General features: G+C 39.9%; 2 protein-coding genes across 2 annotated transcripts; one reads left to right on the top strand and one right to left on the bottom strand.

Annotated features, from left to right (window-relative positions):
• The first annotated feature begins 20,050 nt into the window (after positions 1-20,050).
• LOC115223494 (cytoplasmic tRNA 2-thiolation protein 1) lies at positions 20,051-44,692 on the top strand. Its single transcript, XM_029794104.2, has 15 exons — positions 20,051-20,238; positions 23,645-23,768; positions 25,089-25,207; positions 26,264-26,320; positions 27,644-27,701; positions 29,368-29,445; positions 31,265-31,306; positions 34,013-34,062; positions 35,320-35,384; positions 37,474-37,539; positions 38,985-39,043; positions 39,952-40,011; positions 41,228-41,315; positions 42,645-42,681; positions 44,387-44,692. The coding sequence occupies exons 1-15, from the start codon at positions 20,182-20,184 to the stop codon at positions 44,630-44,632; spliced, it is 1,206 nt and encodes a 401-aa protein (XP_029649964.1). The 5' UTR covers positions 20,051-20,181; the 3' UTR covers positions 44,633-44,692.
• Positions 44,693-46,048: 1,356 nt separating this feature from the next.
• LOC115223521 (transmembrane protein 50A) lies at positions 46,049-62,680 on the bottom strand. Its single transcript, XM_029794152.2, has 6 exons — positions 62,525-62,680; positions 56,416-56,528; positions 55,109-55,176; positions 53,132-53,224; positions 51,506-51,566; positions 46,049-47,727 (listed from the first exon to the last, which is right to left on the bottom strand). The coding sequence occupies exons 1-6, from the start codon at positions 62,621-62,623 to the stop codon at positions 47,682-47,684; spliced, it is 480 nt and encodes a 159-aa protein (XP_029650012.1). The 5' UTR covers positions 62,624-62,680; the 3' UTR covers positions 46,049-47,681.
• Between the last annotated feature and the right edge of the window lie 9,409 nt (positions 62,681-72,089).

Here is a 72,089-nt window from a genome sequence, read left to right as displayed (position 1 = left end):
TGAATGACTAAATTACCACAGCTATATAGCCCATTGTCTGTATTATAATGCATTGTTGTACCTTTCAAAACTTTTTATTCTTTATATATATATATATAATATATATATATATATATATATATATATACACACACACATATATATATATATTATATATATATATATATATATATATATATATATATATATATATATATATATATGCGCAGGCGTGACTGTGTGGTAAGAAGCTTGTTTCTTGACCAGCTGGTTCCGGGTTTGGTCCCACATAGTAGACGGAAACTGGAAGAAGCCCGTCGCGTATACACATACGTGTGTGTGTGTATGCTTTCGTGCCTGTGTTTGTTCCCCATTACCGCTTGATAACCGGTGTTTGTGTTTTTACATCCCCTTTGTTTAGCCTTGTGGCAAAAGAGACTGATAGGCTTAAATAGTAAGTGCTGGTGTCGATTTCTTTCACTGAAACCAAACCTTCAAGGCGGTGCTCCATCATGGTCGCAGTCAATTGACTGAAACAAGTCAAAGAATATGTGTGTGTGTGTGTGTGTGTGTGCGTGCATGTGTGTAAGAAATAATTAAGATTCAGTTGAATTAGGTACTTAATTTGAAGCACCAAGTCAGTCCGCTATTATCCGCACAGCTCGAAGGTGATTTTATTCACCAACATACATATTTATTGTGGCCCATCTTTTATACCAAGACAAAAGAATGTACATGATAACACTTCCAATCAGTTAAGATGAGAAGCCATGAGAGCCACTGCTTGGTACTGCATCAGGGCATTTATTATTATTGTAGACGTCGCACAATATACAATATCGTGAGCTGGCGAGCTGGCAGAAACGTTAGCGCGCCGGGCGAAATGCTTAGCGGTATTTCGTCTGCCGTTACGTTGTGAGTTCAAATTCCGCCGAGGCCTTTCATCCTTTCGGGATCTATAAATTAAGTACCAGTTACGCACTGGGGTCGATATAATCGACTTAATACCTATGTCTGTCCTTGTTTGTTCCCTCTGTGTTTAGCCCCTTGTGGGTAATAAAGAAATAGGTATTTCGTCTGCCGTTACGTTGTGAGTTCAAATTCCGCCGAGGCCTTTCATCCTTTCGGGATCTATAAATTAAGTACCAGTTACGCACTGGGGTCGATATAATCGACTTAATACCTATGTCTGTCCTTGTTTGTTCCCTCTGTGTTTAGCCCCTTGTGGGTAATAAAGAAATAGGTATTTCGTCTGCCGTTACGTTGTGAGTTCAAATTCCGCCGAGGTCGACTTTGCCTTTCATCCTTCCGGGTCGATAAATTAAGTACCAGTTACGCACTGGGGTCGATATAATCGACTTAATACCTATGCCTGTCTTTGTTTGTCCCCTCTATGTTTAGCCACTTGTGGGTAATAAAGAAATAAGTATACAATATGGTATGGTTGTAGTTTGAAGATATTGTGTCTACCAGGGGTTTGCATTGTCTGTCAAGTCACAACGAGGACCTCAGACAGACAGTACTTTATGTAATATGTGTGCAGTTCCAAGTAATGCCGACTTTTGCAATATACCTAGATTGTAGGGTATTTCTAAAGTTTCCAGATATTTCTTCAGCTTGGGTGGTATTGAACCCAATATTCCGATGACAATAGGGATAACCTTTATGTTTGACTCTCGTAGCTGCCACATCTTAGCAATCTCAATTCTCAGGTCTCCACATCTATCAACCTTTTCTCTTTCTTTCCTGATGATACGTTGATCTCCTGACACTGCCACGTCAATTATTAGGCACTCTTGTTTATCCCTCCTAAAGGCATTTATATCCGGCTTTCGGGTCTATTATTATTATTATTATTATTATTATTATTATTATTATTATTATTATTATTATTATTATCATCATCATCATCGTTATTATTATTATTTATATATTTACATGTATAGTTGGTGGGTAATGGGGGACGAGCGGTTTTAGCATGCTGCACTAATTAGTAGTGTTTACTTAGTTAATTAGCATCATCTACGCTTGTTTTCGTTTTGTTTCGTTTTTTTTTGTTGTTTTTGTCGATGACTGGTTTTAATTGTTTTATTAAGAATGACCTCTTTAATTCTTATATCTCTGATATTCCATCCTAAAAACTCACAAGGTTATCCGCTTGTAAAACACCATTCGTCATCGGTGTTTCTGAAAGCAGGATTTGAGGTTATCTGAATGAAAATAGCTGGCACAAAATGTGTGGGCATCACACGCATACACACACACACTAAACACTAAACAGTCATATATATATAAATATATTTATATTTATAGAAACAGTTGCGGTTTTACCATAACAGTAACATAACACGTGCATGTGTATATTATTCTTCTACTTGTTTCAGTCGTTTGACTGCAGCCATGCTGGAGTACCGCCTTTAGCCGAACAAATCGACCCCCCAGGACTTATTCTTTGTAAGCCTCGTACTTATTCTATCGGTCTCTTTTGCCGAACCGCTAAGATACGGGGACTTAAAAACACCATCGTTGGTTGTCAAGCGACGATGGTGGGGACAAACACAGACACATATAAATACACACACACACACACACACACACACACACACACACACACATACATATATATATATATATATATATATATGTTCAGCTACAGGGATAGGACGCATTCTTGTCTGTCTCCTGTCAAAGCTTGTTTCTCCAGCGTTCACCGCTTCACCTCGTTATGGCTTTGCAGCCCTTACCCTTTGTTTTCACTGAACTGTTTTTGTGTTCAACTTTGACCCTCCGCAAAACCCAATTTTATTTAATTTGCTTAGCAGGAGCAACTGTTTTGACGAAGACACATCTTGTCGTAATGCTCGAAATGTGGAGTAGATAAAGCAGCCGACAACTGATGAAGGGGTTGTTCTTTATGTTGCCAGTCTTGTTTTTCCATTTGTTTCTTTTGTTGTTCGCAAAAAATTGTTCGTTTTTATGTTTTTGACGTCCTGTACCCATCTATGCATATTTATGCATGTATGTATGTATGTATGTATGTATGTATGTATGTATGTATGTAGGCTTGCATGTATGTATGTATGTATCTACGTATGTATGTACGTATGCATGCAAGCATGTATATATGTATGTATGTATGTATGTATGTATGTATGTATGTATGTATGGATGGATGGATGGATGGATACGCTTTGTCTTCGGTGGGAACTGGCCGTGTCGTAGTGACATAGGAAGTGTCCAGAGCAACTTTATCCTAGGGCGGTTCATAACCGATCTTTTTCCCGAAAGTGAAACAGGCTGAAAGAAGTAGTGGACTGAGATAGAATGAGAAGTATAGACTCCAGCCCTCGACAGCTACTTTATTTATCGATCCACAACAAAGGTTTCCTTTTTTGAAGTATTTCAAAATGACGGCTTTTTTTTAAAAAAAAAGCCTTTAGCCAGAAATATCGGTATAAATAGAACTAATTCTTTTTTCTTTTTTTTTGGAATATCTCGAAGCACGCCCATAAATCTATAACCTTTTCTATCTAAAAAGGATTTTTGAACCCAATATTTACGCATTGTTATTTATAGATTTATGTGTCTGCTTCGAGATATTCCAAAACGAAACAAACAAATAAAAGGGATCTTTTCGGTTTGAACGGCAGTTTTTTGTAGCGGTGTCATATGAAATTGTCACCCATAATTATGACCCTAGTATCGATCTATTGCATTTCAATCTGTTTTAGGGTTAGGGGTGAGGGGAAGGGTATCTTTTTTTCTTCAGAAATGTAAATAAACCCAATCTGTTTCTTAAACGAGGGACATATTCATACGGCACAGAATGTTTTCATCTCAATAGACGTCAATGATTGGTTGAAATTGCAAAAATTGAAGAAAAGAAACAACAAATATCTTACAAACTATAGAATTTTCTCCATAAAGCCAAGAGAAAGAGATGTTTTATAAACACATTCTACCAGTATACGAAGTTTAAAAGTGTTTAGTTACCTAGAAATTATGTTTAAAAACTGCCGTTCAAACCGAAAAGATCCAATAAAAGAAAAAGAATTAATTCCACGTTCTTTTGTATATTCATAAAATTTTTTTGACGTCGATAACAAAAAAAAAAAAAAAAAAGAGAGAGAGAGATTCAACACTGCTTCCACTTAAGCAAGATGAATGATATAAGGCAATTATGAGGCGGCAATTACATGTGCAGAGTGGCATGTTAAATTAACCAATTAGCCTTCTTACAAAATTAATTTCTTATTGTTGATGGAAGTGCTTTAATTGTTTACCACGAATGACCCCCATCCCCCACGATAATTCTCAAATTTTCGTTCTCCTCCTGTTCATTGTTTGATACAGTAACTGATGTCGCTGTTCCGATATCTTTCCGAGTGTTTTTTCTCACTGACGTGGCGTTTAGTTAAACGTCTGTCTTCACACGGATATATTTAAAAGTCTAACGACGGTCATAAGTAACTTAATATCCGCCACGCTTGTTATACGCTACGTGATAAACATCACGTACGCCTTTAAACATGGCCAAATGGCTTACCCATTTTTGTGTACTATATGGGCGCAGGTGTAGCTGTGTGGTAAGAAACTTGCATTCCAGTCACATGGTTCTGGGCTCAGTCCCACTGCGTGGCACCTTGGGCAAGTGTCTTCCACTACAGCCTCAGGCCGACCAAAGCCTTGTGAGTGGATTTAGTAAATGGAAAATGGAAGAAGGCTGCCGTATGTGTGTGCCTTTGTATCTGTTTGCCCCCTTCTCCCAATCACCGCTCAGTATTTCGACAAAAGAGACCGATAAAATAAGCCCTAGACTTGAAAAGTAAGTCCTGAGAAGGATTTGTTCCACTAAAAAAAACCCTTCAGCTTGGTGCTCCAGCATGGCTGCAGTCAAATGACTGAAACAAGTACAAGAATGAAAAAATGTGTGTGTATGTGTAAAATCTGTATAGTTGGTGGGAGTGGTGTAATGTCCACATTGATTACAGACCAATTGGCCGGTGTGCATACGTTGTTGTAATAGAAGCAGGCGTTCATCAAACAAACATTTCCTCGTTGGGCCGGCCTGGAGTGCGCCAATTCTATATCTGTCAACTGTCAAAGTGCAGCAGTTTTAAGAAGACGTTATTGATGGAATTGTTAACTTTTATTTGAGTCGGTGTCTGGTAAAACATGTTTGGTAGCCATTCTTTTTCATTACTCTTTGGATCAGCTTGGGGGTTGGCGATTCTCTCCCCTGATTTGCTGCATCTCTTGTACATAAGTCAGATCGCGTTCAATATGGAGACAGTTTTAGCATTAGTTACTTGAACTGATTCATTACACCCAAATTAATTCTATTTTCTTGTGAAACTGGAATTAATTCATCTATCTTCTGTGGTTGTGAGTTGGTATTCAAACCGAGAAGAATTAATATTATTATACGCGAAAATGTCCAGACTAGTGTCGCCATCTTATTTGTGAACGTTACGCCGTTTCAGCAATTGTACGCTCTATACTCCTTCAATAATTATTATTTTATACTGATGTATTCGAACTAGTGTCTTCATTTTGCTTGTCATAGTCGCAACATATCATCCATTGTACCCTCCAGCCGTCTTTAGGAATTATCGTTATTATACTCTGATGTAAGGCAGCAGAATCGTAAACCCGTTGGACAAAATGCTTAGCGCCATTTCTTCTGACTTTCCGTTCTGAGTCCAAATGCCGCCGAAGTCGAATTTACCTTTCATCCTTTCGGAATCGATAAATTAAGTACCAGATGAACACTGGGGTCGATGTAATCGACTAGCCTCTCTCCGCAAATTTCAGGCTGTGCCTATAAAAGAACGGATTGTTGTACACTCATATATTCGGACAAACTGTCCTCATTTTCGATATGTTAGTTTAGTTTGACCGTCTTCTCAGACGCTTCAATGATTTCACACGTTCACACCATCCATCACAGTCCCCCAGGCATGCTCATAATTCGTCGACATTTGCCTTTCCACTTTCCTGAAGCAAATTATCTGCAAAGGTTAGACGTTTTCTTCCCTTGTTGATTCTCTCCTCAACTCTCTGCCATAAGACCAGTTGACGCACTGGTTCTTCCGGGTGCCTGACGCAGTGATCAGCAATTCTCATTCTTCTCTGCTAAATCTTCTCATTCACTTTGGGGAAATCTTGATAAAGCTGCTCATTGGTTAAAGGAGCTCTCCAGAGCCATTCTTATTATCCTTGTGTAACAGTCGTTTATTTGTTTTTCAAGCTTTTCGGTGTAGGTCCATGTTTCAGCACCGTATGACAAAACTGATTGTACTTTGGAGAAACACAACCTAATTTACAATTTATATGCCATCTCAGAGCTCCAGATTTTACGCAGTTTGTGACAAGCACACTTAGCAAGTGCCTTCCAAATAGCAATGTCCTTTTCACTACTTTCCATCAAGTACCAAGGTACTTGAACATTATTTACATTATTTACATTGTTTACAGTTGACGGATATTTGTCCTCATCTTGTTTGTTCTTAACACTACGTTTCGGCTGATATACTCTCCAGCCTTCGGGAAATTTCGAACCTGGATTCTCATTCCTAGGGTATGTCTAGACATGTCTAGATATGCAACTATCACGTGGAAGCGTTACCCATTGATATGCAACTGTATGCATGAGAATACATACATAAAGCAAATAAATCTGCACGTATACATACATACATACTTACATACATACATACGTATGTACGTACGTACATACATACATGCATACATACATACATACATACATACATACATACATACATACATACATACATACATACATACATACAAATAAAAATACCCTATTGTTGACGTTGAAATTCGAATGAACAAACCGGTTCTTTCTCTGTTGGCAAGAAATCTTGAAATAAACTGAATAACGACATACATACATATATATCAATGTGCTTGTGTGTGTCTATGTGTGTGTGTGTGTGTTTTCCTGCCACCCACCCCCCAATCCCAACCGCTTGACACCTAGCGTTGGTGTGTTTATGTCAAATGACTGAAACAAATGAAAGACAAAAGATGCATAGTATCTCCTTCCCGTAATTCTTCAGACATAGATTTAAAAAGTAACTCTTGTCTTGTAATGAAACATGCGTGACATGAGGTCAAAAATACAGTAATCCGTCGACTATCGTGGGTATTACGTTCCAAAATCTCCCACAGAAATAATTAAAATCTAAAAAAAATATAAATACCTATCGGCCGCAGAAGCCCGCGATATAAATTTACATATATTAACCACAAAAATTCGCGACGTACTGAGTGCGCGATAGGTGACCGCGATAGGTGACCGCGATACGGTGAAGGTACACTGTATACCAAAATTTTCAATATTTTTTCTGTACGTGCATGTGTGTGTGTGTGTGTGCGTTTGCATGTATGTGTGTGTGTGTGTGTGTGTGTGTGTGTGTGTGTGTGCTCGTATGCGTGCTTGTTTGAGCAAGTATGTATGTCTGTACGTGTGCTTGTGCATGTGCGTGTGTGTGTGTTTGCATGTGTATGTGTGTGTGTATGTGAGCGTGTGCCTATGTATATATATATATATATATATATATATATATATATATATATACATGTGCGCGTGCGTGCGTGCATGTATATAAATGTGCGTATGAGTATCTATGTGCGCATACGCATGTGTATATGTGCATATATATATATATATATATATATATATATATATATATAGGGAGAATTCACAAAAAAAAACAAAAGACGAAGACAGGTGGTGTAGACAACAAACAGATATATATGTATATAAATATATATATATATATATATATATATATATATATATATATATATATATATATATATATATATATATTATATATATATTATATATTATATATATATATATAGGTTATAAAATGAGATAGGGGTTGAAAATTCATAGTTATTTCGATCTTGTAAGGATGGACTTGGTGCTAACTTAACTGTATCTATTTTTTATTATATTTTTATTATTATTATTATTATTATTATTATTATTATTATTATTATTTTATTAAGTAATTTTTATTAACTTTTATAGCTTTAGAATCTTATGAACTGTACCACGGATTTAATTATTATTTTTCATCTCCATATATGTTAGCCCTTTTTTTTATATATATAAAAAAAACTATTAGCCAAATATGTATAATATCGGTACTTATTGATATTAATATATACACTATTATATATTTTGTTTTATTTTGTTCTGTTTACCTTCCATTTTTGTACAAATGTGTATTATATTATATAAGTGTAGCTTTATGATGTATAAGTTTTTATATTTTACATTTTTATATTTTTATATTTATATGTATATGATTGTATAATATTTTTCACTATTATAACAAATTTAATTTAATTCTCTGAAGAGGCCGTGGGGCATCCTTGTTAATGCCTCATTTATACCTGCCTTTATGGCTTATAGGTTAAATGAGGTATGACTGTCCTCACTGCCGAAACAGCTGTCAGTTTTGATTTATTTGCATATTATATTTGAAAATTTTTTACTTATATATCTTTATCTTTTTACTATTACGGTATATCTCATTTCATTTTATGTATTGCCTTTACTCATATGTAATGGTGTATTAAAGTATGGATTGAGTATCATCGGATAGTTGATGTTTTACTGATTTAAGTATATTTCTCCATTCTCTAATTTTGTAGTATATATATATATATATATATAACTGCCCGAAACAGTAAGGACTTCTAGTAACTTGACTGAGGAAAAAAGGCTACGAATGACCCGTCTTTTTTCTGCCTGTCCTTCTAATTGTTGATTCTCCTGTCCGCCTTTGTATCGTCTTTCTGTCCGAATGTTTTATTGCATCTATTGCGTTTTTGTTCCATTTTTATATATATACGCGTGACCATATCCTTCACCACGCGGCTGCCTATTGCTTACTGCAAACGATACCCCTGTTGACGTTGATATTAATGTAACTTCCACCTGAAACCAATGTGCGTTCTCATTAGTCAGAGCGAGAAAGATCTCTCACAGCAATTTGCTAATTAGGGAAACTCCAGCTTGGGTTCACCGAACGACAGTTCTTTTCTGGGTTATCTGGCATATTGTGTTTCTTGTTTTGCTCGCTCAGCTATGATTACGAGTTAGCGGTCTAATGTGGCTTTGTGGAGGTGAGAGAGAGAGATTGTGACAGAGTGACGTAAACACAGAATTTTTCAGCACAAACACACACACACACGTACGCGCGTACACACATACCCACACACACACACGTTCACACGTACACACACATACACACACACACACGTACACATACACACACGCACACACACACAAACATGTAGGGGTGAGTGTACTTTCAGCACGTTGTGTAAGAATATATTAATAAATTCATGCGTTTTTCTCCACACGCATACATCAATACACTGTATACACACACGCACACACACACACACACGTACGTGCCGTTAACACGTATTACTCACACAAATACATGTGCAGTTATACGCAATACACACACACACCTACACGTGAAGTTATACACATCACACACACACACACACGTGCAGTTATACACATTACACATATTTGTCCTCATCTTGTTCGTTCTTAACACAACGTTTCGTCTGATATACTCTCCAGCCTTCGGGAAATTTCGAACCTGGATTCTCATTCCTAGGGTATGTCTCGACATGTCTAGATATGCAGCTATCACGAGGAAGCGTTACCCATTGATATGCAACTGTATGCATGAGAATACATACACAAAGCATATAAATCTGCACGCATACATACATACATGCATGCATACATACATACATACATACATACATACATACATACATACATACATACATACATACATGCATGCATGCATACATACATACATACATACATACATACATACATGCATGCATGCATGCATACATACATACATACATACATACATACACACACACACACACACATACATACATAATAATAATGTTCGTCCTTCGGTTCGAAGATGACCAACTGACATCATCTGATGGAACTGCCGCCATGAGACCGGAGGTGGCTGGTGAGGCCAATCCGGGCAAGGAAGCCCCTCCCACAGGTGGGGCAGAAGTGGGTAGGGGCAGTGCTACTGGTGCAGGCGGCTCTGACTTTACGCATCTGACGTTTCTGCTCCGCTGACCGAATCCGTCCCTCCTCGGCTGTCCCTGCTCCCACGGTGATTGCGCTGCGCCAGGATGAGCGGTTGGCAGCAAGTGTCTCCCAGGTCTCTGTTCCGATGGAGAAGTCTTTGAGAGAGACCTTGAGACTATCCTTGTAGCGCTTTTTCTGCCCTCCGACTTTGCGCCTGCCCTGGCCGAGTTCACCGTAGAAGAGCTGTTTTGGGATGCGAGTGTCGGACATGCGGGAGACGTGGCCCGCCCATCTCAGCTGGGCCTTGCGCATGATTGTGATGGTGCTAGGGAGATCTGCCTGCTTCAGAACTTCCGTGTCTGGGACTTTGTCCTGCCAGCGGATGTGAAGGAGATTCCGAAGACACCTGAGATGGAAGTGGTTTATCTGGCGCTCGTGCCTTCGGTAAGCAGTCCACGTCTCGCAGCCGTATAGTAGAGTGGTAAGCACGACTGCCCGGTAGACTTTCAGCTTGGTGTTGAGGCTGATTCCTCTCCGCTCCCAGACTTTCTTTCGCAGTCTCCCAAATGCGCTGCTTGCCTTGGAGATTCTGTTGATGGTTTCAGCATCTATGTTGGCATTGCAGGAGAGAGTGCTGCCCAGGTAGGTGAAGTTTTCCACCACTCGTAAGATCCGTCCGTTCACCCTTATCTGAGGCTCATGGTATTGTTTGCCGGGGGCTGGCTGAAACATCACTTCGGTTTTCTTTGCACTGATGGTGAGACCGAAGTTGTCACAGGCTGATGAGAACCTGTCCATCTCGAGCTGCATCTCCTGCTCATCGATTGCATTAAGGGCGCAGTCGTCAGCAAAGAGAAAGTCTCTGACGACTGTCTCCCTCACCTTTGTGACAGCCTGCAATCTCCTGGAGTTGAAAAGTTTCCCGTCTGTCCTGTACTTGATGTTGATACCGGACTTGCAGTCCCTAAAGGCGTCGGACATCATTGCCGAGAACATGATGCTGAACAGTGTTGGGGCCAGGACACAGCCCTGCCTGACTCCGTTGGTCACCTGGAAGGCTTCAGATGAGTCGCCGTCCTCAAGGATTCTGGCTGTCATTCCGTCGTGGAACTGGCGGACAATTGCAATAAATTTGCTGGGGCAACCAAATTTTCCCATGACCTTCCATAGTCCCTCCCGACTGACTGTATCAAAGGCCTTGGTGAGGTCAACAAAGGTCATGCAGAGGTCAAGGTGCTGCTCCATGCATTTCTCCTGGAGCTGGCGGGCGGCGAATATCATGTCAGTGGTCCCTCGACCCGCACGGAAGCCACACTGGCTCTCAGGGAGAAGGCCTTGCTCCAAGTGTTCCAGAAGGCGGTCAAGCAGGACCCGGGCCAGGATCTTGCCTGCTATGGACAAGAGGGAAATACCTCGGTGGTTGTCGCAGGACTGCCGATCTCCTTTCCGCTTATAAATGTGGACGATTGTTGCATCCCGGAAATCTTGAGGGAGTTGTTCCCTGTCCCACATCGACTGAAACAGGTTGGTGAGCTGACTGATCATGGTGGGGCCTCCCGACTTGAACACCTCTGCAGGGATGGCGTCAGAGCCTGGAGCTTTGCCGGTGGACATTTTTTTGATGGCTCTGCTCACTTCCCCGACTGCAGGGGGAACAGCCAACTCGTGGTTTGTCGGCACCTGGGGGAGTCGTGCGATGGCTTCCTCGTTGATCTGGGCTGGTCGGTTGAGCACGATGTTGAAGTGCTCCGCCCATCTCTCCAGGATCAGCCTCTTGTTAGTCAGGAGTGAGGTTCCATCTGAGCTGAGCAGGGGCGTTGATCCAAAGGAGAACTGCGGTCCATAGACAGCTTTCAGCGCCTCGTAGAATTTCTTGGTGTCGTGTTTGTCTGCGTATCCCTGAATCTCATCCGCCTTGGCGCTTAACCATGCATCTTGCATGAGGCGGAGTTTAGCCTGGACTGTGCTGCGAATGTTGTTGAAAGCGGCCTTCTTTGCCGTGCAGGTGGTGTCATTTTGGTGAGCCCGCAGCAGACGGCGTTTCTCTTCCAGGAGCTTTTGGATTTCCTGGTCGTTTTCGTCGAACCAGTCCTGGTGGTTCCTCGTAATTTGGCCCAGAGTTTCAAGGGCGATGGAATGAACCGTGTCCCTGAATGATTCCCACTGCTCATCGATGCTGGACTGGTCACTCCGAATGTCCAACAGCTTACTGTCCATACGTGACTGGAGATCTTGTGCAGTCAGCTGGTTCCCTAATTTCGTGATGTTAAGCTTCCTCGTCACTTTCTGACCCTGTGGTCTTCTCTTAGGTCGGATGTAGAAATCCATCCTGGAGATGATGAGGCGATGGTCCGTCCAGCAGTCAGCTCCGCACATGGCTTTGACCAGTCTCACGTCCCGCCTGTCTTTCGCCCTGACGATGACGTAATCTATCAGATGCCAGTGTTTGGAGCGTGGATGCATCCATGATGTCTTGTTGCGTGTTGGCAGACGGAACAAGGTGTTGGCGATGGTAAGATCATACATACATACATACATACATACATACACACACACATACATACATACATACACACACATACATACATACATACATACATACATACATACATACATACATACATACATACATACATACATACATACATACAAATAAAAATACCCTGTTGTTGATGTTGAAATTCGAATGAACAAACCGGTTATTTCTCTGTTGGCAAGAAATCTTGAAATAAACTGAATAACGACATACATACATATATATCTACACATATGTTCAGTGATTACGCATTACACACGCGCACACACACTAGCTGAAATACCCGGCGTTGCCCGAGTTAGATACTCTGGAGATCAAAGTTAAAATCGCAAAGCAATTCATTTAACTTATAGCAAATATTTTCGATAAATACTCACCGAAGTATCGAACTAAAGACCGCCTTAGCAGTAAGGGAGACTTCTCAGGGCAAATCATTGCACTGTGTCCTATATTGCTTTTATTCAATGCAAATTTCAACATACATCAGAATTGGGCCCCTAGACCTGTGTGACCCCCGATGCTCAGAATTGGGCCCCAAGACCCGCGTGGCCCTGTGTGCTCGTGCCTGAAGACGGTGCTGTTCGAACTAAGAAAATTTTGTAAATCATTTTCTTTCTTTCTTTTTTAGATGTTTTTTTTTAAGATCAGATGTAAACGTGTGGTAAGTAGCTTGCTTCCCAACCACTTAGCTCCGGGTTCAATCCCACTACGTGGCACCTTGGGCAAGTGTCTTCTACTATAGCCTCGGGCCGACTGAAAGAAGCCTGTCGTATGTGTGTGTGTGTGTCTGTGTGTCCCACTACCGCTTGACAACTGATGCTGGTGTGTTTACGTCCGTCCCCATAACTTAGCAGTTCAGCAAAAAGAACCGATAAAATAAGTACCAGTGGCGCACTGGGGTCGATGTAATCGATTAGACTCCTCCCCTAAAATTTCCGACTTTGTGCCTATAGGGCAAAGAATTATTTTAATTTCCCTTATTTTCTTTTTTTCTTTTTAACTACTAGAAAAAGAGTTACAAAGATTAGGGGCCATAACTTACGGGGTTTTTTTTTTTTTTTGTTATTGTCTCTGCTACAAAACACTTGTTTCTGTCCTTTAATTCATACTTTAACCTCTTATAACCTGACACAAAATCACTTCTCTCACTACTACTCCTCGTTCGGTTCAGAGGTCTTGCTTTGCAAGTGACTTTGTGACCTCACTAATGCCGGTGCCCCTTAAAAGACACCCAGTACCCAGTAGACTCTGTGAAGCGATTTGTTTTAGGAAGGGCGTCCAGCTGTAAGAAACCATGCCAAAGCAGACGTTGGAGCTTGGCACAGTCCTCTGGCTCACCAGCTCCTGTCAAATCGCCCGACCCATGACAGCATGGAAAACGGATGTTAAGTGATGATGATGATGAGGAGGAGGAGGAGGATGGTGGTGATGGTGGTGGTCTGAGATGGAAATCTGGATTGGTTGAGTTATTTTTAGCCGCTCTGTGCACCGCGTCCCGCTCGCCTCTGTTAACATTGTCTTACTCTGAGGTGGAGCAATTAATTACACCAGACAACTGACATTGAACATCTGGATAACCATTTATATGTGTGTGTGTGTGTGTGTGTGTGTGTGTGTGTGTGTGTATGTGTGTGTGTGTGTGTGTGTGTGTTCTAGAGAAATTTGATTTTTATTTTATTTTGTTTTTTAAATCTCAATTAGGCACTGATAATTAAGAAAAAAAAAATTCTGGTCGAGGATATTAGATGCCTAGGAGAGGAAGGTTTAGGATATGTTGTTACCCTACTTAGATTCTTCATCAACCATCGAGATATCGCCTTCGTTATCACTACCACCGCCACCAACACCAACACCCCCACCATCATCGCAATCATTAACAGCATAATCACGACCACAAACATCATTATCATCATCATCATCATCATCGTGCTGATAGTGACATGGATTGAAGGAAGCGACGAAGAATTTTAAATGCTTAACCAAAAGCTGGAAGATGTTGAATGTAGGCTGCTGCTGATGATGATGCCGTTGGTGGCGGTAGCGTTTTCTTGGCAGCTGTGGTGGTGGTGGTGGTGGTGGTGATGTGGGTTTTTTTTTTCAAGGCGAAAGGGTGGTGTCTGTGCGTGTGTATTTAAGCTCGTGCGCATGTTATTTGCCTCTGGTTAATTAGTTCGGAATTAATTAGTTAAGATAGCATCCATCCCATAACGACTGTTGTCCATCCTTGTGGTCAAGAGGAATTGACCGATGACCAATGAGAGACATCTAGTGGTTTAACGTCCACGGGAAAAATGCGGACGGAAAGGGAACCGGAAGCCAAGAGGTTGAGGTGGAGTGAGGCAGCAGCGGTCACTCTGCCGCCATTGTTGGCATCATCGGAGTGAAGAATACATATCGCCAAAGGCCGGCAAGGATCAAGTGTTATTGCTGTAGTTGTTGTTTTTTTTTTTTTATTTTTGTTTAAATTTTTTAAAAAGCGTTTACATCCACATAATTAATACTACTAGTAATACTTTCTTCGCCATCGTGTTGCATAAATTAAAAAGTCCACCAATATGGTTAATTTCTCGTCATTTCAATTCCAACAGTCTCTCCCCCACCCCTATGAGAGACACGTATTCAGTAAAGGACAGGGTGTTCGTCAGCTTATGCATTAAAAACGAAGGACGACACTTTCAACACCTCTTATAAAGTTTTTGCAAGTCTTGTAAAAGTCTGAGACTTCACTAATTTTCAAAATCTGTATCTAAGAAATAATAATAGCAATAATAATAATAATAATAATAATAATAATAATAATAATAGTAATAATAATAATAATAATTTTTGGTTAGTAGAACTCATATCAAAAGTAATACCAACGGTGGTGGCCACCACATCTTTCTCCTAGGCACAGTAAGGCTAGAACTACATTATCTTAACGATCGCGGTTAACTTCACTGAAATACTAATTATATGGTGTCAAAATTTTTCGGCGTGTCAACTGCAGTGGAATCATGTCAGTGACCAGGTCGCAGTTGGTGCGACGAGAATTTTGACGCCAAATAACAAATAATAAATGTTTAAGTGGAGTTAACAGTCTTTGTGTGCTTTTGGATGGCAAACAAGTTTTCCAAAGTCTCACAGTCTCAGCAGGACCCGTGAATATTTCACGGAATTAATAATAATAATAATAATAATAATAATAATAATAATAATAATAATGATTGTGTACAGTGCTCAGGTGCACTACAACTCATCTAAAGTGTATATATAATCAGGTGTAGTTTCGGCGGATTTCGGAAAGCATGAGGGCCTTAAAGGATGCAGTGTCATGGCAGTCAACCACTGACGCAGGCAGTTTGTTCCATGCTTCAGCAACTCAGAGCGTGAAAAAATGTTTCCGAAAGTCATGGGAGCTGTGTTGTTTTCTGACTTTGTAGGCATGTCCACGTGTGTTAGACACATGGAGATCAAAAAGGTGTTCAGTGTTGTTGTTGGTGAGGTGGTTGATAACTTTGTGGGTGTTTACCAAGTCCATCGCCAGACGCCGGAGCTTCAGTGAATCCATGCCCAGGGAAACAAGGCGCTCAGAGTATGGTAGGTGTCTGATGGAGGGTATGCGTTTGGTTGCACGTCTCTGAACAGATTCCAGGAGGTCAATGTTCTGAGCAAGATAGGGGTTCCAAACTGATGAAACGGCAAACCTATTGGGTCATTTCTGAAAACTTTAGCCAAATGACCTGAAAGTGTAGCCTCTGTTGTGTCCGTATCAAAAGATAATTGCTCATTTGCTAATCATTGAAAAGTGAAGGAAATTGGAATACAATGATTATTTAATGTACTTTATGCATACACTTCATATACTTTATGCACAATTTTATAGACTTTATACACAGCATTCTCCCTCTTTCTCTCTCACCCTTCGCCTTATCCTCTTTTTCTCCTTTTTCTTTCTCTCCTCGCCTTTCTCTTCAACTAATCGCTAAACTAATCAACTAAACGGGCTAAATAACGGAGAAACAAAACTTAGCTGAAAATAATTACACATTTTACTCACCACCACTTCTCCCTCCCCTGTCTCTTTACTCCCCTTCCCTACCATACCCTCTCCCTCCCATCCCTTTCAACTAATCACGTGGAAGCGTTACAGACGGGCAAAATAACGGAGGAACTAGCAGAATTATTATAAGATTATTTACTATCCTTCGTTTATAACTGTGAACGAGAACTTTGCATTGAGTTTCTTCAAAAATATTGATTAGTTTTAAGGGATTCTTTTTCCAGGTATATCTCTCTCTATATAAACGGCAGTTTGTCTGTGCGTGTTTCTGTGTGTCTGTTTTCTCGTACCCTCACCCTGACCACGGCTTTCAACCGATTCTGATGAAACTTGACACACACATAGCCCAATGTCATAATTCAAAACTAACGCAGCGAAAATTTTGAAAAGTTCCCCCAGTTCTGAAAAAAATCGATAAATTCGACATGGGGTCGAGAATAAAAAAAAACAAACCACAGACTGTCTAGGGGACGCAACTCAACCTTTTATTACTCTCAAAAAAAAAATTTACCATCATTTTTTTTCCATTTTTTTGCTATTTTTTGGCTATAACTCTCTAAAAATGCTTTATAGTTATTTCCCTTACAAACCTGAGCAACGCCGGGCGATACTGCTAGTCCATTCATATTATAGAATACGGCTAGTCCTTCAGCTCCTGTTGGCGGGTTGTATCCTATATTTAAATATATATTTCTTTACTCCCCACAAGGGGCTAAACACAGGGAGGACAAACAAGGACAGACAAACGGATTATTAAGTCGATTACATCGACCCCCAGTGCGTAACTGGTACTTAATTTATCGACCCCGAAAGGATGAAAGGCAAAGTCGACCTCGGCGGAATTTGAACCCAGAACGTAACGGCAGACGAAATACGGCTACGCATGTCGGCCAGCGTGGTGACGTTTCTGCCAGCTCGCCGCCTATATTTAAATATAGGTTGTTTGTGTAATTCGACTAAATTGGATATCTCTGCCCTGTCATCGTTACCCATTGATACATCAGATTGTTTGTTTCGGCATTTCTTGATGAAAAAGCCGTCAGAAAATAATAACGACTTCCTTGCTTCACGATTATATTTATATCAGTATCAATGATGGTCGTATGCTTTTCCGAATTCTATCACTTCAGGAAAAGCTTTTTATTCTTCTTTTTCAAATGGATGGGTAGTATTCTACGATATCGAACTGGGTGTGTATATAATTAGACTTGCTTTCTGTCCTATTAAACCAATTATGCAATTCTACTGAGAGAAGTTTGTTGTGTATCTGACGTTTTAGTTTACATAGCCTAATTGATATGTTTGATGACCATACTCAATTTGTTATTAGTTGGATTGATGAGATTACATTTTCGTTGAGCAATAAATTTACTCATGGTCCTTTAATGTCGTGTAGAGTTTGAATGAGGTGAGACGTTTTACCCGATTTGCTGTACTTAAATTTGTTTTCATTATACTACTTAATAATATAGGATGCTCAAAAAGTCTCTCCACAGTATTTTATTGCAAAATAAATACTTATAAGATGGTTTAAGACTACAAAAGAATATTTTAAGCTTTACAAGACTTGCAAAAACTTTATAAGAGGTGTTGAAAGTGTCGTCCTTCATTTTTAATGCATAAGTTGACGACCACCCAGTCCTTTACTGAATACGTGTCTCTCATAGGGGTGGGGGAGAGACTATTGGAATTGAAAAGACGAGAAATTAACCATATTTAATAGAATAATGGAGGGTTTTTTTTAATTTATGCAACACGATGGCGAAGAAAGTATTACTAATAGTATTAATTATGTGGATGTAAACGCTTTTTTAAAAATTTTTGTCATTTCAATAACCCTTAAACAGTAGACTTCATCAACTGATGTTTCAAACATTTTTATTTGAATGCGTTCATCATGATGAATATTTTACGATACTTTTTCATAATAATGTTTGTAAATTTTATTATGTGAAAGACTTACAGTGATTATAATTTTTGTACTTATTTTGAAGGCGGCGAGCTGGCAGAACCGTTAAGCACGCCGGGCGAAATGCTTAGCAGTATTTCGTCTGCCGTAACATTCTGAGTTCAAATTCTGCCGAGGTCGACTTTGCCTTTCATCCTTTCGATTAAATAAGTGCTAGTTACGCACTGGGGTTGATGTAATCGACTTAATCCGTTTGTCTGTCCTTGTTTGTCCCCTCTGTGTTTAGCCCCTTGTGTGTAGTAAAGAAATAGGTATTTCGTCTGCTGTTGCATTCTGAGTTCAAATTCCGCCGAGGTCGACTTTGCCTTTCATCCTTTTGGGGTCGATAAAATAAGTACCAGTTACACACTGGGGTCGATATAATCAACTTAATCCGTGTGTCTCTCCTTGTTTGTCCTCTCTGTGTTTAGCTCCTTGTGGGTAGTAAAGAAATAGGTATTTCGTCGGCCGCTACGTTCTGAGTTCAAATTCCGCCTGGGTCGATTAAATAAGTACCAGTTACGCACTTGAATCGATATAATCGACTTAATCCGTTTGTCTGTCCTTGTTTGTCCCCTCTGTGTTTAGCCCCTTGTGTGTAGTAAAGAAATAGGTATTTCGTCTGCTGTTGCATTCTGAGTTCAAATTCCGCGGAGGTCGACTTTGCCTTTCATCCTTTTGGGGTCGATAAAATAAGTACCAGTTACGCACTGGGGTCGATATAATCGACTTAATCCGTTTCTCTGTCCTTGTTTGTCATATCTGTGTTTAGCCCCTTGTGGGTAGTAAAAAATAGGTATTTCGTCTGCCGCTACGTTCTGAGTTCAAATTCCGCCTGGGTCGATTAAATAAGTACCAGTTACGCACTTGAATCGATATAATCGACTTAATCCGTTTGTCTGTCCTTGTTTGTCCCCTCTGTATGTAGCCCCTTGTGGGCAGTAAAGAAATAAGAAACGTTAGCACACCGGGCGAAATGCTTAGCGGTAGTTCAAATTCCGCCGCGGTAGACTTTGCCTTTCGGGGTCGATAAATTAAGTACCAGTTACGTACTGGGCCCACTCCCCAAAATTTCGGGCCTTGTGCCTAGAATAGAAAATAATTTTTGTACTTATTTAAAGTGAAAATAAATATAAAAACTACTTGACGAGCTGACGAAACGTTAGAACTCAGAACTCGGCGGAATTTGAACTCAGAACGTAGCGGCAGACGAAACACCGCTAAGCATTTCGCCCGGTGTGCTAACGTTTCTGCCAGCTCGCCGCCTTACTCAATGCCAAATAATGTCCCAATTCCCGTTAACAACTAATTCACCCGGTATATTTTACAACAAGGGAATACTATATTTATGACACCGCCTGGCATAGTGCTTTTAATAAAATTTATAGCTATTGGTTGAAATGTAGAAGGTGTAACCAATCAGAACCGCCGATTCATGATCACTAACCATGTGTCGTCGGTAAACACGAAAAAAGTTGTTTAGTCGCTAATTAATTTCAATATTTGTCTTGTATTTTGAGTAATTAACGAAAGAACGTTGGGAAAGAAAGATGCCACGAAAGTGTAACCTTTGTGGGAAGTCAGCCGCTCTAAAACGACCGAAGACGGTGAGTGTAATTCTTACAATTCTGTGTGTTTTGATGGGTGTTTGTGGCAAGTGTTGTGAAGTATGATGTAATCTTCAGCTGTAAATTGGACATACGACTCCGTTCTCATTGTCGATGGGCACCATGTAATTTCATGTATAAGTTAGCTTTTGAGATTGAGAGAGAGCCATGAACGTCACCACGCGTCACTTTGGGCAAGTGTCTTCTATATTTAGAATAAGGGCCACCACTACTCTATTTGTTGTCTGTGATAGACCAGCATCTTCTCTAAAGTCACTCCGTTTCTTCTGTTGCAGTTAGTTCACTTCATTCAGTCCTTGTTTCTTGGTACTTCAGTTCTTAGGAATTCCTTCCCCAATTAATTTTGCTTCTGCAGGTACCAAACAAAAGCGAGACAATTCTTACAATAGTTATAAATTCACATCTCTTTATTTTATTTCCTCACCTTGAATGAGGTTGGCTGGTTTTGTAAATCTATGAACTTTCCTATGGAAGCAGCTGGTTTAAATATTAAGTATAATCTAACCTAGAATATCCACCACATTAATCCCACTGGCCTGGAATAGCTAAAAGCCACTAACCATCTTCATATTTCTGTCTTATTACAAACAAAAATGTATCTCTCATTTGGTTTGTGCCATGAAACCACAACTAAGCACCAAGTCTTTAAGAGTTTTTTGGAAGTTTAAAGGCATTTTACCTTGAAAGCTTGCCTTGCATTGCTCCTCCAACTTTTGATGGAGTTGTAGGAACACCACTGTGATATATGGTGTGTGTTGAGCATTTTTAAACCTGGTGGAGCCTTTCCCTCAAAACACAAACCATTTCTTCTAAAAAAAGGGACAAAGAGCAAGATGAATCAACCACATAGGAAGACAGACTCCCTATCAACCCCAGAAGGATGAAAGACTAAATTCACATGTGCAGTATTTGAACCTATAGATTAGAAAATAGATTAGGAATTAATACTGCAACACAATTTATTCCACGCTGCAACAACTCTGCCAATTCACTAATCCCTAAAAGTTCAACCCTTTTGATACCAATCCGCCCATGAGCACCCCTAGTTCTATGATACAAACTCCCTGTTTTAAAATAATATAAATGAAATCTTTCCATTGAAATTCCATGTTAATTTTGTCTTCCAAACATCAGATTAATAATGACAGAATCATTTCAATACATTCTTTATTATTTTCAAAATTACTTGATACAAAGGCAGTGGATTTCAGCAGAAATATGGTCACAAAAGACCTAAATACATTATTTACACTTGACGGATGTTTGTCCTCATCTTGTTTGTTGTTAACACATTTCGTCTGATATACCCTCCAGCCTTCATCAGGTGTCTTGGGAAAATTTTGAACCTGGGTTCTCATTCCTAAGGTATTTTTCGATATTATTATTATTATTATCATTATTATTATTATTCAAGTCACTGCCTGTAATCGAACTCGAAATCTTGAGGCATATGGCATAGTGGCACATATGAATATAGCCCATGGGCATATGGCATAGTGGTTAAGAGCGCAGGCTACTAACCCAAGATTCCTAGTTCGATTCCAGGCAGTGACCTGAATAATAATAATAATAATAATAATAATAACAACATCAAAAAATACCTTAGGAATGAGAACCCAGATTTGAAATTTCCCCAAGACACCTGATGAAGGCTGGAGGGTATATCAGCCAAAACATTATGTTAACAACAAGCAAGATGAGGATAAATATCTCTGTCAGATGTAAATAATGTACATATTTCTTCATCTCTTAAATATAGAATTGAAAAGACTTAAATATTTAACTTTTTGTCATTCAGATTTCTTTGCCAAATGCTGGAACAAAAAAAAGAAGGAAGAGTTGGATCAAAAAGAAATCAGCCTATGGCATGAAATTGTTTGGGGGTTGAGATCTCCTTACCAAGAGAGTCCCCATGCACTATGATCCTAAATCCTTCTACCACAACACTACCCAGAGTGACATGCAAGGTCCAGAAGATGGGTTGCAACAGAATACTGCTAGCTCCATTGTTCTTAGAGTTGCACCTTTCTAGCCAGTCCATCTGACATTGCCCTCTTCTGCTAAGATCAATCATTTAATTCGGAGATCTAGTTTCCTCTGCTTGACCCACAGGGTCTTAGTTTGGTGTGGTGAGGGACAAGGACAGCAATCCTGTGCCCCTGTTTGAACAGATTTTGTTTTTAGTTCTGATGGGTGCCCTCACACCCTGTTCCATGATCCAGCAAGACCGACGACCTGACCATGATTGAGAGGAGCAGGAGCACATGGTTACCCGTTGTCTCCAAGAAGTGCCGTCAGCACCTTTCTGCCAAATGTAACACCTTGTTCACATTGCTTTGAATCAATAGTGCATTACTTTGCAGCTTTGAGGTTTCAATGATGTTATTGTTTATTTTTAGAATAATATTGTAGAGTAAGTGTGAGAGGCCAGATCTGGCCTGTTTGGAGATGGAACAGAATATTTTGGCCAGATAGGGCCAGTTCAAAGATGAAGCAGAATATTTTGGCTGGGTAGGGCCAGTTCGAAGATGAGGCAGAATATTTTGGCCGGGTAGAGCCAGTTCGAAGATGAAGCAGAATATTTTGGCCAGGTAGGGCCAATTTGGAGATGAAGCAGAATATTTTGGCCGGGTAGGGCCAGTTCAAAGATGAGGCAGAATATTTTAGCCAGATAGGGCCAGTTCGAAGATGAAGCAGAATATTTTGGCCGAGTAGGGCCAGTTCGAAGATGAGGCAGAATATTTTGGCCGGGTAGGGCCAGTTCGAAGATGAGGCAGAATATTTTGGCCAGGTAGGGCCAGTTCGAAGATGAAGCAGAATATTTTGGCCGGGTAGGGCCAGTTCGAAGATGAAGCAGAATATTTTGGCCAGGTAGGGCCAGTTCGAAGATGAAGCAGAATATTTTGGCCAGGTAGGGCCAGTTCGAAGATGAAGCAGAATATTTTGGCCGGGTAGGGCCAGTTCGAAGATGAAGCAGAATATTTTGGCTGGGTAGGGCCAGTTCGAAGATGAAGCAGAATATTTTGGCCGGGTAGGGCCAGTTCGAAGATGAAGCAGAATATTTTGGCCGGGTAGGGCCAGTTCGAAGATGAGGCAGAATATTTTGGCCGGGTAGGGCCAGTTCGAAGATGAAGCAGAATATTTTGGCTGGGTAGGGCCAGTTCGAAGATGAAGCAGAATATTTTGGCTGGGTAGGGCCAGTTCGAAGATGAAGCAGAATATTTTGGCCGGGTAGGGCCAGTTCGAAGATGAAGCAGAATATTTTGGCCGGGTAGGGCCAGTTTCAATACTAAAGAATAGTACAGCTGATTCCTTCCAACATCAGTTTCACAAACATGGCACTAATTTTAAAATTCCTTATTGTCATCATGGTTCTGTTCTTTAGGGCTGCTGTCTTTGCAAAGAATGCTTCTTCTATGTGTTTGAAGAGGAGATTCATCAAACAATTGTATCAGCCAAACTGTTTACTGAGGGAGAAACCATTGCAATAGGGGCTTCAGGTGGTAAAGGTAAAAACTTTTATTTATTTTATTGTTCTCAGTTCTTGTTCTTGCTATTGTTGTTTTGCCTGTTGAAAACCACAGTTGACTGTTTCCCTTCTGTTTACTTGCTTCATCATTCCTTTCTTTCTACCTCTACCCTCCAACTGTTTTTGGCACCCATCCACCCCAGAATGGAATCGTTCACGTTGTCAGACGCAATGTCGAGCTGTTACAAGTTATCTCCCTTTACGTTCGCTATTCGAATCAACCGACGTCAACTTCACTTTTCTTCTGCAATTGATAAAATAAAGTATTCCTCGTAAAGTATTGCGTCGACCTGCTAGAAATAACAGCCAGATATTCCTCAAATTCCGCCATATTCAAATAAAGAAGGACACATTGGAACTTCACACGATATAAAAATAAATATCAAGGACTAACCTGGACTAAACAGCATTAACAAATGGCTTGCTTGAGCTACTAGAAATAGCAGTCAAATCTCCCCCAAACCACATCCTACTGTTTTAAAGACCAACTGGCACTTTTGACAATGTAAACAAGATATACTAGTAAGTGGGATTGGCATGGCTTGAATGGCTTTAATCATAGTTTGTTTGATCGGACCTGACACAGGGCTAATTAATTGTTTCTAATACAAACACAATGTCTGAGATTTGAGAAGAAGGAGCTGGGGAAGGAGGCAGTTGATTACATCAGACTGGTCCTTTATTTTAATTACCCTGAAAGGATGAAAGACAAAGTTGTCTTCAATAGGAATTTGAACCCAGAACATATAGAACCATAACAAATACTGCAACACATTTTGTCCAATACTCTAATTCTACCATTTAGTTCCAGTTGACTGAAGACTCAATTAAAAGACACAGTTTGGATCAATTTATATTCGCTTCTCTCTCAACCAGTTTTATGCGGTTCTTCTCCAATTATTACGCAACCCATTCTGTATTACACCTTTCATATATTTCATTTTTGTATCTGGTTTGCAAGATTCTTTATGTGAATTTGTGTGTTGAAACAGATTTTGTTATATCTGGGGAGAGTCATGCTGTCTTTATATCTAACACACTCACCGGTTCAATTTCCACTCTTTTTTTTTTTTGTGTGTCTTCCAAAAGTTTTCCTTTGACAAGGTTGTAAGAGCAACAAAAATTTTTGGAAAACAAAAAAAAAGAGTAGAAATTAAACTGGTGAGTGTGTTAGATATTAAAGCAGTATGTCTCTCTCCAGACACAATAACCTTTTGTATAATTTTTATATAAACTCTTTTTCCACTGTCTTATTTAGAATTAACCAATAACCCCTGATGGTTTCTCATCTTCGTTACAGACTCAACAGTTCTCGCACATGTCTTGAAGGTACTCAACTCCAGATATAATTATGGTCTTAATTTAATTTTACTTTCTGTTGATGAAGGAATCACAGGTTACCGAGATGACTCGTTAGAAGTAAGTTACTAATTTAATTTATTCATTTCTATTTTTATATTTCCTTATCGAATTTTAAAACTTTTTCAGTGTTTGGAAGGGCATCCAGCTGTAAAAACCTTGCCAAAACTGACCTCACCTGTACGTATGCCATGTAAAACGCACAAAGTCCACTCTGCTGAGTGGTTGGTGTTAGGAAGGGCATCCGGCTGTAAAAACCTTGCCAAAACTGACCTCACCTGTACGTAAGCCACATAAAAAGCACAAAGTCCATTTTGCTGATTGGTTAGTGTTAGGAAGGGCATCCAGCTGTAAAAATCCTGCCAAAACAGCCACAGAAGTCTGGTGCAGGCTTCTGCCCGGCCAGCTTTTGTCAAACTGTCCCACCCATGGGTCAGAATGGAGTTAATGGAGGCAGATTTTCTATGGCCGGATACCTTTCCTCTCACCAATCCTAACTTTTCCATGACCAGACATGTCCATCATCATTATCATCATCATCCTGATGGCTCGACTACGACTGGTAAGCCAGAGAGTTGCACAAGGCCCCAGTCTTATTTTGGCTGGATGCCCTTCCTCATGCCAACCACTTCAAGAGTGTAGTGGATGCCTTTTACGTGTCACTGGCACTATCTACTACTATGCTTTCACTTGGCCTGACGAATCTTCTGAAGCACAGCAAACTACCAAAGGTCTCAATCTTTTGTCATTACCTCTGTGAAACCCAACATCCAAAAATTATGCTTCACCACCTTGTCCCTTGTCTTCCTGGGTCTGCCTCTTCCACGGGTTCTTTCCACCTTGCAGAATATCGGAAATAAGTGACAAAGCTTGTATGACTCATGACAATCACTTACAACTAACCTGCAATGCCGAGTCAAGGAGATACAGACACACTCATGCACACATGGTTGGCTGCTCTTTCAACTTGTGCCTACCAAATCCACTGACAAGACTTTAGTCAACCTGGGGTTGTAGAAGAAGATACTTACCTAAGTGGTATTGAACTCATTTTAAAACTGAATTCTCTTCATTGATTCTTGATTAAATCAAAATTTTATTTTTTATTCCTTGTAGACAGTGAAGCGGAACCAACAACAGTATGATCTACCTTTGAAAATTGTTTCATATGAGGTAAGTTCTTGTTCTCTCTCTCTCTTGCTCTCTCTCTCTCCTTCCACGTTGTTTTTACCTTTGATGCTCAGGGAATTTTCTGTATTGAATATTAATGTACCAACCAGACTCTCTGTTGTTCTTATACATTCCCCCTGGATAGGAAGCCAATCCATTGCTGGGTTCACTCATTTACAGCTGAGTGAACTGGAACAATGTGAAATGAAGAGTTTTGCTCAAGAACTCAATGAACTACTCGTCTGGGAATTGAAACTATGTTCTTATGATTGTGAGTGCAACACCCTAACCACCAGGCCACTTCCCCTTATGTATTGAATATTAAAGAATTTATGAATATGATGATTGTATGTTGTTCTTGTTGGTTAGCTCCAGGTGTTCTAGTTGTGACCATCCTGTCTTTTTTTGTATACCTAGGACTACATTGTTCACCATGTGCTTCTTTTCATAAGACAGTTAAATACAAATATTATTGACAATATTTGGCTGCTCTTTCTAGCAAGATGAGGAACCTTGTAAAGGCTTGTTGTTTAAATCAGCTAATCGTGATTGAACATGTCTATGATAGAAGGAATTGCTGCTATAACCATGCCACCCTGGGTCATAGTGTATCTAAAATTACATTATTTAAGACTGCATGATGGGATTTCAGGAGAGAGGACAAAGGTCCAAGATACCTGGTGCTTGGCTGTACTCAAGAAGACCCGTACCCCACAGCAGACAAATCCTGCTGGTTGTGTAAAGCACTCGTAGTGGTGCCACAGAAAAGCAACCGTGTGGCAGATTTTTTATTACCCACAAGGGGCGAACAAAAGCACCCATGGGGCGTCATGCAAAAGCAACTGTGCCATGACACATAGAGGCACCCATGCAGTGCCATGGAAAAGCACCCAGGAACTCTATGAAGTGGTTGGCATTAGGAAGGGCATACAGCTGTAGAAACTATGGCAAATCAGACTGGAGTCTGGCACAGTGCTCAAACCTGCCCCCAGCTTACCACCACTGGTCATGCCATCCAACCCATGCCTACATGTAATCTTAGATACACTATGTCTGAAAAATAGACAGGATAGTTATAGCTGGAATGGTTTTGATTCTAAACTTGCTGGATCAGGACTGACCAGGGGTTAAACAACAACAGCAACACCCAACTGTTATTGTCCGTTCATGTCACGTGTCTGCATCTCCATCAGTTTGATTTCAGTTATGTTGTTGATGTCATTGGGAAAAGGTATGAACATCGCAACTTAACATCCACCAACCAACCTATCTGATCCTTTAATCCTTTCGTATTTCCTGTCTTTTTTTTTTCTCCAAAACAAACAGGAACTTTACGGGTGGACAATGGATGCCATTGTGAAGACGGCAGGAAACAAAAATAATTGTGAGTTTATCTTTTTTGGAAACATTTCTTCTGTTCAACCCTTCAGCATCTAAACTGACCATTTCCAGCCAAAATATTCAACCTGCTTTATGTTCAAACTGGCCAGATCCAGCCCCTCACACCTGCCCTACAATGTAAGGCTAAACAATCATCATTGAACTCTTGGAGTTACAACATAATGCAGGATTAATTCAAAATAATGTGAATATATAAACATTACATTTGATGTAAAACAAACACCATTTGAGCGTGGTCGATGCCAGTTCCGCCTGACTGGCTCCTGTGCCAGTGGCATGTAAAAAACACCATTTGAGCATGGTTGATGCTAGTGTCGCCCGACTAGCTCCTGTGCTGGTGGCATGTAAAAAACACCATTTGAGCATGATTGATGCCAGTGCCACCCTACTGGTTCCTGTGCCGGTGGTACGTAAAAGGCACCATTTGAGCATGGTTGATGCTAGTGCCACCTGACTGGCTCCTGTGCCGGTGGTACGTAAAAAGCACCATTTGAGCATGGTTGATGCTAGTGCCACCTGACTGGCTCCTGTGCCGGTGGTACGTAAAAAGCACCATTTGAGCATGGTTGATGCTAGTGCCACCTGACTGGCTCCTGTGCCGGTGGTACATAAAAAGCACCATTTGAGCATGGTTGATGCTAGTGCCACCTGACTGGCTCCTGTGCCGGTGGTACGTAAAAAGCACCATTTGAGCATGGTTGATGCTAGTGCCACCTGACTGGCTCCTGTGCCGGTGGCACGTAAAAAACACCATTTGAGTGTGGTCAATGCCAGTGGCACGTAAAAAGCATCCACTACACTCTTGGAGTGGTTGGCATTAGGAAGGTCATCCAGCTGTAGAAACCTTGCCAGATCAGATTGGAGCCTGGTGCAGCCTTCTGGTTTGCCAGCCCTCAGTCGAACCATCCAACCCATGCCAGCATGGAAAACAGACGTTAAATGATGATGATGATGAAAGTAATCTGAATGCTAAAGGGTTAAAACAGTGGTTCTCAACCATTTTTGTTTTTTTACTCTAGTGGGGCCCCTGTAGCCATTTCATGTTTAAAAACTTGTTTCATAGGAACTTCTTCAAAATGCTGAATTGCTGGTCGGGAACATGTTACCTTATGCAGAAAGAAACCTAACGGGGTTTCCTGAGCCCTTAAGATTCTGCTTTGGATCCCCAATTTACTATTCTATTTGCATGGACCCTGGTTGAGAACTACTAATTAAAAAAAATATATTCTTAGGTTACTATGACAACAGATATTAAGATTTATGGTGGTGGTGGTGCCAACAGGAGAGAGAGTGGGTGGGGGTTAAAAAAGACTAATTTTTTGTGTTTTTGTTGTTTTGCTCCAGGCAAAGGTGTTCCAACCATGACCAACCCATCTTTTATCCAGGCATAATATACCTAAGGTTACATTATCCAATGTGTCCTTTTATTTTTTTTCTAGCTATTATAGTGTGATTTAAAGGAGATTTGGCTGATATGTTTAGCAGGTTAGACCCCCTTCATTGACATGGTAAATGGTGGGTAATGTTGGAGGCTGTTGGGGCTGTCATGTAATTCTAAAATATCCATTGTATGTTGACTAAAATATGAAATACAAGACTTCGGTGTTGTTGTTGTTGCTGCTGTTAATGGTGTTGGTTTATTTTCACAGGTACCTTTTGTGGAGTTTTTCGTCGACAAGCACTCGATCGTGGGGCCATGATGCTGAAGGTTGATAAAATTGTGACAGGTGAGCATTAAATATTGCAATGCACTCAATAGGTGAGAGGTGTGGGCTTTTAAATATGAGTTCAGACTCCACCAGGGTCGATTTTGTTTTCCATTATTGTGAGGTTGATAAAAGAAGTACAAGTTAATAAATGGGGTTTATCTGGAAATGACCCCAGATTCCTACAACGTTCGTGGCCATGTATTGAGGTTATGAGGGGGTGCTGAAAAGTCCCTGGTTTGGGGCAGAAGAAAATACTGGAGGATCTGTTAATTATAATTTTATTCAACATGTTCTCCTCTCAGATTCACACACTTATTGCAGCAGTCCTTCAGTTTTTCTAAGCCCTGTATAAAGAACTTGGAAGATTGGGCATTCCCCTCTCAGATTCACATACTTATTGCAGCAGTCCTTCAGTCTTTCTAAGCCCTGTTAAAGAGCTCAGAAGGCTGGGCCTCCTACCAGGCCTTTCACAATACCCTTAAAGCCAGAAACTTATATATATATATATATATTTATATTCTTTTACTTGTTTCAGTCGTTTGACTGTGGCCAAGCTGGAGCACTGCCTTTAGTCAAACAAATCAACCCCAGGACTTATTCTTTATAAGCCTAGTACTTATTCTATTGGTCTCTTTTGCCGAACTGCTAAGTTACAGGGACGTAAGCACACCAACATCGGTTGTCAAGCAATGGTGGGGGTGACAATCACAGATACACACAAATATGCACCCACTACACTCTCGGAGTGGTTGGTGTTAGGAAGGGCATCCAGCTGTAGAAACATTGACAGATCAGGCTGGAGCCTTGTGCAGCCACTGGCTTGCTAGACCTCAGTCAAACCTTCCAACCCATGCCAGCATGGAAAACGGACGTTAGACGACGACGATGATGATGACAACCTTCTTTCAGTTTCCATCCACTACATCCACTCACAAGGCTTTGGTCAGCCCGGGGCTATAGTAGAAGACACTTGCCCAAGGTGCCACGCAGTGGGATTGAAGCCGGAACCATGTGGATGGGAAACAAGCTTCTTACCACACAGCCACACTATATATATATATATATATATATGTATATATATATGTATATATATGTATATACATACACACACCTGTTCAATGACAGACCACTTCTTGCCATCTTTGTTCGACAGCTTCAGCTCCACCTTTGCTTAAATTGGAGTTCAAGCAAATGTTTTAGTGGTGCACCAAACCAAGAACTTATAAATACCTATTATACTATGTCATTAGACATAAATTCCTTATATATATATATATATATATATCATGATCACCATGACTGACCAGGCTATCGGTTGTTGTTACACATTGCTGGTCACAATGCGCTTCGCATTGTTTTAGCCTTCAAATGACACCACCCCGCTGGCTAAGAAGAAAGAGTGAGAGAAAGTTGTGGTGAAATAGTACAGCAGGAATTGCCACCACCCCCCTACCGGAGCCTTGTGGAGCTTTAGGTGTTTTCGCTCAACCGCAAGCCCGCTGCCCTAACCACTGGGCCATTGTGCATCACACACACACACACACACACATATATATATATTATATTTTATAAAGCAACTGCTAAGATTGTTTATATAAACAGTGTCAATATATATACTTCATGCATTGACAGCAGAGTTTTTTTTTTTCTCTCTTTTAATCATTCATTGATGCTTGTTTGCTTGTGTATTAGGCACACACGTGTATATGTAACTGTGTGAGCAGATTTCAAATGAGATGAGAGTCCTGTATTCTTCATTCTCCCACTCCCACCTTATACCACTGTGTCATTCTATCTAAATATTTACCATAATTCAGCTCCAATTTCTTTTCTAAAGGTCACAATGCTGATGACATTGCAGAGACTGTTATTATGAATGGTGAGTTTCTTCATGTTGCACCTCTCTGCCTCTCTCTCTCTCTCTCCACCCTTCTCTCCCTTTCTTTCTCTTTATACATGCACACACACACACATATATATATATACACACACACACACACACATATATATATATATATACATACACACACACACATATATACACACACACACATATATACACACACACACACACACACACACACACACACACACACACACACACATATATATATATATATATATATATATACACACACACTCACATATATATATATATATATATATATCTCGCTAGTCACTACACGTTCTTTATTTTCTTTCCTTGTTTCTTTCTGCTGAAGAGCATAGGCTCAAAACATTAAAGACTCTTACACTTCCCAAGCATTATACTAATACATCTGTTTGTTGTCTACACCACCTGTCTTCATCTTTTGTTTTATTGTGAATTCTTCTTATATTTATATACATACATACATACATGCATATAAGATAGAGGCATGGATATTTAGCTTGGAATTTGGTCTTGTTAAATGGTGCCATAAGCAAGTGTGTCTTCTGCTATAGCCCCACGCTGACTTACATTTTGTGGGTGAATTAAGTAAGCTTGTTTCGTGTGTTTATGTTGGTGAAAATATAATTGGTGTACAGGACATATGCATTTGTGAATGTGCATGGCTGCTGACATTGCACAACTGCTTGTCACTGGCCAAGGGAAATGGTGATGGTAGTTACATTCCATGGTGGCATTTTGACAACTCATTTACATATATATATATATATACATATATATACACATATATATATATATACTTATATATATGTGTGTGTGTGTATGCTTGAGGAGACCTATTGAGTCAAGTACATCAACATCAAAAAATCAAGTGGAAATTGTAGTTGTGGTCCCTGTGCCGGTGGCACATAAAAAGCACCAACCGATCGTGGCTGTTGCCAGCCTTGCTTGGCACATAAAAAGCACCCACTATACTCACGGAGTGGTTGGTGTTAGGAAGGGCATCCAGCTGTAGAAATACTGCCAGATCAGACTGGAGCCTGGTGCAGCCTCCTGGCTTCCCAGACCCGGGTCGAACCGTCCACCCCATGCTAGCATGGAAAACGGACGTTAAACAATGATGATGATGATTTCTGCCCAAGTGAAATGAAAAGAATCTTTTACTTGAAAAGCTGGACAGAGCAACTAGGCATAGAATCCTGCCTCAAATAAACCATTGCCTGGCCCTTGTAGCAGGGAAGGAAAATGGACATTAAATGAATAAAAACCACACACACACACACAAATATGCTGTACTTGAAAAGACACATCGAGCTAAGTAAAAGTGTGGTTGTCCTTACATACAGGCTCATCCCCTGCAGCCCTCCCCAGCTGAGCATCCCTAATTTTGTGGGCTCATAGGTGCTGGTACCACGTTAAAAAGCACCCATGCCAGTGTTGCGTAAAAGCACCCAGTACACTCTGTAGAGTGGTTGGCATCAGGAAACCATGCCAAAACGAACCAGGGGCCTGAACTGCCCTTCAGCTGGTCAGCTTCTGTCAAACAGTCCAACCCATGCCAGCATGGAAAACAGATATTAATTGATGATTTAATGTCCCTTTGCCATGTATTTCCATGCAAGGCATGGGCTGGATTGTTCAGCAGGGGCCAGCAAACCAGAGGACTGTGACCAGCTCCACTGCATGTTTTGGCATGGTTTCCACAGCTGGATGCCCTTCCTAATGCCAACCACTTTACAGGGTGTGGCTGGGTGCTTTTTATGTAACACTGACACTAGTGAAACCACCAAAGAAAATTCAAAAGAAACTCCTGAGCTCATCAACAGCTTCTTATAAAGTTCATCCTTTTAACTACTTATAACATTTGGTTGGTTATACTCTTTTACTTGTTTTAGTCATTTGACTGAGGCCATGCTGGAGCACCACCTTTAGTCGAGGAAATCGACCCCAGGACTTGTTCTTTGTAAGCCTAGTACTTATTCTATCGGTCTCTTTTGCCGAACCGCTAAGTTACGGGGACATGAACACACCAACATCGTTTGTCAAGTGATATTGGTGGGGACAAACACACATACATACATACATATATACAACTGGCTTCTTTCCAGTTTCCGTCTACCAAATCCACTCACAAGGCTTTGGTCGGCCCGAGGCTATAGTTGAAGACACTTGCCCAAGGTGCCACGCAATGGGACTGAACCCGGAACCGTGTGGTTGGTAAGCAAGCTACTTACCACACAGCCACTCCTGTGCCTCTTATGTTTTTTCTCTTCTCCCTGTTTTTAAACCACAACAACAACAACAAAAAAATCTATGAATTTAAATCCTATTGTTCATGCAGTCTTGTTTTTACCTTTTCATTGCCGTATTTCTGTTGGAATCCATTTCGTTTGTTTCAGTTAATTTGCATCCTTCAAAACTTCCATGCTTCCTGAGATTCGCCAACACTACACCTGATTTTCTCCCCTGCATACACACACAAGCATTTATCTGACTTATACATTGTTCACTTTCCAGACATTTATACATTACTGCATATATTTTATATGCACTTTTGACAAGTTGTATTGCACCTGAGCACTGTATACAATAATTTCATTATTATAATCTTCCATCTTTTATTTGTTTTGAGTCATTAGACTGTGGCCATGCTGGAGACTTGACAAAGTCGTCTATTTCTATTTTCTATTGTAGTTTTACGAGGAGACATATCTCGGCTTTCTCGCTGTACAGCAATCACCACGGTGAGTTTACTGCCATTATTTCACTCTTTAATAATTAATGTGATCCTGTTTAAGCTCAGGCATCGCATGACTTCTTGTTTCATTCTGTTTAGATTCTGAGTTCAAATCCTGTTGAGATCAACTTTGTTTTTCATCCTTTCAGCATCTATAAAGCACCAATCGAGTATTATGATTTAATGAACTAACCTCTTCCCTATCAAATGTCTGGCCTTGTGTCTATGTTACTAATTAATTATTATAAGTCTAATTAAAACTTTAAGGATGTCTTTTTTTAAGTAAGTTTATCTTTGGAGTTATGTTTACCTGGGGAGGTGATGTAGAAATGGATTTGCACAATGGTTTGGACTCTGAGTCAGGCATGGAGATCCTTTTTCAAGATGTAGGCCACATGAGATGTGACTCATCATCAGACAAGCCACACTGCTAAAAAGAGTTTCAAGGTCACTTTACATAAGGTGTGCCATTGAGAAAGCCCTGCAAGCTGCATGTGACTCTCAGACCACAATTTACTAATTAATGCTCTAGCTGTTGATTAACTCTTTGGGGGAAAATAAACTGATTCTTCCTCACTAAAGAAAACAGAACTCTTTTATGAGTAACAAAAAAAGATAAGGGTGTTATCAAATTCGATGACTGGCATCGGTGCTAGTGGAGCGCTAAGAGCACCATCCGAGTGTGATCGTTGCCAGAGCGGCTAACTGGCTTCCGTGTCGGTGGCATGTAAAAAGCACCATTCGAGCATGATCGTTACCAGCGTCACCTTATTGGCACTTGTGCCAGTGGCATGTGAAAAAAACATTCGAGCGAGGTTGTTGCCAGTGCCGCTGGACTGGCTCCTGTGCAGGTGGCACGTAAAAATCACCATTTGAGTATGGCCATTGCCAGTATTGCCTGACTGGCCCTTGTACCGGTGGCCCATAAAAGCACCCACTACACTCTCGGAGTGGTTGGCGTTAGGAAGGGCACCCAGCTGTAGAAACTCTGCCAGATCAGATTGGAGCCTGGTGCAGCCATCTGGTTTGCCAGTCCTCAGTCAAATCGTCCAACCCATTCTAGCATGGAAAGCAGACGTTAAACGATGATGATGATGATGATGTAACAAAAAAAAATTGTGTCTCAATTCACATAAAATGAGTATCATTTTGCAGACATTGGCCATGTCTTCTTCCTAATGCCAAACTAGCCAGCAGGATGTCCTAATGATCTTACAAGGTTAAACCACTGCTATATTCTTCTCCATTTTTTTTTTTTTTTTAGGCTTCTGAAGGAATGCTACCACGTTGTAAACCTCTGAAATACACCTATGAAAAGGAGATTGTCATGTAAGCCATTTCAGAACATTTTTTAAATATTGTCATTACATAACAGTCATTGCTTAACATCTTAGGACAAAGTTATCAAATAAGACCTATTATACATCTTAAGACTAAGGCTGTCATACATCTTAAGACTAAGGCTTGTGTAACATCTGAAGACTGAGATTATTATACATCTTAACACTGAGCCATTGCATAACATTTTGAACTAAAACTGTTGCATGGCGTCATAGGATTAAGCCAAGACTAAACATTTTAAGACAGTCGTAACTTTTTAATCTTATGACTTGCCTAAAATAGTAAAGCACCAGATTAAATGCTTTGATCTTAACTTTAACTCTGAAGGGCATGGATTCTTCTCTTGTTTCTCTGACTAATCAATCAGAATATAAGTGGATAGAGTAATGGAGTGTTAAGTCATGCTTCTGAGGTTCAAATCCAATGATATGACATTTCATTGTGCAGTGAGGGGGAGGAGGGTGGTGGTTGTTGCGGCGGCGGTGCAGCAGCAGCATCACCACCACCACTTAATTCTACCAGTTTTTTGTGTGAAAGGTGAGCTGGCCCAGTGGCGAAGGTATTGGACTACCTGCTCATAGGTCATGTGTTCCAATCTGCCCAAGGTGTCATGTTGTATTTCTTCTGGATAGGATCCCGATGTTGACTTAAGAGAGACCAGATCATCCATTAATGATCTCAATATCCCTCCAGCTGTATATGCTGGTAGGGCGATATTATTTACATTTGACGGATATTTGTCCTCATCTTGTTTGTTGTTAACACAATATTTCAGCTGATATACCCTCCAGCCTTCATCAGGTGTCTTGGGGAAATTTTGAACCTGGGTTCTCTTTCCTAAAGTATTTTTCAATGTTATTATTATTATTCAGGTCACTGCTTGGAATTGAACTCAGAATCTTGGGGTTAGTAGTCTGTGCCCTTAACCACTACATCACTACCTTAGGAATGAGAATCCAAGTTTGAAATTTTCCCAAGACACCTGATGAAGGCTGGAGGGTATATCAGCCGAAACATTGTGTTAGCAACAAACAAGATGGGGACAAATACCCATCAAGTGTAAATAATGTCATTCTTTGTAAGCCTAGTACTTATTCTATCGGTTGCTTTTGCCAAACCGTTAAGTTTCAGGGACATAACCACACTAACATCGGTTGTCAAGCAATGGTGGGGGTCAAACACAGACACAAAGACACCCACTCACATAAATATATATATATATATGACAGGCTTCTTTCAGTTTCCGTCTACCAAATCCCCTCACAAGAGTTTGGTTGGTCCAGGGCTTTTGTAGAAGACACTTGCCCAAGGAGCCATGTAGTGGGACTGAACCCGGAATCATGTGGTTGGGGAACAAGCTTCTTACCACACAGCCACATCATCATCATCATTCAACATCCGCTTTCCATGCTGGCATGTGTTGGATGGTTTGACTGAGGGCTGGCAAGCCAGGAGGCTGCACCAGGCTCCAATCTGATCTGGCAAGGTTTCTACAGCTGGCTGCCCTTCCTAATGCCAACCACTCCGAGAGTGTAGTGGGTACTTTTTACATGCAACTGGCACGAGAAACAGTAGGTCAGTACTGGCATTGTGGCTTAGTGGTTAGAGCAATCGGCTTACAATCATAAGGTTGTGAGTTCAATTCCCGGCGACACGTTGCGTCCTTGAGCAAGGCACTTTATTTCACGTTGCTCGAGTCCACTCAGCTGGCAAAAATGAGTAGTACCTGTATTTCAAAGGGCCAGCCTTGTCACACTCTGTGTCATGCTGAACCTCCCTGAGAATTATGCGATGGGTACACATGTCTGTGGAGTGCTCAACCACTTGCACGTTAATTTCACAAGCAAGCTGTTCTGTTGATCGTATCAGCTGAGACCCTCGTTGTCATAACTGGCGGAATGCTCCTCTTTCTTCTCTCTTACTGGCATCAACCACACTGGAATGATGCTCTTCATGCCTATTCAAATAACTAACTTCATTACTGAAATGATTAATTCATTGAATTAATTAGTAAATAACTGATTTGATTACAAAAATAATAAAATAACTAATAATTGTCTACCTTTGTTCCATTCAGGTATGCTTACTTTAAGAAACTGGATTACTTCTCCACTGAGTGTATATACTCTCCCAATGCCTACAGGTAAGTCATCAACACAAACGGTTCTTTAATTCAGGTGAGCTGGCAAAAACATTAGCACGCCGGGTGAAATGCTTAGCGGTATTTTGTCTACCGTTACATTCTGAGTTCAAATTTCGCCGAGGTCGAATTTGCCTTTCATCCTTTCTGGGTCGATAAATTAAGTACCAGTTACGAACTGGGGTCAATGTAATCGACTTAATCCCTTTGTCTGTCCTTGTTTGTCCCCTCTATGTTTAGCCCCTTGTGGGCAATAAAGAAATAACAAATGGTCCTTTAACTCAGTATTTCTTGAGACAATGAGCTGGCAGAATCGTTAGCACTCTGGGCAAAATGCTGCTAATCTTTATATTCTGAGTTCAAACTCCATCAAGGTTGATTTTGCTTTCATCCTTTCAAGATGAATAAAATAAGTACCAATTGAGTACTGGACTATCACTCTCCGTTGAAGTTAGTGGCCTTGTGCCAAAGTGTGAAATCAATATTCCACCTGTTGTCCACTCTGCTTGTATGGATTCTCAGTTATTTGGGTTGGGTTGCAACTGGGATAGCGTGTGTTTGTTCCTTCTCAAGCCATGTCTGTCTCATAAGGGCCGGTTTCATTGGTGTATAGGTTAATCACCTGGATGGGATGCCAGTCCATCTCAGGTGAGCTGCTAGATGCAGGGGAAAGAGTGAGAGAAAGTTGTGGCGAAAGAGTCAGTGACAGGGAAGGCATCCGGCTGTTTTAGAAAATCCGTCTCAATAAACTCCGTCTGACCCATGGAAGCATGGTAAAGGGAACATGGAATGTTTATGATGATAGTGGGGTTTCATGTTCAATCCCTGGGACAGCACCTTAGGGATATGTCTTCTACTTGTAACCCCAGGCTGATGGAAACTTTTTAGAGGAAATTTAATGAAAGGAAACTCTTTGGAAGGACAATTCCTGCTTTTTGGGTGATAGACTAACCTTTTAGTATTTAAACCAACTATATCTGGGCCTAAATATTGTGCTTGTTTTATCTTCAAACTGGCCAAATCCAGCCTCTCACACCTACCCTACAATGTCATTCTAAAAATAAACAATCACCGTCAAAATCTTGAAACTATCAGATAATTCAAAACAATGGGAATAAATAAATAAGTCTTACATTTGACAAAGTAATGTGAATGCTAAGGGGTTAAAGCTATCATTTAACCACCACCTTTTGGTCCATAGCCCCCCCTTCAACTAAATCTCCTACTTTTTCAAGCTGAGGAATTAGATTTCCAGCCTGAGGATAACTTCACCTTAACCAGGCTAAGAGTCCCTGAAAAATGGTCAGATGTTCCACTCTTCCTTCTTAGATAAAACCAGATAAATATTTAGAAAATTGAGTCAGACAAAAACTGTAAGTTTTGGGGGTTTTTTTATAAATAAATATTGAATTAATTCATTTTGTTTTTATTCTATTTTCTTTATTCAGGGGTTTTGCTCGTGCATATATCAAGGACCTAGAAATCATTCGACCCAGCTCAATTATTGGTGAGTAAGATTTTATTAAAGTTGTTAATTGGTCCTAGGTCAGTCCTGATCCAGTAGACTGGCATATGATCCAAAGTGTGCCAGCTGTGACCATCTCGTTTTTATTTGATAAAGTACGTATACATATGTATAGTTCAAATTTACAGAAAACAAATGATGAAGACGGGTGAAAGAACAACAAGCAGGTGTATTAGTTTAACACTCAGGAAAAATGGAAATGTCTTTGATGTTTCGAGCCTAAGCTCTTCAACAGAAAGGATTAAAAGGGAAAAAAAACAGAGAGAGAGATAAAGTGTTTTGGGATGGAACATGATGAAATGGCCAGAAAAAAGAGGCCTGTGGAAATGCAGGCATTACTGTGCGGTTAAAAGTTTGCTTCCGAATCGCATGTTTCTGAGTTCAGTCCCACAGCATGGCACCTGGAACAAGTGTCTTCTAAGTTGGCCCAGGGCTGACAAAACAAAGCTTTGCAAGTGGATTTGGTTGGCAGCCTCTTTTTTCTGGCCATTTCATCATGTTTCATCCCCAAACACTTTCTCTCTCTCTGTTTTTTTTCCCTTTTAATCCTTTCTGTTGAAGAGCTTAGGCTCGAAACATCAAAGCCTGTCGAGTGTGTGTGTGTTACTGTCTTCTTGATTTGGCTTTATATGATGATTGTAAATGAATGTCTCTGTTGTGCAAGTCGTGTCCTTCATGAAGACATGTCTGGCCATGGGGAAATATTACCTTACTTGGAAACAGGTGAAGGTTAGTGACAAGAAGAGCATCCAGCTGTAGAAAATCCACTTCAACAAATTCCCTCTGACCCATGAGAGCATGGAAAAGTGGACATTAAAATGTTAATGATATATTTATCTTCTTACATCTCGTGTTATAAATATATTTATAGAGTGTTATCTTTAACTCAGATATCATCCATTCTGGAGAAAGTCTTGCTATTAAGAAACAGATAAAACTTCCAGTCCAAAGTGAGTAAACCTATCACCATTTTGCTGTAATTTAATTTTTATTCGTCACCACCCCATCCTCTCACATCTTGGTCTTCTGACCATTCCATTAAGCCTCCTAATTTACTATATTCTAACAAAGGGTGTATTTGGATCCGGATCCTCTACAGCAGATCTTCCCTGTCTTGCTGGGTTGACACCTCTGCTGTCTCTCTCTTAAGAGTATATGTCTTGAATTTGTGTGAACTGACATCCATCAATTCATGGGAAGGACCATGGGGGTTGAGTCCTCTGGCACCTTCTCTTGGGGGCCTTATCAGAAACAACCCTCTTCAGACTTTCTGGTTGGAAGCCCAAGAGAAACCAGCTGAGGCTATGGATATTATCCCACCATCATATTCTTGGTCAACCCCTAGGCCCCCTGCCAATTGGTTTGCCTTGAAGAATATGTCTTACAATTCTTCATGCAACATTCTAATTACCGTATTTTAACGTGTATAAGGAACCCTTTTTTGTCAAAATTAGGTTTAAAAAACATGGGTGTTTCTTATAATGGATAGTATCATAATACCTTATAAAACCTTTTTTTCCAGATTTTAAGCCCCAAAAATTAGGGGGTTCCTTATACATGTTAAAATACAGTACATGTACGCAATACTAGAGCTGTGACCTCTCAATGAGGAGGAGTAATAGCTCGACTTTGAGAGACTCCCTCATTTCTGAGCTAAGCATCTTGTCAAATAACTCTAATTCAAATATCTTTTGGATGAATCCCAGTTTGGCTACTTGTTGTGAAGGGCAAGTGGGGGAAATGCTGCCTTGGAATCTCAAGTGAGGTTTGGAGAGAAAAGCATCCAGCCGTATCCATGCCTGCATGGAAAAGTGAATGTTAAAACATTAATGATGTATTCCTGTAAAATGATTGAAGTCCCTGTATTCTCAGCTTTATTTAGGCACTTGGGAATTGAACTGAGTCAGTCAGACACACATGTGGTGTAGTTTATTCCCTGCAACATGGTGCCACATGTCAAAGTACTCAACTTTCATCACTTCGGTCCCATGCCCTCTTCAGCTTTTGTTTCCAATTCTTGTTTCAAAAATGTACAAAAACACCCTGGGGCATCATGCGTCCTCACCACACACAGCAATTTAAAAACAAACCAGTTTGTTATATATTTATAAAATTCTTTTTGCAACAACAACAGCAATAACAACCTGTGACACTCTGTTTTTGCAGGAACATGCAGCCGATGTCATTTCATGTCCAGCCAACCCGTATGCAAAGCCTGTGTCCTTCTTGAAGGTCTTAACAAAGGAGTCCCAAGGTAAAGTGACATTTACTTTCAATGGTTTGGTCATAGTAGGAAGGGCAATATCCTTATATACCTTGATCCCTTTTCAGATACTCTGACACTGGTGAAAGAAAGGGACATGGCCCGTATACTTACAACTGTGTGGACCCCAATAAAAGGGCCCATGGGTTGAGTAGTGATGCTGAATTAGACCCACAGTAAATCTACCAACCCCTTAAAAAAAGAGAGCAACCCCTTTAGCAGACCCTTTTGAATTTTACTTGCAAAACCTTTCTTCAACCCAAGGAAATGGACATTTGTGAACAGCACTAGACCCTTTGGACAACTATTCATTAATATTAAAGTAGTGTCCATTTCACACACCCACAAATATATCTTTTATCTTTTACTTGTTTCAGTCATTAGACTGTGGCCATGCTGGGGCACCACCTTGAGGAATTTTTAGCTGAATGAATTGATCCCAGCATTTATTTTCTAAGCCTCTATCAGTCTCTCTTGTCAAATCACTAAACTGTGGGAACATAAACACACCAACACTGGTTGTCAAGCAGTAGCAGGGGACAGTGGATTCGGTAGAAAGGAACTGAAAGGCCATTATGTATCTGTGGGTGTGTCCTTGTGATAAACAAATGTTATTCATTTCCCCTATATTCTAGGAAAACATGTCTGGCCGTGGGGGAATATTAGCTTTCTTGAAAACAAGGGTTGGTGACAGGAAGGACATCCAGCCACAGAACTCTGTCTGATCCTTGCTAGCACGATGGACTTTGACAACGCCAGCCTTCCTAATACGCACCGGAGACAATCCATTCAACTGGAGCAAAACTGCTGGACTCCTTTCCAACTATGCATCTATGATCTAGGGGAATTACGACCGTGTTTCGTGGTCTGCTACCACAACAGCTCCTTTATAGGATCCAGTTAGCTCAAGACATCATCAGAAGGAACCACGTCCGGTTTCGGCCCCTACTCCTCTACCGTTTTGACGTGGCGGGGGCCCCCACCTTTCGGAGGTGTCTTCAGCTCTGGTGTTGGGTGCATGTCTTCTTTCTTCTATTCCCTGGCCTCTTCGATGTATCGTCAGCGAGTGTCAGCCGGTGACTGACTGTCTTGTCAAATTTCTCCCTTTATATTACTGGTTCGTAAAAAAGCACCATCTGAATGTGGTCGATGAACATCATGACTGTCTCTTTCCCAGAAAGTAAGATGGCTCGATTCTCTGTTGATAAATTAGGCAGAAATGGAAGCAGAAGTTAACAGTAGGTTGACTGGGTTTATTTTTCTTTTGTTTCTCCTGGTCTTTCAATACATGATGTGTTTTTTTGGTTTTTTTTTTGTCAGGCTCGGAATTGGTAAAACACACAAAGAACGACGAAAGGTGAGTGTTAACTTTATTCGTTCACTTTGTTTCAGATCTCTTACATTTGCGTGTAACTTATTATTATTATTATTATCCGACTCGTGGCCGATGCCAGCGCCGCCTCGACTGGCTTCCGTGCTGGTGGCACATAAAATACACCAATCCGACCGTGGCTGTTGCCAGCCTCGCCTGGCACCTGTGCAGGTGGCACGTAAAAAGCACCCACTACACTCACGGAGTGGTTGGCGTTAGGAAGGGCATCCAACTGTAGAAACACTGCCAGATAAGTCTGGAGCCTGGTGCAGCCTTCTGGCTTCCCAGATCCCTGGTCGAACCCATGCTAGCATGGAGAACGGACGTTAAATGATGATGATGATGATTATTATTATTAAGGTGGTAGGGAGCTGGCAGACTTGTTAGCACACCAGGCAAAATGCTTAGTAACATTTTTGTCTGCCTTTCTGATCCAAGTTCAAATTCTGCCAAGGTCGTTTCAGGGTCAGTAAAACAAATTGATGTAATTGACTTATCCGCACCCAAAACATTTGAAACTATTATTATTATTATTAATTACTAAGGAGGTGAGCTGGCAGAGTCATTAACACACAGGACAAAATGCTTAGCAGTATTTTGCCCGTCACTATGCTCCGAGTTCAAATTCTGCCAGGGTCGGTCCTTAGAAATACAGGTACCACTCACTTCTGCTAGGTGAGTGGACTAGAGCAGCATGAAATAAAGTGTCTTGCTGAAGGACACATTGTTCCGCCAGAAATCAAACCCACACATATCTCAACTGCTAAACTCAATTAACAGCGTAAAAAAAAAAATGATAAAGATCCATAAAAGACTTTTAAGACATTTTGTTTTACAAAATTTTCAATAACATCATTAACATTGTTAGAAGCACCTGTACTGATGCCACATTAAAAGCCCTCATGTTTGTGCCACATTAACCCTTTGGCATTCAAACCGGCCATATCCGGCCAAAATATTTAACCTGTTTTATATTGAAACTGACCAGCTCTCGCCTCTCACCTCAGCCCTACCATGTCATTCTAAAACTAAAAAATAGCATCACTGAAATCTCTAAATTACAAGATAATACATGATTAATTCAAAACAATATAAATAAACAAATATCACATCTGACAGAATAATCTGAACACTAAAGGGTTAAAAGCACCCAATACACGATGTGAAGTGGTTGGTGTTAGGAAGGAAATCCAATCATAAAAACCATTTCAAAACAGACAACCGGAGCATACTGTTGCTCTCCAGCTTGCCAACACTTATCAAGTTGTTTGACTCATGCCAGCATGGGAAAATGATATTGATTGTCATCATTCTTTTGTGTGTCACATAGAAAGGTTGCCTTCTGTAGGTTTGCCTCTAAAAGATTAAAGCAAATCCAGGAATCTTTTTCTCTCTTTTTTATTATTTTTTGTATTATTCATCATCATTTAGCGTCCGCTTTCCATGCTAGCATGGGTTGGTCGGTTCAACTGGGGTCTGGGAAGCCAGAGGGCTGCACCAGGCCCAGTATGATCTGGCAATGTTTCTACGGCTGGATGCCCTTCCTAACGCCAACCACTCTGTGAGTGTAGCAGGTGCTTTTGCGTGCCACTGGCACAGGTGCCAGACGAGGTATATGACATATTTTTAATAAGTTGTTTCCTGAAGTTCTTTTTTTAAATGCATCTTTGTTTTCATGTTGAAATTGCAGATGGAGGAAAAATTGTCAGCTTTAAAAGTAGAAACAGCAGGAGACAATGGCTGCTGTCAGACTTCAGGTTCTTGCTGTGGAGGGTCCACATCTAATATGGTCAATGGCCAATGTAATGGAACAGAACAAGAGAAGAAAGGAGATGGTGATACATGTATTAATTCTACCATTGACGCTGACAGACACAGCCTTGCACACTCTCATACACACCTATCCAATACCATCAACCAGCAGGTGTCACTTTGACACAACGATGGATTTAGTATTTATTTCAAGTAAAAGTTTTATATTTTCATTCCTTTCAAAGACTTCATGTTTTTTTTGTGTGTATGATGTGAATATATGTATCTACATGTGTGTGTGCATGTATATATATCATTCATTTTTTTTACTTGTTTCAGTCCTTTGACTGCGGCCAATGTATTTTCAGATCATTAAAATGGAATGTCAAGTGGACAAAATTGAGCACTTTCAATACCATTTGCTTTTTGCATTCAATTGAAGTGTTAAAGCCGCCAAAATTGTTAGTGAGATTTGTGTTGTGTATGGAGAAGGAGCAATGCCTCAAAGTACCACCCACTGTTGCTTTGCACTTCAAAAATGGAAATTTTGACTGCAAGGACTCCTCACACACCAATCGACAAATTGAGTTCAATGAACCTTGCCCATTGAGTGAAGGTGGTTCACCACAGTTGTTTTTTTTTTTCATCCCTCTGCTCTGCCAATTTTCTGGTCGTTTGACGTGGATTTTTGTGAAGAAGCTGATTCAATCGCTCTTCATCAAACTCAATTGGTCGATCGGCATGTGATCCATTCTTGAGGTCAAAATTCTCATTTTTGAATTGTGAAAACCAACAGTGGGCAGCACTTTGAGGCATTGCTCTTTCTCCATCCATACACAGCACAAATCTCATGAGCAGCTTCTGCAGCCTTAACACCTTGATTAAATGCAAAAAGCAAATGGTGTCAAAAATGCTATTTTGTCCACTTGACATTCCATTTTAATGATCTGAAAATACACAAAAATCGAAACATTATCTGTAGAGCAAAAAATTATCTTTCAAATAACATCAAACATTTTATTTCTGCATGCATTTTTAGATTTGAAAAATTGCTCCTGAATTATTCCTCAACAAAATATATATATATATACAGTAATATATATGTATATATATACAGTAATCCCTCAACTATTACAGGTGTTAGGTTCCAAAGCCCCTGCAATAGGTGAAAATCCATGAAGTAAAAACTACTGTATTGTATATTTTTTAAATTATAAATGCAAAACTACACCACGGAGGACTCGGCGTAAGCTTAAGTTATAATCCACGATAGGCAGACTGCAATATGGCAAGGGATTACTGTATATATAGACAGATTTTATACATAACAAAACTGTTATATATAAAAATAAACAAAAGTATGCATACTTTTCCACTTTATTTATTTACAATGAAATGATGGGAAAAAAAAAAACTGAGGTAAAATATTTGTGTTTAATGGAGACTGCTTGCAAGGTATATCATTTATATTGATCCAGTGATGAGAAAGGGAGAGGCCAGGGGTATGTTTTGTCTAAAAGAAATTTGACCACAGGTCAATAGGGTTGATTCTGATTTTAGACAAAAATAGGCCAGAGTGGGATTTTTTTTTTTTTTTTTTTTTTTTTGACTGGAGAAATGAGAAGATAAGATGTTAATGGTTGGTTTTGTAAGATAACACCAGGAATAACAAACTAGGTCACAGACTCAGCTCATACCACAACAACACAACCTTTGAAAAGCTCACCATGGTTGTTGCCATCAACTAAAGCAAACACTTTGTCAGCCAAAAGATATATACATATATACATATACACGTATATAATGGAATAATTTGGTGAGCTGAGTCTGTAACCTGATTGTGTCATCCCAGTTGTAATAATTTCACTTCTTTTACGTCCTTGTATAAAAATAAACAGGAACTTCTCAACGTGCCCCATCAACTAGCAGAAAAGACCATTGCAAATATTGAGAATGTTCTGGGTGAATTAAGGACAGGGGACTCCCTAATTAGAATTGTATATATCTACATTATTCAATGTGTCCCTTTTTTTTTTTCTTTTTTAAAATTACTAGGGTGTGATCTGAGGGAGATTTAGCTGCTATGTCTCACAAGTCAAACAACAAGGTTAATTATTGGAATGGAGTTACAAATTATAGGCTTTTGTATTTCTATCATTTCACTATCCTGGATGTATTTAGAATTAGGACAGGAAGCAGAGGTGACACTAACTAAAGGCATCTAGTCTGGTGCTCCAATAACTGCTGACAACTCCTTTTGTTCTTGGTCAATTAATTAACCCCTTTAGCATTTAAACCTGCCAAAATATTCTACCTGTTCAAACTGGCCAGATCCAGCCTCTCACACCTACCCTACAATGTCATTCTAAAGATAAACTAATCACATCACTGAAATTTCAAAGCTAGAAGAGAACGTGCGGTCAATTCAAAACAATGCGAAGGAATAAGTGCTCCATTTCGCAGAATAATCCGAGTGCTAAAGGGGTTAATAAATCTAGTCACAATCCCGTGGAGTCGATCCTGTTTAAGTTAACGGCTTCCTGTGTGATTTGAACTCGGAAATGTGTAACGTGAGTTTTAATACTGCAATTAGGCTAATCCTCTCTGTTCTATTATCTATGCTATGTCCATCTCATTAACTAATTAGTCAACTATAATCTAGCCCAGTATTTAATGGCTAATTACTCTTATAGACCTCAGAAGGATGAATGGTAGTCTTCTTCGGTGGGATTAAAATTCAGAATGTAAAGAGATATAACACCACAAGGCATTTATTATAATAAATACAATTTTTGATTTTTCTTTTGTTTTGTTTGGGGGGTGACGAATGTTTTAAATAGCAATTATTATTATTATTATTATTATTAAACAGTTGTGTATTATCATTATAAGCATAGAAAAACATGATGAATGAGATTAAGGTGATGTTTGTAAGAGAAGAGAATACAGAACTGTTAATAGCTCTTGTAGCAGACAGAGCCAGTTTGCAAGATGGGGGGTGGAGGAGAGGGGGGGGTTAACAAACAAAGCAATTAAGAAGATGAAGAATTATGTATATAATTAATTAGAAAGGCTTTTTTTTGTTTTTTATGGCAGACATTATTGTAAAGAAATATAAATAAAGTAAGATCTTGTCACCAGATAGATTGTTTTTTTTTTTTTCAAACGCTTCCCTATTGAAAGACTGGAGAGAGATAGGAAAGAACGGGCATCCTGATGCCTCTGTCTGTTCTTTAACCCCACAAGTCTTCTGTACGACCAAATTTGAACACCATACTACTGCAAAGACAAAAAGAGAAAAAAAAATAATAAAATTAAGATTGTAATTTTCTTTTAAAATTTATAATTTAGTCGTTAGGAAAATTATTTTTATATCAAGCATGGCTGTGTGGTAAGAATTTTGCTTCTTACTGAACCCGGAACCATGTGGTTGGTAAGCAAGCTACTTACCACACAGCCACTCCTATGCCTAGCTTATATATCATCATCATCATCGTTTAACGTCCGTTTTCCGCGCTAGCACGGGTTGGACGGTTTGACCGGGGTCTGGGGAGCCAGGGGCTGCCCCAGGCTCCAGTCTGGTAGTGTTTCTACAGCTGGATGCCCTTCCTAACGCCAACCACTCCGCGAGTATAGTGGGTGCTTTTTACGTGCCACCTGCACAGGTGCCAGAGGGGACTGGCATCGGCCATGGTCGGTTGGTGCTTTTTATGTGCCACCTGCACAGAAGCCAGTCGGGGCGGTGCTGGCATCGGCCACGTTCGGATGGTGCTTTTTTTTTATGTGGGGGGATGCAGGAATATAGGGGAGCACCAGTGGGGAGGGGTGTTCGGAGAAACGATGACAGGTTCTAGACAAGTAGAACGTAGGATATCACGAGAGGGGTAATGCATGGTGAAATAGCGTATTGAAGAGGGGTGTTCGAAGAGTAGACACCTATAATGGTGGTGGGAGAAGCGACATCCAGTATAGATGGAGCAAAATATAGAGATATCCGGTATTGGTGGTGGGCAAGGGCGGGCGCACCACGAATACGCGAAGGTTGATAGGAGAGAGTTGATAGTGGAGAGAGCGAGGACTTGGACGGGTAAAATTATCGTAGTAACATGGAGAAATTATCAGCACATAATAATAAAGGGATATTTAGGGGGGACGGTGGAGAAATGCTTAGCAATGGAGAGGAGGCCAAACAATGTGAAAGAGGGGGAGAGAAAGTGGCACCCCGCGAAGAATCGGCAGCCATTACGATCAGCCCTGTAAGGGAGATCTGAAATATCTATTCTATATTTTAGCGAGACGAGAGGCTTAATCGATATACAAGGATAACTAATGAATTATACAGAATATGCAATACGAGGCGAGGCTGAAATAATAAACAGAGTGACGACTAGGGATCAGAATAATAATAATACTAATAATAATAAACAGATTAACAACTAGAGATCAGACAATTTTGCATGAAAATATTAGTGGTAAAGATACGGGATATTTAAAAAAAGGAGATGTGGAACACGAGTTGTGGAAAAAATCTATCAGAAAGTAACTATCTCTCTTAAAAAAACATCTTTTGATAAGCATAACAAATGCGCAACCAGTAAAAAGAACTTTCACCTAATTAAATTACTTAAATTATTTTGTCAGCATTTTCTTCATTTCCTTTTTTATATATATATATATATATATATATAGTTAATCCAAACAAGAAAACACAACAACGCGAGGACGTGGAACAAATATAGTATTATTGGACACTCAGGAAAGAAGGAGGGTTTAATGTTTCGAGCGGAGCTCTTCGTCGGAAACATAGGAAAAAAAATCGCCAACGGTACATGCACAAATATATATTAAGATGTATATATATATATATATATATATATATATATATATATTTAATAATTAATCAATATAGGGAGGCAAAAAAATTTTGTAGAATTCTTTTGCCCCCAGGGCCTAGTGGGAAAAAATTAAATAGTCATAAACCATTTTTAAGTTCAATATCACAATCAAGGAACGGCCATAATAGGCCATTCACCCACTAGAAATAACAGCCAAAAAGCTTCAACCGCAAAATAACATTAATTCCGTAAACCAGGAGAAAATTAAAAAACATTTACCCTGAAATTCCTTATACGATGCACCGTTTCTTCTACTGTTTAATGGTAAACTAACCTGATTAAATTAAATCAAGCCAATCTACCATAGGCCCTTAGATTCATCAGTAAGGAATAGCCAAATCGGAACAGATATTTTTCACGAGGCATTCTCGTCCATGCCTCGCCAATATCTGACCTAAAATTTTCAAATCGTCGCACTCGCGCCAAATTTATCGGCAGCAAATAAATATAAGCCGCCGATTCCATTACGGAACCAACCAGAAAATTCATAATTAATCAATATAGGGAGGCAAAAAAATTTTGTAGAATTCTTTTGCCCCCAGCGGCCTAGTGGGAAAAAATTAAATAGTCATAAACCATTTTTAAGTTCAATATCACAATCAAGGAACGGCCATAATAGGCCATTCACCCACTAGAAATAACAGCCAAAAAGCTTCAACCGCAAAATAACATTAATTCCGTAAACCAGGAGAAAATTAAAAAACATTTACCCTGAAATTCCTTATACGATGCACCGTTTCTTCTACTGTTTAATGGTAAACTAACCTGATTAAATTAATCAAGCCAATCTACCATAGGCCCTTAGATTCATCAGTAAGAATAGCCAAATCGGAACAGATATTTTTCACGAGGCATTCTCGTCCATGCCTCGCCAATATCTGACCTAAAATTTTCAAATCGTCGCACTCGCGCCAAATTTATCGGCAGCAAATAAATATAAGCCGCCGATTCCATTACGGAACCAACCAGAAAATTCATAATTAATCAATATAGGGAGGCAAAAAAATTTTGTAGAATTCTTTTGCCCCCAGCGGCCTAGTGGGAAAAAATTAAATAGTCATAAACCATTTTTAAGTTCAATATCACAATCAAGGAACGGCCATAATAGGCCATTCACCCACTAGAAATAACAGCCAAAAAGCTTCAACCGCAAAATAACATTAATTCCGTAAACCAGGAGAAAATTAAAAAACATTTACCCTGAAATTCCTTATACGATGCACCGTTTCTTCTACTGTTTAATGGTAAACTAACCTGATTAAATTAAATCAAGCCAATCTACCATAGGCCTTAGATTCATCAGTAAGGAATAGCCAAATCGGAACAGATATTTTTCACGAGGCATTCTCGTCCATGCCTCGCCAATATCTGACCTAAAATTTTCAAATCGTCGCACTCGCGCCAAATTTATCGGCAGCAAATAAATATAAGCCGCCGATTCCATTACGGAACCAACCAGAAAATTCATAATTAATCAATATAGGGAGGCAAAAAAATTTTGTAGAATTCTTTTGCCCCCAGCGGCCTAGTGGGAAAAAATTAAATAGTCATAAACCATTTTTAAGTTCAATATCACAATCAAGGAACGGCCATAATAGGCCATTCACCCACTAGAAATAACAGCCAAAAAGCTTCAACCGCAAAATAACATTAATTCCGTAAACCAGGAGAAAATTAAAAAACATTTACCCTGAAATTCCTTATACGATGCACCGTTTCTTCTACTGTTTAATGGTAAACTAACCTGATTAAATTAAATCAAGCCAATCTACCATAGGCCCTTAGATTCATCAGTAAGAATAGCCAAATCGGAACAGATATTTTTCACGAGGCATTCTCGTCCATGCCTCGCCAATATCTGACCTAAAATTTTCAAATCGTCGCACTCGCGCCAAATTTATCGGCAGCAAATAAATATAAGCCGCCGATTCCATTACGGAACCAACCAGAAAATTCATAATTAATCAATATAGGGAGGCAAAAAAATTTTGTAGAATTCTTTTGCCCCCAGCGGCCTAGTGGGAAAAAATTAAATAGTCATAAACCATTTTATATTTATTTGCTGCCGATAAATTTGGCGCGAGTGCGACGATTATATATATATATATATATATATATATATATATATATATATGAGAGAGAGGGAGGGAGGAAGAATTTACCTGAAGAAAATAAAGGCATTCTGTAAGAATATGGCAGTTCCTGGCCAGTCATCATCTTGGTCTGCAAAGGAGTAAAAATATTTAAAAATTAGTCAAAACAATTCCTGAATTAGTTACTAATGAATGAACAAAGAATTGAAATAGAGAAGCATCTAAGAGGGGACTGACCGTCACGCCATCCTTAACGACAACGAGTGCTCTGATCGATCTGATCAACAGAACATACATCTACTGGGTCAACCAGTTGTAACCTGGGGAGATCATTTGTCTGATCAGGAGGGCTTACTCTTTTACTTGTTTCAGTCATTTGACTGTGGCCATGCTGGAGCATCGCCATTAGTCGAGCAAGTCGACCGCAGGACTTATTCTTTGTAAGCTTAGTACTTATTCTATCGGTCTCTTTTGCCAAACCGCTAAGTTACGGGGGACGTAAACACACCAGCATCGGTTGTCAAGCGATGTTGGGAGGACAAACACAGACACACAAACATATACACACACATACATACATATATATATATATGATGGGCTTCTTTCACTTTCCGTCTACCAAATTCACTCACAAGGCTTTGGTCAGTCCAAGGCTATAGTAGAAGACACTTGCCCAAGATGCCACGCAGTGGAACTGAACCCGGAACCATGTGGTTTGTAAGCAAGCTACTTACCACACAGCCACTCCTTCACAAGAGGGTAAAAAATCCAGTGCATGGGGTTCAACGTAGAGATTTTTGCCATTTTATTCTAATCTTTTTTGTTTTTGATAAGGTGAATGTTTTGGGGGGTTTTTTTTTCGTATTTAGTCATGTGATACAAAATGTTGTCTGCTCCTTCCAGTTTCAAACTTAACTGTTAAGTAGGAGGAGAAACTTATTTTCTTTTTATCTCCAGTCTATGAAACTGGAGAAAGCAGAATTATGGGATCTCTTCGGTTTGACCGGCAGTTTTTTAAAATAATTTCCACGTAACTAAACACTTTTAAACTTCGTATACTGGTAAAATGTGTTTATAAAACATTCTCTTGGCTTCATTGAGAAAATTCTATGGTTTGTAAGATATTTGTTGTTTTTTTTTTCTTCAATTTCTGCAATTTCAACCAATCAATGACGTCTGTTGAGGTGAAAACATTGTGCCGTATGAATATGTCCCTCGTTTAAGAAACAGATTGGGTTTATTTACATTTGTGAAGAAAAAAAGATACCCTTCCCCCCACCCCTAAGATAGATTGAAATGCAATAGATCGATACTAGGGTCATAATTATGGGTGACATTTTCATGACACCGCTAGAAAAAACTGCCGTTCAAACCGAAAAGATCCGAATTATGTACCTTCAAGAACTTAATATTTTTATTCTATGATTTCATACATTCCACCAACAGGAGAACAAAGACAATACCTGCAGCAGTAGTGATGTTCATAGCAGTGGAAGCAGCAGTAGTAATAAAGGTGGTGGTAGAATATGAATAGTGATCCATTTAATATTGTCATAATTTGATAATACTTGTTAGTCAAGCATTTCACATAGCCTACCTACATAGACCCATAGGGGTCTGCATTAGGGGTAGAGCACATATCAAGTGTGGAGAGGGAGGAAGAAAAAGAGAGAAAGAGTGTGTGTGTCTCCTTACTTGTAGCAACGTAGAAGCCGAACAAAATCCAAGCAGCAGCAATCAGTGAACCGAATGCAAACAGGAAACCAAACAAAATCCAGATGCGAGCACCTGTGGAACAAAGAGAAATGAGACAGACAATTTAGTCTCTGTCTGGAAAAGAAAAAACAAAACAGCAGAAATTGGGGAATGTTAGTTATCGAATCACAAGCTTTAACATACGCATTGAGATTGGCCATATCTGGCCCAAATATTCTGTTGGCCCAAGGCTAGAGTAAAAGACACTTGCCCAAGGTGCCACGCAGTAGGACTGAACTCGGAACCATGTGGATGGTAGATTAGTTCAAAACAATATATCCAACTTCTTGCACCCACCCTACAATGTCATTCTAAAAATAAACAATTATTCTTTCACTTGTTTCAGTCATTTGACTGAAGCCATGCTGGAGCACCGCCTTTAGTCGAACAAATCGACCCCAGGACTTATTCTTTGTTAGCCTAGCACTTATTCTATCATTCACTTTTGCCGAACCGCTAAGTTATGGGAACGTAAACACACCAGCATCGGTTGTCAAGCGATGTTGGGGAGACAAACACACATATATATATACGATGGGCTTCTTTCAGTTTCCGTCTACCAAATCCACTCACAAGGCTTTGGTCGGCCCAAGGCTAGAGTAGAAGACACTTGCCCAAGGTGCCACACAGTAGGACTGAACTCGGAATCATGTGGATGGTAGATTAATTTAAAACAATGTGAATGAATAAACATTACATTTGACAGAATAATCTGGATGCTAAAGAGTTAATACCATCACGCACTCACTGAATACTTTCAGCATTAAGAGGTAGGCATAACATAGCACCCTGGTTAACACCCTTGTCTGATTCTGTGTCCATTTAACCAAGGGCATTTTACTGCAAAGTGATACAGGCATTGATTTTGAGCTGTTATGGCCAAGTTACAGCAATTTCAATGTCTGCTGTATTTTTTTTGAAGCAAAGATGTCCCCAACATTATGGTTCCAGGTTCAATCTCACAGTGCAGCACATCAGCACCTTGGGCAAGTATCTTCTACTACAGCCCATGGCCAACCGAAGCCTTGTGAATGGATTTGATAGACAGACACCAGTGAGTTTCCTCTTAGTGATTAAGTCCTTTAACCCTTTAGTATTTAATCCAACTGTATCTGGCCCAAATATTCTACCTGTTTTATGTTAAAACTGACCAGATCCAACCTCTCACACCTACCCTACAATGTCATTCTCAGAAAATATACAAACACACCACTGAACTCTTGAATGTATGAGATGATGCTTGATTAATCCAAAACATTGTGAAAAGATTAAGGATTACATTTGACAGAATAATCTGAATGCTAAAGGATTAATTGAACTGCTGCTCTCTAGAACTCACTACTATTCTCTTGTTCCCTTCTGGTTTGGAGTGGTTGGCATTAGGAAGGGCATCCAGCCATAGAAAACCATGTCAAATTAGACTGGAGTCTGGTGCAGCTCCTCGGCTTACCTATTTCTTTACTACCCACAAGGGGCTAAACATAGAGTGGACAAACAAGGACAAAGGGATTAAGTCGATTACATTGACCCCAGTTCATAACTGGTACTTAATTTATCGACCCCGAAAGGATGAAAGGTAAAGTCGACCTCGGCAGAATTTGAACTCAGAACGTAATGGCAGACGAAATATAGCTACGCATTTCACCCGGCGTGCTAACGTTTCTGCCAGCTCGCCGCTAACCAACCCTGGTCAAACCGTCCAACCCATGCCAGCATGGACAACGGACGTTAAATGATGATGATGAGTCCTTTAAGCTTTCTGTCAATCAGTGTCTTTTGAATTTATAGGACCCTTTTCTTTTCCTTCTTTGTATTCCTTTACACTACAGTGGCCTCAAGCCTTGTTTGGAACAAAATCATTAAAAACAGAAATGTTGTTAGATCAAACACTGAAATAAGAATGTCCAAGCATCTTACCTGTTTGGCCCAAACAACCACTGGTGTAAGTATCACCTCGCAGCTGACCATTCGATACAGAATTGATCCTGATTTAGTGGACAACAAAATAAAATTAAAAAATAAACATCATTAAATAATAATCAATATTAATTTCATACAAGTAATTCTATAAGCCAACCAAGGACAGATGACTTTGCTCATTAAGACATGATGGATCTGTAGGATAAGATACTGAATTATTGACCACGTGTTGTAAGTTCAAATCTTAACCAAGCCTCGTAAGATGTAAGACCACAGAAATATGAATTCTATACCAGCTTTCAGCATTGCAACTATGCCTGGCAGTTACAATGTTATATCTTCCACACTTAATGAAATAAAAATAAGGTTACTAATTAAGCTAATGTTGTCTTTTTCTCATTACAGAATTACTTGTAATTAGATTTGATATTCACTGCATTAAATATGCTAATACTAACTTAACAACATTTGCCTAGAATCAAACTCAGAATCTTGGGGTTAGTAGCCCATGCTCTTAACCATTACGCCATATGGCGTAGTGGTTTGTATTGCTTATTTTGATCTGGTATCTCTCCTCACAGACATAGTAATCAGTAGAGATGATAGGAAAGGCAGACTCAATTGTCATAAAGTTGATAGTTAGAGCAGACTCAACTATTGTAAAATCCATTGCTGACTACAAGGGTAGATGCATCTGTTGGAAGAACTGATAGTGAAGACATTATCAACAGTTGACCAAGTTGATTGAGAATAGACTTAACTGCAGAGATTCAATCAGGGACTGACTCAACTGGTTACTGAGTTGATGAGAGCAGACTCAGTTGTAGAGTTCAACTGGTGTAGGGATCATAACTGACAGTGAAGGCAGACTCAACTGTCAGCAGAGTTGGGTGTAAGAACAAAAAAAAAAGATCGCAATTCTCTGTCACCTATTTCTTTTTTTGTTTTCTTTTTTGTGCTCAACCATTTCTCCATGCTTACATTAATAATATCTTCCAAGACGTTTGCACTTGTTTTTATAACTGGATATCCTTTCTGCCATTAAACACTCAAACATGGAGTGAAGACTGGAGCCCATATCTTTAGTCCGATCAAATTGGAGCAAGCAGAATATAACATGCTTTATTCATGAACATAAAACAATCACAAATTAGTAAAATAACTAAAAAAGTTTGTTATTAAGCTGGTAATTTGAACATAATGAAATATAAATTGTCTAAAGGTTCTTAAATAAACGTAAGTATTACTTTAAAAAAGGAATTTTTTACAATATGTGAATAGAGTTTAGAAGTGAAGTTACTTACATGAAAAAGGCTAACGTACTTGTAACTCCACACACGTAGTAAGCATGGTTCAACTGGGTATTGTCAGGGTAGATGACAGCAGCATCGATACAGATCCACCAACCTACAAAAAACTGAAACAACAAACTGGGTTTACAGAACAATAATAACACAAATAGCTTTTTTGACATCATAAGGATTTATAAACATTGAAAGAAGGTGAAATGATTTTTTAGTAGAACGGTGGATCTTGAAGCAAATGATAAATAACAAGCTTGTTATATTTACAGGAGATGAGGGTTCAAGTCCCACATACAGCCTTCAACTTTCTCTTTAACCCAATATTTTCATGCTATTACTTCTAGGTTTATCATCTGCTTCAAGATCCACTGTTCCAAAACAGAATAAGTATTTTTATTTCACCATGTTTTGGTGGGTGAAAGTAACTAATTCTAAAACAATGAGAGCCACAGTGAGGTCAGTTAATTGGTGCTTTTTTGGAAACAGCAGTCAAATCTGCTGCCTTAAAAAATAAAGAAGGATGTATTGGACTATTAAGTCCTAGATACAGTATGCCTGTGAAAAAAAGAAAAAGGTGGGATGGCTACAGCTAGAATGTCTGTGATCACAGATTTGCTTCATGTCTAATCAAGTCAAACCTTAAAAGTAAATAACAACAATACACAACATATTTAAAGGGCAGACGGCAAAAACATAATGGACAAACATTTTGGCAGTCAATACCCGATTCCCAGCACAGTTACTTTTAGTGACTTAGTTCAATACTAAAGTGGGTCCTAATATGCTTGATGTAGCTAGAATTTATTATTATTATTATCATTCTGTCATCCGTGCTAGTGGAGCGCTAAGAGTACCATCCGAGCATGATCATTGCCAGAGCAACAAACTGGCTTCTGCGCTGGTGGCACATAAAAAGCGCCATTCAAGCATGATTGTTACCTGCATCGCCTCACTGGCACTTGTGCTGGAGGCACGTGAAAAAACATTCGAGCGAGGTCATTGCCAGTGCCGCGCTGGACTGGCTCCTGTGTAGGTGGCAGTCCAGCAAAAAGCACCATTTGAGCGTGGTCGTTGCCAGTACCGCCTGACTGGCCCTTGTGCTATGGCATGTAAAAGCACCCACTACACTCTCGGAGTGGTTGGCATTAGGAAGGGCATCCAGCTGTAGAAATTCTGCCAGATCAGATTGGAACCTGGTGCAGCCATCTGGTTCGCCAGACCTCAGTCAAATCATCCAACCCATGCTAGCATGGAAAGCAGACGTTAAACGATGATTATTATTATTATTATTATTATTACAGCCAGGTTCCAACAGGGCTGCAGCAACAAAGTCCACTCGTCACACTTCTCAGTCCATCATCATTGCCTTGAGGTCTTGGAAACATATCCAGGCCAGAGTCTTACAATCAAATTGTCAATGTGTGACATTTTCCTCTTCTTACTTATCATGAAGTGGGTTCCACAAGACTAATTCGGATGCTTTTAATTCAAGAGCTGTCTTTGACTGAACTTTTGGTAGGTATCCATAATGTCATTCATTTGTCATATGTTGCAGCCATTTCACATTTACGGCCATTGATAGCATCCTGGTGTAGCATCCATTTAGCCCATTTGATCATTTCCGGATCTTTTCAGTTTGAACGGCAGTTTTTTCTAGCGGTGTCATATGAAATTGTCGCCCATAATTATGACCCTAGAATCGATCTATTGCATTTCAATCTCTTTTATGGTTAGGGGTGGGGGAAGGGTATCTTTTTTTCTTCACAAATGTAAATAAACCCAATCTGTTTCTTAAACGAGGGGCATATTCATACAGCACAGAATGTTTTTTTAACTCAATAGACGCCACTGCTTGGTTGAAATTGTAGAAATTGAAGAAAAAAAAACAACAAATATCTTACAAACAATAGAATTTTCTCAATAAAGCCAAGAGAAAAAGATGTTTTATAAACACATTCTACCAGTATACGAAGTTTAAAATTTTTTAGTTACCTAGAAATTATGCTAAAAACTGCCATTCAAACCGAAAAGATCCTAATTTCCATGTCAGTGTCCATGTTTCACTGCCATATAACAACACTGATTCGACAGCTGCAATGGACAGCTTCATTTTGATTTGCCTGCAATGGGGGTGGGGTTATAACAGACTTGATACATCTGTAAAGTGGGGGTAATAACACAACTGATGTAGAGTTCTAATATAGTAGAGGTATCTGTAAAGGGGTGCTAACATAACTGATATAAGCAAGCCAACTTTAATAATTAATATTACACGATTAGTGACACTAACAATCACAATCTAAATAATTCTGGTCAAAAAGTGCATGGGAGACAATCCTGATTAATTAAAAAAATAGAATGCAGTGGAGAGTGAGTCTGATCTGTAACAGCAGGGTGACAACTGTGAGCATGTTTCAATTTTGTTGAACCTCATTAGCAAAGAAAAGTTTAACTGCTGGCTCTGAGGGACAGTGGAATCATTAAAACACTGGACAAGATACCTTGTGACATTTATTCTAACTCATTATGTCCTGAGTTCTTGGTGGGTAGACTCGATCCATTCCTTGGATTTAACACCACCACCTGGCCCTTGAGTGTCTCTCATGAGGCCCACACTGTTGCAAGGATTCTGATCCAGTTTCTACTCTGAAAACAAGTTCCTCGTTTTCTCCCACAAATCTCGGAGGATCTAAACAAATAAAGGGCCATGGGCACTTCCCTTCATTCCCAGACTAAATGGTAAAAATTAGCTCTGAGTTTAAACCTTACTTCAGGAAACATTAGCCATGATGGATTGGCGTCCTGTCCACTAGCAGATTTGTTTCTCATTTGTTTTGGTGGTTTTTTAAAGATAAAGCACCAATTCAGTAGTTGTTGTTGAAACCCTGACCAAGCAGGCTTATAATCAAAAACAATTCAGCTTTGACCACCCCGTTTTTTTTGTATTTTTTTATATACAGAATAATTTGGCTACTATTTCTAGCATGGCAACTGACCTCCAACAGGTTCCCTCATTCCCTTGTTCCCCAATCGAAGTTCGTAAATGAATAAAAACAAATACACCAATTATATGTTTCGAAAGTGTCGACTTCGATCGTATATTTAGCCAAATCCAGCTGCCTCACGTTTATTATTAACAAACAAAAAAACTCTATACACACACACACACACACACACATCACTTTGATTATGTATGTGTAACTTTTTTAGAAGGTCTCTCAAACTTAGATAATGTAATGCGTACTTTTACGTATCTAGTTTGCAAAAACAAACAATTATCTAATATATATATATATATATATCATCTACTGTTTAATGGTAAACTAACCTGATTAAATTAAATCAAGCCAATCTTCCATAGGCCCTTAGAATCGTCAGTAAGAAATAGCCAGATCGGAACAGATATTTTCACGAGGCATTTCTGTCCCTGCCTCGGCAATATCTGACCTAAAATTTTCAAATCATCGCACTCGCGCCAAATTTATCGGCAGCAAATAAATATAAGCCACCGATTCCATTACGGAATTAACCAGAAAATTCATAATTAATCAATATAGGGTGGCAAAAAATTTTGTAGAATTTTTTTGCCACCAGCGGCCTAGTGGGAAAAAATTAAATAGTCATAGACCATTTTTAAGTTCAACATCACAATCAAGGAACGGCCATAATAGGCCATTCACCCACTAGAAATAACAGCCAAAGCTTCAACCGCAAAATAACATTAATTCCGTAAACCAGGAGAAAATTAAAAAACATTTACCCTGTAATTTCTTATACGATGCACCGTTTCATCTACTGTTTAATGGTAAACTAACCTGATTAAATTAAATCAAGCCAATCTTCCGATCTGGCTATTTCTTACTGACGATTCTAAGGGCCTATGGAAGATTGGCTTGATTTAATTTAATCAGGTTAGTTTACCATTAAACAGTAGATGAAACGGTGCATCGTATAAGAAATTACAGGGTAAATGTTTTTTAATTTTCTCCTGGTTTACGGAATTAATGTTATTTTGCAGTTGAAGCTTTGGCTGTTATTTCTAGTGGGTGAATGGCCTATTATGGCCGTTCCTTGATTGTGATGTTGAACTTAAAAATGGTCTATGACTATTTAATTTTTTCCCACTAGGCCGCTGGTGGCAAAAAAATTCTACAAAATTTTTTGCCACCCTATATTGATTAATTATGAATTTTCTGGTTAATTCCGTAATGGAATCGGCAGCTTATATTTATTTGCTGCCGATAAATTTGGCGCGAGTGCGATGATTTGAAAATTTTAGGTCAGATATTGCCGAGGCAGGGACAGAAATGCCTCATGAAAATATCTGTTCCGATCTGGCTATTTCTTACTGACGATTCTAAGGGCCTATGGAAGATTGGCTTGATTTAATTTAATCAGGTTAGTTTACCATTAAACAGTAGATGAAACGGTGCATCGTATAAGAAATTACAGGGTAAATGTTTTTTAATTTTCTCCTGGTTTACGGAATTAATGTTATTTTGCGGTTGAAGCTTTGGCTGTTATTTCTAGCGGGTGAATGGCCTATTATGGCCGTTCCTTGATTGTGATGTTGAACTTAAAAATGGTCTATGACTATTTAATTTTTTCCCACTAGGCCGCTGGTGGCAAAAAAATTCTACAAAATTTTTTGCCACCCTATATTGATTAATTATATATATATATACATGCGCACACACACACACATACGCGCGCACACACACACACACACACACACACACTCGCACACACATATATACATATATATATATATATATATATATTATATATATATATATATATATATATATATAAAATTCAGCTCTACACATCCTTAAAATTTCCAGAGTGCATCAGAAACCATTTTATACATATATATTTTAACGACGGAATGACTCACCAACTTCGAATAAATTTATATTCAGACATTCAGGGATATATATATATATATATATATATTATATATATATATATATATATACACACACACACACACACAGTTTTCACAAAGAGGAAGAGAATCCGGGATGATTCTCATCATAGTTCGGAGAAAATTTAGCTCCACCCTTTTTCATTATAGAAACATTAAGACATTGTTGTTATTTATATGTATGCGTATTTTAATTTCGACAAATGACACACTTGTTGCTAATTAAAAAATATATATATATATACTAATTAGGCCAAACGTGATCTCCCACAGATGAATGAACGTAAAATGATGACTAACACACAGAAATATCTTGGACGGATGGTCGGATAGAGACAACAAATATCTGTTAGAACAGGATGTACGATATGAATGAACAACAAACAAAATGAAAGCAGCTAAAATAGAACCTTGGTGCCGCCTGCTTTTTTCTGTGGCTTCTATCATTAATTTTATTCGGATCCTGGAAGTCTTTTTTGTTTGTTAGTTTTCAACTCCGTTGTGCTGGAGTCTTTGTTAAATTGGTCTCAGGCCATGGAGTGGACTTCTGTTGCGGGTTTTTGCTAAAGTTAATATAATACGTCTTTAACAAATGTTTGGTTCCAAAGGTAGAGTTATTACTTTTAGTCAGTATTTGGCTGTGGTGGTGCTACCATTAATGCTCTTTAAAAGACTGCTGAGGTTTGAATGAAAGAAAGGGTTGTGGCACCGCTTTTAAAGGGATTTTACTTGGACGAAGCGACCCCAGGACTTGGTCATATTTTTTAAAGCCTAATGTTTATTCTATCAGTTTCTTGTGCTGAACCGCTAAGTTACAGAACTATAAACGGACCAAGTGTCAAAAAGTAGTGAGTGACAAACACAAAGACACACACAAGCATACATAAACGACGGGCTTCTTTTCAGTTTCCGTCTACCAAATCAATTCACAAAGCTTTGGCTCCCAAATGCGTGTAACCACTCCGTTTTTATTTTTAGACATAGTGTATCGAGGAGTACATTATATAACGTGTCTTTTTTTATATAATATATATTTTTAATCGCTAAGGTTTGACTTGAAGGAGATTTAGCTGCTATTTCTAGTAGTTCCAGCGACCATGAAGAAGAAGCTGCCTTCTTCGCTCTCTGAAATAAATAAAATGGTAACGAAAGAATGGCAATGAGATGGCGTGTCTTACTTACCAAAACCCCGGCTATAATAGAAGCCACCATGTTTCGTCTATCCCCGAGTTCACAGCCATCGGAACAGGACCAACGGCAATTATCAAGAAATCCAGACATGTTTGACAGACTTTCCTCACAAAATATACAAACAATACCGAGCAGCAGTTAATATTTCGCCGCCATCCCTTTGGTCAAAAGAAACATAAAATATATCTGTAAACATTTATTTAAAACAAATTACTTTTAAAATCTTGGTTTTAATTTTAATTTATAAAAATAATAAAACAATAATCAACACATTTTGATTTTAATTATATCTTTTTCTAATTGCGTTATATGTAACTATCTGCTGAATGATTTTGGTAAGGCTTAGAGAATAAGGGGACATAACTTTGCTTTAAAACTTTTTCTGGTTATTTTTAAATAACCAGAAAAAGTTTTTTAAAAAATGACCTCCACTTTTTATATTTTTATTTCTTTAAACAACAAAATTTTGTCTTCAGATTTTTATGTTTTGGACAAAATACATTCAGAATCTGTCATTACAAATACAAATGAATTATACAAGTATATAAAATAGAATAAGAATACACGCGAATGTGTGTGTATATCTTTTATCTCTTTACTTGTTGCGGTCATTAGACTGCGGCCATGCCGGGGCACCGACTTGTATTTTTAGTCGAATGAATCGAACCCAGTGCTTATTTTCTAAGCCTGCTATTTATTCTATCGGTCTCTTTTGCCGAACCGCTATTCTACGGGGACGCAAACACACTAACACCGGTTGTCAAGTGGTGGTAGGGGACAAACACAGATTTTCTTTATTCCTTATAAAAAGGATACATAGGGGGGACGAACAAGGACACATAAGGGTCAGACACACTCTTACAACAGATTAGACACGAATGAGTTTATGGATATGAATGCCGAATGATATAAAGTTAAAAATTAAGATGTTAAATCATTACTATTTGCAGGGTTCGGGTTAGTGAACTAACCCATAGGTTGATTTCCTTTCGGTATTTTTTCGGACCGACCTTGTCAGCACGGCTCCTTGCATTCTCATCTTTCGTCCATTTTTTTCCAAATACTCTTTGCGGCAGGCTCCTCCTCTCCAGACGGATCGTGCTGGAAAGATGGGCGACGAAGTAATCCACCAGCCCACGTTCGGAGATGAATTGGCTTGTCGCAAACCCTTTCACTCGCGTCTTCCATACCACGTCTTTCAATATGGTTATTACGCAGAGAAATACGGCCTTCTCTTTTTTTGGAGAAAGAAGAAGGTGGTACAATCTTTATCAGGGACTCAGTCTAGAGCCGTACTCTTTCTGCATCCGACATCAGCTGTTCGGCATAGGCCATCAACTCCCTCAATTCCCCACAGTGTACGAAGGCGTGCGTGACCGTTTCACTGGCACGCCCGCACCTCGGACACGTGGGGGGAGGGATCATAACCATGCCTTAACGACCTTTCCCCGAACCGGTAAGGCCGATCGGTAGCACAACCAGGTCAAGGATTTCTGAAAATTATCCAGAAATTCTGACAGCAGGGTTACCACAGCGGATTTTTATAGCGGGTTGGTAGAGCAGAAGTCCGACGATGTCCTGGCGGGAGGGACTCTAGGCTTCGATAGGAGGTAGCAAACCAACCTGTTCGCAACCCGCTATAAAAACCCGCTGTGGTAACCCTGCTGTCAGCGTTGTTCACTCGAGAGAAGAGGGAAAGTGCTTGTTTGCACTCCTCCTGCCATTCCCTCAACTTGGGTCTCCGCTTGAACCATGCACCTAAGTCCACCAGGGACTTTAACTTTGGAAAGAGTTACTCGGCATGCGTTGACCACACCTGCTCACCATCCAGGTAGCACCGGAGATGTCTCAGCCTCAGCGCGTACTTGTGCATCATTAGCCAGGGTATCCCCAGCCCCACCCTTTAACGGTTGCTGGCAACAGATGGGGCGCCTCACAAGTGGAGTTTTACTTCCCCACAAAAAGTGGAAAAGGATCCGCTCCAATTTGATAAGCCACAAACCGGGGCAAAGCACGACGGTTAGGCGGTAGGTTATCACAGATGCTATGAACACCTGTGCAACCTCCGCCCTTCCCAACAAGGATAACTTCCTCCCACACCACTTTTGGGCTATAGCTGAGGGGGGAAGACAAACACAGACACAAATACACGTGCATAGATATGAATATATATATTCAATTATGTATGTATGCTCCAATTATGTATGTATGTATGTATGTCTAGCTGAGAAAGTAAGGAGGGGTGTCAGGAAGGGCATCGCTGTTACACTTCCAGATGGGAAGGGTCTTCCTATGATGCTGACATGTAGTGTCTGTGCAAGACCCTGCTTCAGTAAAGCTGGACTCAAGTGTCATCTTCGTAGTCATAAAGCGAGACAGATGAGTGACAACCTGGCCACTAGTGGTGGGGTAACACACCATACTAATCATATCTGTCGGGCATGTGGAAGAGAGTGTAATTTGGCAGGAGGACTTAAACGACATGCAAAGGTACATGAAGCCCAGTTACAACTACAGCCGGCTATTGCCGGTAAAGATTTTAGTTGCCAATTTTGTACAAGACATTGTAGAATGTATGTATGTATTTATGTATGTATGTATGTATGTGTGTGTGTGTGTATGTATGTATGTATGTATGTATGTATGTATGCATGCATGCGATGGGCTTCTTTCAGTTTTGGTCAACCAAATCCACTCACAAGGCTTCGGGCGGCCCGAGGTTACAGTAGAAGACACGATAGACTCGAATATCGCCGAAAATGATGTTAGTAGCACTACACTGTCACCGAAACATCACCTAAACTATCACCACTTTTGATAATCGGTGACCTCTGAATATGCCACAAAAAAAAACGTTTTTTGTCCGGGAAATGGGGGCTGAGATGGGGTGGAACTCTCGAAAATTTTACCCACCCCGTCTCCAACATTTCACAGAAATACGTCTTCGAAAGTGCGGATTACATGGTTCGTTATTAAATAAATATTTACTTGTCAGTACTTTTGATGTTATATGTTGTTGTGTCATCTAATGAGACACAACAAATTCGGGAAAAAATCAGTGGGAGAAAATTTCATTGAAATGGTGAAACTCTGTGAAAGAAGGGTTGGGTTTAGAAGTTTGGGTAAATTTTGGGAAGTTCACCTGCACACGTTTCACTAAGGAAAAGAAAGAACCTCGGATTTTCGCAGGGAATCAAGTAATCTGACCTCCTAATGTGCCACAAACCCCATATTTCTGTTCAGAAAAAAAAGGTGGGGTGGGGAGAGGGGTTATTGTGGTGGTAGGAACCCGGTAAAGAATGTATAAAACACAAGGTGGTTTTTGTCATAGGATGGAGGGGAGGGGCGGGGTTTTTGGGTTTTTTTTTCTTTTTTGAAAAACTGAAATTTTACAAACAATGTTTTTTAGAATCATAATATCCGTATTTTTCTACGTATTTCGCCCCAAAATATGTCTAAAATAGAAAAATAAAGAAATTACGGGGAGGGAGGGGATTTAAGTTCTGAAATTTTTTTCTTCTTTTCTAATTCGTATTAGAATTTTGAAACCGTGTTTCTAACATGTCCAGGTTTTCTGTTTAGATACTTTTTGCGCCTGCTATTTTATAATTCTATGCATGCGTGAAACATTAGTAGAGAAAACACTTTACACTTCTTGTCATAGGGCGGAGGAGATGGGGCTGTTTATTTATTTATTTATTTATTTTTTGAAATATTGAAATTTTACAATTTTTTTTTTTTTTCAGAATCATAATCTCCATATTTTTCTAAAATATAACAGATACAGGTATAAATTAATACACTTCTAAAACACTTTTCAATTGCTAAATTAATACACTACTAACCCAGAATAATATATTTAATCTCTAACATTCCCCTTAAAAATAACCCTGTTTTAGAAATGCTTTAGTTTGAATCTGTTTAATATAAATAAGCTGTCTACTTTTCCTAGTTTATTTTATATTCTAAGTATATATTTAGGTTGCCTCCAGAAAATCGGAAAACCCAGAAACCCGGACCACTTCCGGTCCCAAGCTTGCCGACTAACTGGTCCGGTACTTTATTGTGTCTAGGGGATCATTCTCTTTTAGTGCCTTATTACTTAACACACTATGGTTTCCATACTGTATTACACTAATATTGGTGAAGTGTCTTCGCCATGGACAAAACACAGCTGGGCACCACTGACGGAATACGAACCGTCCACTTTTTATGACCAGTAGACTTCTATGATCATCAAACGGCCCAGTCACCTACAGATGTCAGCTGTATGTGAAGTGGTAATTGTTTAATACTGTGACTACATTTTTGATCTTCGTGGAAAAGCCGAGAAGCGATTTAACACTATGACCTTTGACGGCTTGTTTATTGAAACTGTCACTGACAATGTCTATGAACGATTGAAGCTTTGCATGTCTTAAAACCTTTAAACGCTTAAGCAAATCGTAAAATTCCCTTAGGAACTCGCTAGGAAATGTCAGGAAATGTTTTGCTTCTTTTACCAATAAAGTAATATTAATCTTAATGGGGTCGGCGCTATATATACATATCACATATATACATTTTCCCGTTCCGTCTGTTTATTTGTGTGTGTGTTATAAATTGGTCTAACAATATTTAATATAATATTTAATAGACATGGTGTTAAACAGAGACGGGGTAGTAAAACACGCTGGTCTGGCTACCAATCTCTAGTTTAGTAGTACGAAATAGTGTTCAAAGATCCGTGTTCAAATCTTGCCAAGATCGACTTTGCTGCTAAAAGGAGTTTTATTGCAGAGATACCCGGCGTTGCTCGGGATTAAAACGGCATAATTTTTTTTTTTTTTATTTATTTGTTTCAGTCATGTGAATGCGGCCATGCTGGTGCACCACCTTTAGTCGAACAAATCGAACCCAGGATTTATTGAAATACAAATCCTAAACAATAGTCGTGATTCCGCCAAAAGAAAGACAATGAAAAGGGCAAAAAGGTGGGGGGAGGGAATGGGAGAGAGAGAAAATGAGAAGCAAGAAAAAGAAGAAGAAAAAAAACAATGCAGCACCAAGTGCTTCAAATAGTCGCACATCACAAGGTTCAACGGAAGCTAACGAAAGCAAGCCAGCTCACGACATTACCACGGGCGATGGCTAAGGCGTTGGGAAAGACAAGCGCCCCCACGAGCATCACTTACCTCGGTGAGGCGAGCTGCCAACGATGACAGAGGTCGACTTTGCCTTTCATCCTTTCGGGGTCGATTAAATAAGTACCAGTTACGCACTGGGGTCAGTGTAATCGACTTAATCCGTTTGTCTGTCCTTGTTTGTTCCTTCTGTGTTTAGCCCCTTGTGGGTAGTAAAGAAATAGGTTAGTGGCCCAATCCCTTAATCTACACAATTTGAAAAGTATTTCTAGAAAATTTCGGGGTGAGGAACAGAAGGACGGACGGATGGATGAACCCGAGTTTAAATGTCGCCCGATTCGACTTTGCTTTCATCCTTCGGGAGTTAATGAATTAAGTACCAGTTAAGCACTCAGATCCATGTAATTGATTAACCCACTCCGCGAAAATTCCAGGCCTTGTGCTGAATGTATGTGTGCGTGTGTGTATACAGGTACGTAAGTGCATGTATGTTTGCGCGCTCGTTTGTTCGTATGCGTGTTTAAAATGAATTTTGCAATCATTTAATTCCCATATTGCTATCATAACGTTACAATATCAGTGACGTTTGTCCAGTGTTTTGGGTTTCAAATATTGTTTAGTCCCTTTCAGCCTTTCGCAGAGGTTATGGAATGTGTTCGCCTGGATGCTCACCCGAACACCTGAAAACTAGTGTGAAGTATGACATTCTTCCTCTCGTTTTGGGGCTTTGTTGGGGATGTTTTATGCACCTTTGAGTTTTTAAACACTCCGTGTAACATACTGGTTGGTACCATAACAGTTACAAGATGTTTGGCAGTGTTCCTGTAATTGTATGAACCAGGCAATTTCAGGACGGGAAACCTGGGGGTTCCAACCAGAAACACCCTCTGTAACATACTGGTTGGTACCATAACAGTTACAAGATGTTTGGCAGTGTTCCTGTAATTGTATGAACCAGGCAATTTCAGGACGGGAAACCTGGGGGTTCGAACCAGAAACACCCTCTGTAACATACTGGTTGGTACCATAACAGTTACAAGATGTTTGGCAGTGTACCTGTAATCGTATGAACCAGGCAATTTCAGGACGGAAAACCTGGAGGTTTGAACCAGAAACACCCTCTGTAACATACTGGTTGGTACCATAACAGTTACAAGATGTTTGGCAGTGTTCCTGTAATTGTATGAACCAGGCAATTTCAGGACGGGAAACCTGGGGGTTCCAACCAGAAACACCCTCTGTAACATACTGGTTGGTACCATAACAGTTACAAGATATTTGGCAGTGTTCCTGTAATCGTATGAACTTCTAACCAGGCAATTTCAGGACGGAAAACCTGGGGGTTCCAACCAGAAACACCCTCTGTAACATACTGGTTGGTACCATAACAGTTACAAGATGTTTGGCAGTGTTCCTGTAATCGTATGAACTTCTAACCAGGCAATTTCAGGACGGAAAACCTGGGGGTTCCAACCAGAAACACCCTCTGTAACATACTGGTTGGTACCATAACAGTTACAAGATGTTTGGCAGTGTACCTGTAATCGTATGAACCAGGCAATTTCAGGACGGAAAACCTGGGGGTTTGAACCAGAAACACCCTCTGTAACATACTGGTTGGTACCATAACAGTTACAAGATGTTTGGCAGTGTTCCTGTAATTGTATGAACCAGGCAATTTCAGGACGGGAAACCTGGGGGTTCCAACCAGAAACACCCTCTGTAACATACTGGTTGGTACCATAACAGTTACAAGATATTTGGCAGTGTTCCTGTAATTGTATGAACCAGGCAATTTCAGGACGGGAAACCTGGGGGTTTGAACCAGAAACACCCTCTGTAACATACTGGTTGGTACCATAACAGTTACAAGATATTTGGCAGTGTTCCTGTAATTGTATGAACCAGGCAATTTCAGGACGGAAAACCTGGGGGTTCCAACCAGAAACACCCTCTGTAACATACTGGTTGGTACCATAACAGTTACAAGATGTTTGGCAGTGTTCCTGTAATTGTATGAACCAGGCAATTTCAGGACGGGAAACCTGGGGGTTTGAACCAGAAACACCCTCTGTAACATACTGGTTGGTACCATAACAGTTACAAGATGTTTGGCAGTGTTCCTGTAATCGTATGAACCAGGCAATTTCAGGACGGGAAACCTGGGGGTTCGAACCAGAAACACCCTCTGTAACATACTGGTTGGTACCATAACAGTTACAAGATGTTTGGCAGTGTTCCTGTAATCGTATGAACCAGGCAATTTCAGGACGGGAAACCTGGGGGTTCGAACCAGAAACACCCTCTGTAACATACTGGTTGGTACCATAACAGTTACAAGATGTTTGGCAGTGTTCCTGTAATTGTATGAACCAGGCAATTTCAGGACGGGAAACCTGGGGGTTTGAACCAGAAACACCCTCTGTAACATACTGGTTGGTACCATAACAGTTACAAGATGTTTGGCAGTGTTCCTGTAATTGTATGACCAGGCAATTCAGGACGGGAAACCTGGGGATTCGAACCAGAAACACCCTCTGTAACATACTGGTTGGTACCATAACAGTTACAAGATGTTTGGCAGTGTTCCTGTAATTGTATGAACCAGGCAATTTCAGGACGGGAAACCTGGGGGTTCGAACCAGAAACACCCCTCTGTAACATACTGGTTGGTACCATAACAAGTTACAAGATGTTTGGCAGTGTTCCTGTAATTGTATGAACCAGGCAATTTCAGGACGGGAAACCTGGGGGTTCGAACCAGAAACACCCTCTATAACATACTGGTTGGTACCATAACAGTTACAAGATGTTTGGCAGTGTTCCTGTAATTGTATGAACCAGGCAATTTCAGACGGGAACCTGGGGTTCGAACCAGAAACACCCTCTGTAACATACTGGTTGGTACCATAACAGTTACAAGATGTTTGGCAGTGTTCCTGTAATTGTATGAACCAGGCAATTTCAGGACGGGAAACCTGGGGGTTCGAACCAGAAACACCCTCTGTAACATACTGGTGGTACCATAACAGTTACCAGATGTTTGGCAGTGTTCCTGTAATTGTATGACCACAGGCAATTTCAGGACGGGAAACCTGGGGGTTCGAACCAGAAACACCCTCTGAACATACTGGTTGGTACCATAACATTACAAGATGTTGGCAGTGTTCCTGTAATTGTATGAACCAGGCAATTTCAGGACGGGAAACCTGGGGGTTCGAACCAGAAACACCCTCTGTAACATACTGGTTGGTACCATACAGTTACAAGATGTTTGGCAGTGTACCTGTAATTGTATGAACCAGGCAATTTCAGGACGGGAAACCTGGGGGTTTGAACCAGAAACACCCTCTGTAACATACTGGTTGGTACCATAACAGTTACAAGATGTTTGGCAGTGTTCCTGTAATCGTATGAACCAGGCAATTTCAGGACGGGAAACCTGGGGGTTCGAACCAGAAACACCCTCTGTAACATACTGGTTGGTACCATAACAGTTACAAGATGTTTGGCAGTGTTCCTGTAATCGTATGAACCAGGCAATTTCAGGACGGGAAACCTGGGGGTTCGAACCAGAAACACCCTCTGTAACATACTGGTTGGTACCATAACAGTTATAAGATGTTTGCAGTGTTCCTGTAATTGTATGAACCAGGCAATTTCAGGACGGGAAACCTGGGGGTTTGAACCAGAAACCCCTCTGTAACATACTGGTTGGTACCATAACAGTACAAGATGTTTGGCAGTGTTCCTGTAATCGTATGAACCAGGCAATTTCAGGACGGGAAACCTGGGGGTTCGAACCAGAAACACCCTCTGTAACATACTGGTTGGTACCATAACAGTTACAAGATGTTTGGCAGTGTTCCTGTAATCGTATGAACCAGGCAATTTCAGGACGGGAAACATGGGGGTTCGAACCAGAAACACCCTCTAAACATACTGGTTGGTACCATAACAGTTACAAGATGTTTGGCAGTGTTCCTGTAATCGTATGAACCAGGCAATTTCAGGACGGGAACCTGGGGGTTCGAACCAGAAACACCCTCTGTAACATACTGGTTGGTACCATAACAGTTACAAGATGTTTGGCAGTGTTCCTGTAATCGTATGAACCAAGCAATTTCAGGACGGGAAACCTGGGGGTTCGAACCCAAACACCCCTCTGTAACATACTGGTTGGTACCATAACAGTTACAAGATGTTGGCAGTGTTCCTGTAATTGTATGAACCAGGCAATTTCAGGACGGGAAACCTGGGGGTTCGAACCAGAAACACCCTCTGTAACATACTGGTTGGTACCATAACAGTTACAAGATGTTTGGCAGTGTTCCTGTAATTGTATGAACCAGGCAATTTCAGGACGGGAAACCTGGGGGTTTGAACCAGAAACACCCTCTGTAACATACTGGTTGGTACCATAACAGTTACAA

This window comes from Octopus sinensis, linkage group LG23 (genome assembly GCF_006345805.1).
Source record: "Octopus sinensis linkage group LG23, ASM634580v1, whole genome shotgun sequence".
NCBI classification, from domain to species: domain Eukaryota; kingdom Metazoa; phylum Mollusca; class Cephalopoda; order Octopoda; family Octopodidae; genus Octopus; species Octopus sinensis.
This window is presented reverse-complemented; position numbering and strand designations above follow the sequence as displayed.

Excerpts from the sequence above, each read along its gene's own strand:
- LOC115223494 (XM_029794104.2), top strand. The coding sequence starts at position 20,182 with ATGCCACGAAAGTGTAACCTTTGTGGGAAGTCAGCCGCTCTAAAACGA. Across the intron at positions 23,769-25,088 it reads AGGGGCTTCAGGTGGTAAAG|ACTCAACAGTTCTCGCACAT; the intron begins GTAAAAACTTTT and ends TCTTCGTTACAG. Across the intron at positions 39,044-39,951 it reads TCGACCCAGCTCAATTATTG|ATATCATCCATTCTGGAGAA; the intron begins GTGAGTAAGATT and ends TCTTTAACTCAG.
- LOC115223521 (XM_029794152.2), bottom strand. The coding sequence starts at position 62,623 with ATGTCTGGATTTCTTGATAATTGCCGTTGGTCCTGTTCCGATGGCTGT. Across the intron at positions 56,529-62,524 it reads CTATTATAGCCGGGGTTTTG|TTTTTTGTAGGTTGGTGGAT; the intron begins GTAAGTAAGACA and ends TTGTTGTTTCAG. Across the intron at positions 55,177-56,415 it reads AGTACGTTAGCCTTTTTCAT|GATCAATTCTGTATCGAATG; the intron begins GTAAGTAACTTC and ends CCACTAAATCAG.